Here is a 72,089-nt window from a genome sequence, read left to right on the forward strand (position 1 = left end):
TGTTCCGGCAGCAAAACGAGAATGTCCTAGCGCGACTGGTTGCGACAGCAATGATAGCTATGACACTCGAAGGATCCACAGAACACATAAAAGGACTCGTTGTACTAGAAATATATTTCAGAAGGGTATATGCTTGGGCTTGTTGGTTCATATTTGAAAAGTGAAAACGTAGCGCAAAGAAACAAAGACACAGAAAGACGGACGACACACGGCGCTATTTGCACACTCTGACGCCATGCCCTCGAGAAGGACTTCTGTTTTCACCTTTCTCTTTCTTTTTCTTTTATCCCCTCACTCCTTTCCCCCCATGAAGGGTATCAAACCTATTATTCTTCCGGTTAACCTCCCTGCCTTTCCTCTTCTACCTCCTCCTCCCTCCTCCCCTCCTTAAACCCCCCTAATTCATCCAATCCGCATTGATTCAACTTCCTTCTGCGTAGTAACCTGAAGTTTATACACTTGTATAATGGGTCGCCGAAGGTATTTCACCTTTAAAATAATAGTTATCGTACTGGGCACAAGTTCTAGAGCGCAGCTCTTAAGCGTCCGTTTCTGCGTTTCGCGGCGTCGCCGTTGTCTGTTGTAACCAGCACTGGTTTCCTTCTTCAAACTGGACCATATTTTTGGTTTGTCATTTATTCGTGGTATGCATGGCAATAGAGAGTAGTTTTCTGTGGCGCTGAAGTTTTTCATTAGGCAGGAGGTGTCCCAAGTGCTTTTCACCCATCGTCGGCCAACATGCTGCCTGTGTGCTTCGACACACGCTTTGGTGATTGTGAAGACATATCGTCCCTTGGTGTGGTGCCTTCTTACGTGTTGTGCGTGTACACCATACAGCTTTGCACGCAACGCAACGGAAGGCACCAACATTTTTCCTTCTAGCATCGGAGTATTAGCAGGACATACTTTAAGCAGCAGCAGTGCTTTTCTGCTTGCTTCGATGTTTGTTAAGAGCCACCAGTCCACAACATGCTCAACGTATGCAACATGGTCGCTGGGTCTGTAGTCAATTACAACATTCAGGGAAGCGGTAGTGGGTTGATCGCAAGGCTTTCGCGAAGCACATTTTAGAATTTCCACAGTGTCTTCGGTATTTTTTGAGGAAAGAAAATGCGCAGTATCTGTCTCCCACAGCTGCGAAACCAATAGAGCGGGAGTTTGGAAAGCAGAAGATAAAATTTGTAAAGTAGTTTTTGAGGAAAGGAAATGCGCAGTATCTGTCTCACACATTTCGGTGGACACCTGAACCAGATGGAAGGCGCATAACTGCCCTCTTAGAACAGTAGATACCTCAATCGTGCTTTGAGCTACGTGGCCCAAGTGACAGATGTGCGCTGCATGCTTTGGCATTGACAAATTGTGCCAGAAACACTGCCACCTGCCAGGGTGGCTGGGTGGATGGGAACTTCAATGTAGATATAAAGACAAGCGGGAATTTCTAGCCACTTATGCGGGAGAACATCCCGTTCCTCTCGCTCGTAACGGCTCCCACAGCTGTGTCAACCTCGCGAAACACTTGCGCAGATCTCGTCTTTGAGAACCAGGCATTGGTGCAGCAAGTCGAGCATATATACATCCATTTATCCGTCCACAAAGCTTCCTTCATGACAATCATGAACTGTTAGTGGAGTGTTTCTTGAAGATGGAATGTGCGAAAAACAGCAAGTTGTCTGTAATTGTACATACATGTCGTGCTCGAATTATTTGCCTCAATCTATCGAAAATTGAGAAAGCTGATGAGCTGCGCTCAAATTTCGCATTAGGAAGTAACGTAATCGTCTTCAATTTGTTTTGAAAAACTATCTTTGTATGATGACCTGGAAACATTACCTACGAAGCTAGACAGGTTTCATATGCAGCATGTAGCTACGAACCTAGTGCTTAAAGTCTGGCTTCATCGAGAAGGTCATCTTGTGAATCGAGCACAAGTGGGAAATCAAATAAGTACGGAGAGAGAGAAAACGGTTCACGTCTTCTTTTGCAAATTTCTTTATACAAAAGAGAAAAATAAATTAATTAAATTAAATAATTAATAAAGGGATACATTTGTAACGCAACCAGCTCCGCACTAGTGCAGCAATTTGGGAGCCCACAGTCCTCGTGCCAGGAATGCCTCACCGAGCAAGATTATGTGGCATCTCAGGGAAGGTATATTGCGGGTCAATTCAACGAATTTTCATAGTGTATTTTCTAATTCTAGCATATGTCCCTCCAAGGGCAAAATATTTCACTCATGTGAAGCCAATTTTATTTCGTACCCTGGCATAGTTTCCATGTTATCAAAATTAAAACTAAATCTTGATGTGGTCCTGACAACCTTGCGAATATTTTTTGAAACGATATGCTGTATGTTTTGCTAAGTTCTTTGTAATTATCTTTCGTGCTTCACTACTTGCTGGAAAAATACCGGATGACTGGAAGATAGCCAGGGTTGTGACCGCGTTCAAGTAGGGCGACCGTTCATTGTTAGAAAACTAACGCCCAATATCACTTACATTCTCATGTTGTAAACTAATTGAACTTATTGTTGCCAATCAGATCAACGAATTTCTGGATAAAGACTCCATAATGTCTAATGTTCAACACGGATTTAGCAAAGGCTTTTCATGCGAAAGGCTTTCCATATTCTGATCGCATGGATAACAAACTATCTAACAAACCGCCGCCAGTTCACAGCAATTAATGGGCAACAATCTGGCTGTCTTCCGGTTAACTCTTGAGTCTCTCAAGAAAGTGTCCTGGTAGCATTGCTTTTTTTACTTTGCATAAATGATAGTACTACTGCAATTAATTCTACTGTGCAAATCAGGTAGCTTGCGGACGATTGTGTGCCTTTCGTGAAATCACTTCAACAAACGATCAAATCGGTTTAAATCCTTCTCTTGCTGGTATATTTGATTGATGCAAAGTTTGGGGAATGCGGCTTAAAACTGAAACGACGATCTTTCTTCGCCGCTGTCGTCAAAAAGCTCCATTATCCTTCACTTACATGTTATATTCGTCGCTTTTGCCAGAAGAAACCAAATATAAGTATTTGGGTGTCACAACTGCTAAAAATATATCAAGAAATTTACACGTTGGCAACATTTCTTCTTTGTCATTACGTGAATTATATTTTTGCGACAAACTCAAAAACTGTCCCTCTAACGTAAAATTGCTTGCTTATTATTCACTAATTAGACCTAAACTTGAATATACATGCGTTGTTTGGGACCCGTTTACGAAAGAAAATATAAAATGTCTTGAAAGGGTAGAAAGGAAGGCTGTGGGTGTTAACCACTCAAATTTCTATCGCTATGAGTCTCTCTCACAAATAATGACTTATAATGGCATTGAGCTTCTTGAGCAGCAATGCAAAAATCTTCAATTGCGGTTCCTTTTCATTCTTTTTCAGAGAAATTTTGCAATAAACCCTTCATCCTATCTGTCTCGTTCAACCTCCAGGCTTACTCGACACCATCATCCGAATTCACTAACCCCTTATTTTGAACGGATGGATGTGTTCAAGTTTTCATTTTTCCGCGAGCTGTAACAGACTGGAACGATTCATTGTTTTCTGTCTCCGTTGACGGATGCATTGTTTATTGTATTATTCTTTTTACCATACTGCTTGGATGCTTGGACCTGAACAAGGTCTGCAGTATGGAATAAATAAAGAAATAAATAAAATATTGCCAGCCAGCTACTGCACGCGTCGGAACACTTCCAGTTTGATGACATAAGTTTCAGTCGGCATTCGTGCTGTGGCGACATCTCTCGCAGTTATGTGACGTCCCGTGACCTTTCTGCGTCACCGATCTTGTGATTTATGATAACGCCTCGTTTTCTCTGGAATGTAGCTCCTAATGGTTATGGCAATATTTGTTCATGACCACACCTTTGCGTCAGCCGGTCAGTGATACTTTCCGTCGTTGGACGAATGAAGTACCTACGTCCAATGCAGTAAAGCGAACTTGTGGTCTGTTATAAGCCTTATAGAATATAGTAGATTTGTAAAATGTCAGAGACGTACTAAGCGGGCCAAAGTTGCAGTTCTGACATCTTGTAGGAAGATAAAGTTTTATTACCTCGACACCCAGAAAGCATTCAATGCGGTTTTAACTATGCGGACAAAATCACACCAAATCAATATGCAATAATACGATTTATCCGAAATGTATTTTTAACACAGCTTTTATTCCCTGGGAGCCCTCGTCCCGGTTTAAAAGGTGCAACCTGGTGCTGCTGGTGTTTCTCTTCCTGTGACTCCGATCACCCCTTTGGATCGCTCCCCATCACCAGCTAATGCCAGAAGGATGCAGGAGCTGCCTGCGAAGCCACCTCCGACAGCTTCAAACTCGGAAGACTCAACTCCAAAACGCACAGAACCTGAGGCTAAGGGCGATGAAAGTGGCGCGGTAAAAGCTATAAGAAAACCTGAGCGTTGAAGTGAACCACTCTAGTGGCATAAAATTATGTCCTTTTCCTGCCACCTCCGGGCAAGGCGGATGGCTGCTTCAAATGAGGAGGATGACGGTTTGGAAACAGTTGCAAGGCGTGCATCGCGTAGGAAAAGTGGCTGAGTGCCACGATCTCAAAGGTCGCCAGCTACTCTGACCAGGGCTGGGAAGAACAGGGAGTCGAAATGGAGCCCCACAAGCAAGGCATCAGCAGCGCGCAAGACAAGGGGTGTCGATGAGAAACAGGTGTCAGCACAAAGCCGCACTATGAGGAAGCCATTGGATGCCTCTGCTAGAAGCACATGGGCAGCCAGCGAGAGCGAAGGTAAACCCAGCACGAAGGGTGCAGCACGAAGTCCAAGGCTTAACTCGGAGGTTCCCAGCTCTAGAGGCTGAAGCAACGTGAAGGCCAGTTTGGCTTCTGAACGCAGGGCAGGCAAGAGGCGGGCCTCACACAGCACTCGCTGGCAATCATAGCCGCCAAGTCCGGGAAGGGCAGGGGTAGCTAGGAAGCAGTCTGCAGTGCCCAGCACCAAACGAAGCCACAAACCGGCCCTGAAAGGAGCCTGTACAAGACGTGAGGAAGCAGTCCAGAGCAGGCAGAACCAACCACCCGGCGCCATTGACGCACAGTCTTCGAGAGCCGACTGCTTACACACCGAGCTCTGAAAGGGAACCACGTCTCCGCATTGTTGCCAAGGACAAGACTACGAGTCCTACGAAGGCTACGAGAGCCAGGCGGCGTTCTTCTTCCGCAAGCGAAGCTATGGTGTACTGTCAGTAAGAGCTCCGCGTAGCCGCACATACTATTCGTGCTCTCGTCTATTTACTATTCGCAGTGCACATTGGAAGGCATAACCAAGTGGGCGGGGCCTGAGGCTCACCAGAGGCAGATTTAGTTGAGCCCGTACGTCCGGAAGCGCGCAGAGGGCGGTTTCGAGCACAGCAGGCTTTACTTTCACGCCACTAACTCTATTTGCGAGCGCCCTGGGCCATTTGTTCGTATTTCGTGGCAAAAAGGTCTCGGCCCTTTGCGACCATGGGAAACCTCCTCAACGCCGCCAGCTGTACCGTGCAACGGCGCCGTTCAAAGAATCACAATCCATTTGGCCCCAATGCCTCAAACGGCCTCGAATGCGCCCGATGCACCGACTTTGTCCTCAACCCTTGCGACTACCCGCGCTGCGGTTACAATATTTATTTTTAGACGGCGGTCCACGGCGGAAGAAAGAAACGACCCGCCGGTGCCTAACCTAATCGAGCGCCTCAGACGAAGCTTATGCGTCGGCAACAATTTGTTGGCTTGGAGGGCAGCTTACCGTGCGCGACAGCAGCGCTCGCTACTTCGTGCCTCCCTGTGCGCCGCGCTCACAGCCACAGTATGCGGACGTACTGCGTCGTCACTCCCCTCTTGATCGACAGTTGAGCGTCGTACTGGCAACGCAGATGGAGGCTGCTGTGAATGTCAACTACTTGTGCTGTTGTGCTTGCGGATGTGTTGGGGACGGCGAGCTGCTTGAGGCAGCATGGCTCAGTCTAGTGAACCATGTCAGTAACATCCACGAAGGGCGCAACCAACTCTATACAAGCTTTCTACACGGGGCTTGACCTTTCAGCAGCTCTGCATGGCTCAGTGTTGGTAAGTACAGTTCACTCCTCTACACAGCTTTCTCGGGACTTCATTGGGCTCTTGGAACATAACTAGTCTACCAGATGAGGTCTTGTGTGCCTAACCGAAAGCAGTCAAAGAAAATATAGCAACCACTACCGCATACTATTCCATTATAGTTAGCACTACGTGATGCAGAATTTGTTTTTTTTTTCTGTTCTCTAAAAGCGCAAAACGTTGTGTGTGCTTTTACCCAGGTTCTTTTTCACACAAAGAAAGTGGAGGCCACATCAACAACACCAATGCTTCTGAAGGACATTCATGGCTGTCACCATGAGTAAAGACATACGCTCTGGAGTCGTTTCACAGCTTGTTGAATAGGCTCGCTCCCAAATCAACCGCCTTCACGTACAAAGTCATCAGGGCTCTGGGTCTGCATAAGGATACATGCACAATATTATCTGTCATGTCTAAGTAGTGCAACGCATAAAGCGTGTGGAAATTTTTTTGCAACGTGGTGCAACATTAAGCGTGTTTTATGCAATTATGTTTTGGCGGGATGGAGTCCTATCTATATATTTTGAAAATTCAAATGATGCACATAGATAGATACAGAGAGGGGGAAAGGCAGGGATGTTAACCAAGGTTTCCGGTTGGCTACTCTGCACTGGGGAATGGTGCAAATGGCGAAAAACCTTAAGGAGCTTATTAAACGCATTATTAAAGACGAAAATTCGATAGCATATAGGTTCCCTGCTATGCTCTCTACAATAGGTGTCTAATGTTCTTGCGATTTTCCCGCCAAAAACATTCAAACCTATATCGTATGTATGAGTCATCACCAAGAATTTGTTGAGTACTTTGCATCGAATTATCATATGGGATTATACCACTCCGAGCCCCTAATCCAGCTTTATTGCCTACTAAACCGATTTAAAGGGCAACTGAAGTGTTTTTTATACCTCCTCTGTTTCTACTGAAACTTTACGGTCCGTTCTACGCAGTTTTCTGGTCTTTTGTGACGAATTTCGAAGCGTGGAGAACAAAGTTCCAAATTTCCGGATGTGTGGCCTCAATAGAAGAGATTTTGCGCGCAACCTTGCGCGTGTGACGTCACTGGATGCACGGCCGCCGATATTCGCTCTGCGTTTACTGGACAGAATTACGAGCTGCTTTTTCGTCATTTCAGTCAACTATCCAAGCTCTCACCTACAGTCGTCAGTTTGGTCATTCAACGCGGACACAACAGGTTTTGTGACAGTACCCTTGACGTCCATCGGACGGCAGTCTTGACGTCATCCTTTAGTGGAAACCCAGTTTCGGTTGCGGTTTCCTGGTTTCTGCTCTCTTTAAATACTCCTACTTGGTATTTTGAAAAACGGTCTTCTCCAATGGTGTGATGACACTCTATGGTATGGGCTGTGGTTATCAGCTCAACAAAAAAACGGAGTTGCCCTTTAATCTATTTTTTAGGGTTGGCGGCTTGCAAAATTTTAAAAGTCCTGGGAGTTTTATGTTTGGCTGTGCCATATGCTTAGTCTACGGTGTTAATTACATTCATAGACCGCATTCATAGAACGCATTCATAGAATCGCATTCATAGAACGCAGGGAGCCCTCATACCACTGCTTGCGCGGTGGTGCAGACGTGAAGCGATGCGGCACTGCCCGGCAGGCAGGAGCTTCAAACAGAGCCTCCGGCGCTGCTTGAGAGACCCAGGTTTTTCTTCCCAGCTGCCGCACGGCTCATGCACAGCCCACATCAACATTTGCCAATTGCATCGAATTTATTTGAATTTACTTCACAGCCACTTACAACGGGTGGCAGGTAACTCACAAACGAGTAGATAGGGTGCGGCGTGCCATAGCGGAAAGGTTTTTATGACGTCACAAGGTCACGTGGCCTCTCTCGACCAATCAAAAAATTTCCTAAATGCTGCCGCATTAAGAGGGTCGAAGGAGAAAAGATTTTCAAAGCTTACCGACGGTATTCTGTTGTTCCTCCAGTAGCTTCACTAGGCACCTCTTAGTTGCGCAAAGTTACTGAGTCTATGGGTACATCTCAGAGTCAGTCAAGCACCTTTCTGAAAGACAGGATGATGACATTGATGAAGCGTTGTGTGTGGATGGACAAGGGGTTAACGATGGTAAGATGTACCGAATAAAAAAAATTACATCACTTAAAAAGTATTACGCACGATCTAAACCGGATGACCACCCCACCTGTGGTGGTGTGCGCTGAAAACTGGTATCTGCACCTATCGGGGAATATTTATGGATTGCAGAGATTTAATGTCGCAAAGCGACTCAGACTATGGGGCCACCGTAGTGAAGGGCTCCGGAAATTTCGATCACCTGGGACTTTTTAACATTGCAATGATATCGCACAATACGCGGGTCCTTGGAATTTCGCCTCAACCGAAATTCAAACGCGGCGGCTGGAATCGAACCCGCATGTTTCGGGTCGGCAGCTGAGCGCCGTAACCTCCGAGGAACTGCGGCGGCCTCAACTGCAAACCCCAGCGCATAAGATAATCGGCCCAATACTGGAAATACATTAGCAAAGGCCGGTTCTGGAAAGGAACAGAGTGAAACCATCCATTTGCAATATTGGGACGATTACCTTGCATTTGGGCGTGTACTTTTCACTTGGGAATGCACTTGGGAGTAATGCAAAGTTCTATAGCACAGGGAACTTCAGAAGGGCGTCTAGTACCCAAAATGGAAGCTCCACACTGAAACCTGCGGTTCTAGCACGCCCAGAAGTAGGTTCATGTGCGTCCAATACGCACGGCCTATTCTCAGTCTTTAGTGTTTGCTGTCCACTCTGAGTCAGGCTATCAGCGCTTGCACTTATGCAGGAGAGTACCGAGTTTCCGGTATCTGTCCGTTCAGGTTCTCAAATGAAGCATGTCCAATATATACCGTGTCTCAAAGAGCCGCTGATGCTGCATCGCGAAGAGGTACGCCGTCACCTATACTATGTTACGATGACGAGAAGCCCAGCAGAGGGTTGTTCAGTCCCTGTGAATAGGTATAGCCAATTCAATTGATTTAATTTTATTACATAAGCCGAGACAACGCAGGAAGCCAAGAAACAACCACTTCGCGTTTCGTTTATTTCCTTGCATTGGGGCTCATTATCCTTTCCTGTGCATGTTTATTTGAGTGTTGCAACTTTCTTGTTCCTGCATTGCTCCTGTTCCTGCACCAGACTTTTCAATTTTTATTTATGAGCCGCTTGAGCTAAGCCTGAATGAATTTTTATCCTGCTTGGATCAGCACGAAACCTTGGCCAATCTCCCACCATGGGCATGTGCCATGGCTTCAGAGGCAAGATAAACAGCAACGTGTCCGCTTCTAGCTCTTTGTTTTCGAGTTGTTTTGCCTGCTTTCTCGAGTCTTGCGTGGGTGGGACAGTGCCCTCGGTGAGAACGAATGCCGAAGACGCCCCTGCGGAGAGATTCCCGGCCAGGTGGGCAGACTCTCAAGTGAAAAAACTCGGCCGGAACCAGAAGGCGCAAGCTAGGCTTAGCTCGGCGCTGCCGAGCGAGGCCGCGCTACGCGCCTGCATGGATTCTGCGTTGTCGACGACAACTACGCGGGCGCCCGCTGTGTTACCACCTGACGCGGCCTCCACGTCTACGCTACCTTCAGCGCCTACGGGTCTCCAACCTGCTCAGTCTCCCGATGCCACGACACTGGTCTGTGCCATGGACTGCTCCACCGCCTCCGTGCCTGTGGCACTCCCTCAAGAAACAGTGCCCGTCACACCAGTTCAGCACTCCCATCAAGGGTCGACACCAGCGTCTGAGCCCCTGCCGCCTCCACTGATGCCTCCCGTGAGTCGAGCCTCGCTTCCACCTGCTGCTCACTCTTTCCGCGTCACCATCAAGCCCACACTGCGCTTTGATATGACTGCAATCCCTGCCCGGTATGTTCAAGCCACAATTGACCACGCTCTTGGCTCTTCGAACTACTGCGGATTCGTCGTTCATCGCCCATCTAACACCATCACGGTAAACTTGCCATCCTTGGTGGACGCCCAGAAAATGTGCGCAGTTACTCAGATCCCCCTGGACAATAGCAAGCATGTCCCGGTGCAAATATATTTTGCATCTAGTCCTGACATCCTCCGCTGCATGGTTTATCATGTTGACAGCACAAGTCCTCCGGAGGAGGTGCGGGCTAACATACGCTGCAAGTCTCACATAGTACTGCAAGCACGGCCTATGGGACGCCGGGGCTCATACCTGCTCGTTCTGCAAGGCCCTTTTTGACTCTGCCGGAGTACCTTACTTACTACGGCGCGATTATCAAACCGCAGCCCTTCCGACCACGTCGTATTTTTTGCTATCATTGCCACAAAGAAGGCCATATGCAAACCACCTGCCCTAATCCTGCTGCTGTGGTCGACATGAATGAACCATCAGTTCTTTGCGCCTTATGCAAATCGCCGGACCACGATATACGCTCTCCCGCTTGTCCAAAGAAGAAGCGAGCGAAGAAGCTGCAAAAGCCATCTCTTAAACAGGATATTCGTAAAAGTAATCGTTTTGCTGCCCTCGCATGTGATGATAACGACTTCCCTGAGCTTCCTTCAACTGACCCCGCTGCGCAGCACCCGTCTTCTCGGCAGCGTTCATACGCACAAGCGGCTCGCTTTCGTGGATCAAATGATACACCAACACGACCAGTGCATCCCTCACAAGTGGATTCCACAGATGAAGACGCAGCTTTAGAAAATGCTATCGTGGAGGCTTGCCGTCGACTAGACGAACTCACCCAGCGCCGGGAACAGCGTCGTGCTCACTCCTCTAGAAGAACATTAATCACTCGGGAGCAATCTTCATAGGAATCACCCCCAATAACCACTGGGCCACAATCATGTGCCGACCACCCGTTAACCGTGACTACCCCGACAGTGGATAAAATATTGGCGCTCATGAAGCAGTTGACCTCCCTCATCATAGAAGCTCTTCGACCTCGTCATGAATAGTGCATCATCTATGGTGGTGCAGTGGAACTGTCGAGGCTTTGCTAATAAGGCCACTGAGGTGAATATCCGCCTTCGTGACGGAAAGTTGAAGGCATGGGCGTTCCTGTTGCAAGAGCATAATTCACTACCACGCCTTTCGGGATTCTGCGCATACAATTCACCCTCGATCCCTGATCGCCGTTGCATCGCCTCCTCCCTCACCCCCGGTAAATCTGCAATTTATATTCACAGCTCCATTCCCCATACTCCGCTAGACCTTTCACGGTGGTGCAACACACGTCAAGAGGTCGTCGCCCTTCTTGTTAAACCAGAACGCACCCCTCTTATTCTAGTTTCTTTTTATGGCCGTCCTAGCTCCGCATCTCCCAATCTTGGATGGGTACGTTTCCTTCGTTGTACCAACCCGGGTATCCCTATTCTAGTTGGTGGAGACTTCAACGGCACACACACTTCGTGGGGTTACCCAGCAGATTCCTCAAGGGGTGCGCACATCCAAGGCAGCTTTTCAGATAATTCCTTTCAACTTTTAAACCACCCGAATACTTCTACCCGCCCAAGAGGTGGCCCGTATTCACCTGACTTGACTTGGTGGTTAGGGCCCGGTAACCCTCGTTGGGATGTTGAATCAGATTCTTGCGGTAGTGATCACTGCCCTATTTTTATCTCCCTCAGTCCTTCGCGTCTACGGAAAGTACGCCGCAGGGTACGCATAACATCATGGGGCTCTGTACGCGCTGACAATCGTTTATCAACATTCAACCCGTCTTCAGCAGTGTCTACCCTCTCTGATATTCTTGCAACTCATACTATTACCAGTACTGTAAATGAAGGCGACCCAAACCCGGACATACACCTCCTGAATCTGTGGGCTCTTCGTCGCCAGGCCGATCATTATGCTTCTCGCAACCCTGAAGACCCCTTGGCTCTTCCCTCTCTTCACCGAGCTACCGCCCGAGCGCGGCGTTATGCAAAGCAACTAGGCAGGAAACGCTGGGCTGCATGGTGTGCCCGCCTGTCCTTTACGCAGGGCAATCGACATCTTTGGAGAGTGTTTCACGCCATGGAGCGCCCTTCTCAGGTTGCAGATTACACTGAAAGCATTCGCCTCGCGCTGAATGTGGACGAAGATACATTTGCACAACAAGCGGCCAGTCAGTTTTTTCCACACCATGACTGCACCCCTACATCTCCTCCAGTCTTATCGGTTACAGAGCCTTCCGATGAGGTTACTTCTGATCTAAACATGGCAGAATTGCTAGCCTCCATTGAACGCCTCAAAACTACCACTTCTCCCGGGCACGCCGGCATACCAAACTCGTTATTCCGTAACTTGGATGGGTCTGCTTTGCAAACCCTACTGGATACTTTCAACCAAGTGTAGCGTTCTGGTGTCATCCCTGGAGAGTGGAAGCATTCTATTGTGGTCCCAATACCCAAGTCAGGTCAGCCTCCAGTATCTCTTTCGGCCCTTCGTCCAAGTTCTCTCACGCCTACCATCTGCAAGCTTTACGAAAGCATTCTCGCCGCACGCTTGTCGTGGTGGCTAGAATCACACGATTGTTACCCAGATTCCCAAATAGGTTTCCGTCCCAAAATTGGAACGGAGGATGGTCTTGCTACTTTGGCTACTGACGTGCTTCACCACTCTCCGCAGAGTCACCTCGTTCGAACGGTGATCGCGACAGACATAACAAAGGCATATGGTTACATCCTTCACTCTGCCATTCTTGCCTCCCTTCAAACTCTTGGTCTCCCTCACCGGTTTCTCCTATCCATTCACGCCTTTTTAACAAATCGAACCTTCAGTGTACGGGTCCACGGAAAGCCCTTTGGTAACTTCACTTCCAATAGAGGAGTGCCCCAGGGCTCCGTTCTCGCCCCCACATTATTCAATGTGGCTTTTATTCCTCTTGTTAGAGCCCTAGAGACCATCCCTTCTATCCGTGTGCTTGCGTACGCCGATGACATAACCTTGTGGTGATGTCACCCAGATGCGTCTATCCATCAGTCGGCCCTCCAACATGCGCTAGATGTCTTGACATGTCGCCTCCCACCTCTGGGTCTAACCCTCTCGCCTACTAAGTCATGTTTCATTCGCATTGGAAACAAAGCCGGCTTACGGAAAGCTGTCCCTTTAAACTTTACAGTAGATAGTTCCCCGATTCCTCAGGTAGAAACTTCGTATTCTTGGCCTCCTCCTTCATACCTCTGGGACTGGAACCCCTTGGCTGACAGCCACACGTAAATCAGCTCACGCTACTATAGGTCTGATTCGTCGCATAGCTATGCGATCTGGTGGCGCACGTGCTCATACGGCCCGCCAGCTTGTGCGCTCTATCCTTCAGCCACGGATAGTATATCAGGCACAATTTCAGCGTCTCACCCGCAGACAGTGGGACTCCCTTGAAGCTATCAATAGTGAGGCTATGCGCGCCATAACATTTTTGCCTCGTTTGACACCCATACCCGTGGTTCAGGAGTTCGCCCAAATTAATACTCTCAGTGAACTCATCGACCAGTGGGTGGCAAACAGAGCTCGCAAACAGTCTCTACAACTTCATCGTTTATAGACGCTCCCTCCGTGGTCGTATTGTCAGCTCACAGACAATCGCCCCACTGTTTCCCCGTCGGTATCAGCCGCGCATCTGCCTGAAGGGTGCATATTGTACACCGATGCATCACATACTGCAGAGCGGGAAGTTACTGCTGTATATAGTCCCTCCCATCCGCATCTCAACTCTCGTGCGACGTACATCGCAGATACATGTACCCCCCTGGCATTGGAACTTCAAGCCATTTACAATGCCATTGCTTCCCTTCCGCTCGTTCCCACATTCAATGCAGTTCATATTTGTACAGACTCCCTCGCCGCCCTTAAACAGCTTAAGGCTGTTCGACGCACATTCCAGATTACACAATCAATTCACCTACTCTGCGCAAAATACCCATGTCCTGTACGCATACACTGGATTCGCGGTCATGCTCACGATCCACATAACATTCAAGCAGATGCTATGACTCACATTGACACATCAGACGACCCGCCACCTTCCTCTCTTCCCCCAGATCCGTTCCTGTCCCATGTCTCCGATTCACAAGCTCTGCGCCAGCGAACACGCGCTCTAATTCCTCCGTGTTCGCACCCTCTCCCCCGTAGTCTAACTCGGCAGGAGGAGGTATCAGTGCGCCGGATTCGGGCAGGGGCGGCCCTGACCCCATCTGTCCGTTATCGGTGGGGTGATAAATATCTGCCAGCAACTGACAGGTGCCCTCACTGCGGCGCTGCACCGGACATTTGTGATGTGCGGCACCTGTTGTGGACTTGCCCAGCGACGGCCCCTATTAGAAAACGGCTCCTCAGGGAGGTCGGCCTGTGGTGGAACCGCGACGGGGACTATGTGAAGTAAACTATGGACAATCACTTCACCAGCAGCCTATGCAAGTATCTCACCGAAACTGGTCTACACTCCTTCTTTTAACTTTCAGTAACCTACATTCCACTCCCCCTTTTCTCAACTTATGCCTCAAGGCAGACTTCACGAATAAAAAAATAAAAAAAAATAAACAACAACAACCCGAAGCCCGAGCTCTTTTTCCACGCGGCTCGGGACGCTCCCTCTTCATCGTGCGCTCCCATCGTCCAGAGGTGGCGCTGCTAGAGAGCATTCTGGGCCGCTGCTTGACTGCTCTTTTCAGGACGAGGAGACGACCGGCAAGCGCATCCTGATTCACCTCGAGGAGCTCCGCATCTTGCACCGGCTGCTGGCGGAAGCCCGGGGCATGCAGATGCCCATCTCAGAGGTGCTGGTGGCACTGTGGCACGACGCGGCGGGCCTGGTGTTCGGCCACCTGTCGCTGCTGCTCCTCCTGCTGCGGTCCGGGGTGCTCCCAGACCACCGGGTGAGCGACGGCTGCCTGGCCTACCCGTACACCGCCCTCCTAAAAACTACCTATGACAGGATCCGACGTGCGGACCTCAAGTTCCCCGCCCATGACTATGGTGATGCCAAGGATCTCATTTCTAGGCTGCTGCGGAAGGAACCAAAAGAATGGCAAGCATGGAGGAAGTGATGTCACATCCATGGATCAAAAAGAATGTAGAGTGTAGCATCTCCTAGCTGCACCTTTCTAGTGGACTTGTACATGAGTGCTTGCCTAGGAGAATCCTCCATCTGTATACGCATTGGGAGCACGCGTGTGGCGAAGAGGAGGCGAGGCATCGAAAAGGAAGCATACTCCGACACAAAAAAGCATACTTCGAAGAAAAATCTATGCGAGTCAAAGGGACATTTGGCTTCGTTCCAGTTGTGTACAATCGTCGTGGATACATAAGAAAAACAATGCGTTTGGAATTAATACGTTTGTAATTTTAAACATAATTTGTATTCATGTATTCACTAAACTTTTATTATGATTTATGCAACTATGTTTTGGGAGCGTTCCCTGTTATATACTTCAATAATTAAAATAGGCCAAAGTGCCAAACCACTCGGTGACCTTGTTAACCAAATTCTTAAAAACAAAATCCAATAGCATAGACGTTGCCAGCTATGGTTTATACAGTAAGTCTCTAACGTTATTGTGGTTTTGCAGCCAGAACTCTAAACTTATGGCATGCACGAGTCATCACCTCCAATTTTTGACTGCGTTGCATTGGATTCTCATATTTCGTTAAGTAAACCAACTCCTTTAAACTGATTTAGAGGGCAACTGCAGCCATGCGCCACTGCATGTGAGGTGACTGCTTCAAACCAACCAACCTGTGGGGCTGGAGGTACTCAGGTTGCCCTTCCCGAGAAGCCGTAAGGTTCATGCAATGCGTCACGAAAAATTTCGTTGAATTTATTTGAACTAACTTCACTTCCGCACACCACCGGGGGCAGGCTGCTCACAACCCGTCATATAGGTCGCCATGCGCCATGGTGGCCAGGTTGTGATGATGTCGCAAGCTCATGTGACCTCTATGAGCCAATCATTATTGGCCACCTGACACGATGTGCCAGTGAAATGTCGTGGGCAGGTTGGAATGAGAATACAACATCAGGTGACAACTCCGACCAATCAAGGAATTTTGTGACAGAGAAGCAAGAACTATTTTATGAGACGACAAGCTAAATGCTATCGCAATAAATGTTTCTAACGTTAAATGATTTCTAAAGCTACCCGATTTTTTAAGCTTCACTGTACACCTCGTAGTTCCGCGCAGTTGCTGAAGTTCTGGGCACTTGTAAGAGTTAGGCATGGAATTTACTGAGGAACAGAGTGATGTCCCTGATGACGCGCTGTGACCGGATGTTCAAGTGGTTAACGATGATAACATATACTAAATATGGAGAAATTACAGCAAATAAAATGGATTCCGCACGGTCTAGACCGGATGATGATCGCGTGTGGTGGTGTGCGCTGAAATGTGGTATGCGTACCTCTCAGGAAAATGTATTTTTCTAGTCTTGCAGAGTACAAGGAACTTCAGAGGGACGTGCAACACACAACACGGGAGCTCCAAATTTGAAACCCTTGGTGTCTAGCAAGCATAGTGGGAGGTGCGTGTAATACATGCGACATGTCCTCAGTCTTCAGGGAATCACTTGCTTGATGCCAATGTTCCGTTTAAATTCTGTGTCCGCCTGTGAGCGCTTCCACTTCTACCCTTGCATGCCTAGTTTTCTATGTCTGTGCTTTCAAGTTCTAAACCAAACATCTTCAACATCTACCGTGTCTCAGAGAGTAGCTGATAATCTGTTGTGAAAAGGTATCTTGTCACCAACTGAACTATGATGTCACGAATCCAAGGAGAGGGGTTATGTATTACCGCGCTCAAGCTCAGAAAATGCAATTCATTTCTTTTGATTACGTGATCCGAGACAATAGAGGAAGGCATAAAACAACCATTTCGAGTTTCATTTATTTTTCATTCTGACTTAATTTCATTTGCCCCTTAGGGCAGCACAGTTGTCGATGTCATCGACGCACTGGAAACTAGTTTGGTTTATTGGGGTTGAACGTCCCACAGCAACTCAGGTTATGAGGGACGACGTAGTGAAGGGCTCCGGAAATATCGTCCACCTGGAGTTCTTTAACGTGCATTGACATCGCACAGCACACGGGCCTCTAGAATTTCGCCTTCATCGAAATTCAGGCGCCGCGGTCGCGATCGAACCCGCGTCTTTCGGGTCAGCAGCCGAGCGCCGTAACCACTGAGCCACTGCGGCGGGGTGCACTGGAAGCTGTCACAGGCACTGCCGATATCAAGTCCCTCCAGCACATGGGGAGCGTGAAGTTCGGCTGCCTCGGACAGCGCAGCCTCGAAGCCGGGCCTCTATTCTCCTCAATGGCGTCTCGGTCCCCATTGTGAGTGTAGGCGCTGAAATTATCCACGTTTCAGTTTTCCGAGTTCCTCTTTCAATAAAATCAAATCAAATGCAGTTTATTTTCCGTCAGAAAGAAATCAACAGAGCAGGCTCGAGCAAAAAGTGAAACATGTTCACTTGATTGCGCTCAAGCCCCCTTTTACATGGCATGCAGTGACGACACACAGGTGGATATTATATAAAAAATACTCGTGGAGTATGGAAATATGGAACAAAGCAAAGAAAACGTACAAAGTTAAACAATATAGAGTGGTTTTGAAAAGCTCTTTTGTGGAACTTCAACAATTTTTCATATGTACAGCAAGTACGAAGACAAAAAAAATAAACTGTAGTAATTTACAAACAGAATGGAAAGTGCATAGAGGTGCATATTCATAAACGCAAACGGTATTGCAACAGAATTGCATGTTATTATTTCAGTTGCATTAATTAGTATGGGTTCTCTGATGCTTGCTCCGACAGGAAAGACTTAATTTTTGAAATACTAATGTGGTTAATGTCAATTCCGTTATGTTCGAAATTGTTTAAAAGTGTTGGTAATGAATGACGTAGCATTTGTTGACCATAATTTGTCCGCGAATAAGGAACTTTCCAAGGTTCTGAAAAGCGTGTATCTCGTACATGTGTTGGTCGAGTTAACTGTGCCATATATTTTAATTCTTGCTGGCTGTTACGAAGTTGTTGTTGGTATCTTTTTGCCAATGTATTCAGGTATACATTATGTACACTTGTTACATTAAGCCGCATAAAATATTCACCTGTGTGGGCTTGTGAGTCGACCCCTACGATATGTCGGATAGATTTATTTTGGAGTACGTGCAAACGATTCAGATTTGTGACGGTTGTTCTCCCCCAAACAAGAAAGCAGTAACTTATATGTGATAGAATCAAGGCATTGTATATGAGCAGTTTAATTGCTTGTGGTAGGAAAGAGTGGAACCTCGCTAGTATTCCGACAGATTTAGATATTTTTGTTATAGCATAATTAACGTGAGCATCCCATAGGATATTTTTGTGCAGATATACGCCAAGTGTTTTAACTGAATCAACAAATTCTATTGGTTCGGATCCTAATGTGATATTTAAGAGGTGTGGTGCTTTCGATTGCCTGGGAGTGAACATGACTGCCTTTGTTTTTTTTTCGTATTAATGTCTAGGGAGTTCACTTTACTGTATTGGTAGGGATCTTGAAGGATCGTGTTAATACCAGCCTCTAAGGATTGAAAGTTAGGCTCGTGGAATAATAAGGTAGTGCCATCTTCTAGGGTATATAATGTAGAACAGGGCTAACAGATGTGATATCATTTACGTACCACATCTGTTAGCCCTGTTCCACATATCCTGTGCAGATGACTGATGGGTGTCGGATGCGTAGGGTGTCTGATGCGTAGCTCGCGGCGGCCTTGTCATCATACGGCAATGTGCAAGAGGTGCACGAACCCGCATTTAATAGCCGTCCAGGAATTGGCAGGGCATGGGAGCAGCAAGAATTGAAATGAATAAACCAATTCGGAACTTTCTGTCGGTTCAGGAATACACAGACATGTGCGATTATCGAGTCGTGGCGAACCTGTGTGGAAGGTGCGGTCTTGCCGTCCATATTAGAAGAGACTGCCACACCTCCCGCTGCTGGAGGTGAGGCGTGTTCGAGCGTGCCTCAGAGGGGTGCGAAGAGCCGTGCCGTGCCACAGATGTAGCGGAAGCCACGCTGCCGTCGACTGCGTCCGAACACGGTCGTTTGCAGCAGCGGCGCCTACAGAGGCGCAAGACACATCCACCCCAACTGCGGAGGCACCGGTCGATACTACTGGTGGTGACTCAGAGCAAGATTCTGACAGCGACGAATCGACTATCGATGAGAAGAGAGGTGATGAAGCAGTCCACAAATATATCGATACCATCGAATCAATGAATAACATTCCTGCACTTCATTCCGCTACGTCCGAAGAGTCGAGCGGAGAGCGCACAGACCGGAGCACTCCGGAACCGACCGGCGTAGCTTCGTCATCGTGCAAGGCCAGCACAAGCTGCAGCGCTGGAAGCGCTCCCCTAACCGAGCTACGTCGCCAGCGAGCTGGATGCGGCTCCCGGGCAACAGGACGCCACGGCTCGTCTGGTCGACACGACATGCCTGCAAGATGACAAGAGAACGTCCGAATGAATAGATTGCTAACTGATACCCGGAAAACTGTCCTGAAAAATCCACTTCGTTGACCCACTTACGGGTGACAGTGCCATGGACGGCGATCGTTCAACAACGACGAGGGGACACCCTGAAAGAGCGGTGAGCGACATCTCTACTGATACCTGTACACCCCACGAGTTTCCTAGTGCCCTGACGCATTTGCAGGCACAATGCCCCTTATAAAAATCGCCTTAGTTATGTTTCACCTCTTTTTCCTCAGTTTTAGGTTATCCGTGTGCGCTCTTCTTACAATGGACGCCGCCCACTTTCTCTCCATGAAAGCTCAGGGCATTAAGAAGCCTGGAAAAGCATAGAGGGTTGTGGTCTTTGCCAGATCACGAAACATGGATATTCTTTTCTTACAAAAGTGCGATTTTTGTTCCCCGTACGATTTTCAGACTCTTTGTACCCGCTATTTTGTTGATGCCATTTTCACACTCACAGACTGATTTATGTTTGGCGTTGGAGTCGTATTTTATTGCGAAAGCAATACTGCTAGCACTTTTCTGCCGTCGGTGGAGTTCGTTCCTTCGCTCCGGCGCAGCTGCGGCGCACGACCACGTGACAGCGTGACGTCACGACCAGAGGAGAGCAGGGGCTCCAACTCGTCTCTTCGGCCGTAGTAGTTCCTTCGCTCGGCGCGGCGGCTACCTCGAGACGGCCTCCACTGCCCGCCGCGTGAGGGCGCTCGCTAGGAGAGGATAAACGGGGCGCCGCAGGCGCGCTCCGCATAGTCATGTCTGAGGAGTTGTACAAGGCGTCGCTGGAGCAACGTGCTGCGCGCAAACGCCGGCGCTGTGCCGAGGAGACAGATGAAGAAAGGCAAGAGCGGTTGGCTAAACAACGCACCTATGCCGCAGAATGGCGAGCCCGGCGGCGTTCTACAAGTTCATTGAGCGAGAGTAGTTTCAATGTAATTACCAGTGTTCAGACCAAGAGTCACTACTTACGGACCACCAAAGCGTGTTCATTGGAATAAACAAACAGTAGAAACCATGTTGTGTCCAGAGTAAATCCTTTGGTTGCACAAAAGGCGAAGCCATGCCAAACGACTAGCAGAGCCAAGCGCAGCCAGGAAGCTATTGCTTTCGCAATCACTCAGGCTTAAGCAGAGCTAAGCTGCAGCTAATTTTTTTCAAGGCACATTTCCACCGCAGAGTCCACTGCATTTATGGCTTTGATGGGCGCACCTTGGCACTAGACTTCAACCTCCGTGGCATGTGTATGAGAGCGCTTGTTTTGTACGCTCCTGTCCGGTGTTCTTTTAAATTCGAGTATTTTTATTCTCTTGATTCGTTTATGTTTTACAGTTATCCAGCTTTCATATTCGGGGATTTCAACTCTGGTGAAGATCCTTACAGGGATGTATAAGCGTCGCGGAAAATTCAGGCAGCACAGTGGGGCACGAGCTTTAAAGCAGGTTATTCGCAATTTGAAGCTTTGAGACGCGTCGGTCGATCTACACGGAGAAGAGTTCGTTGCTCCATGGCAACGCGGCAGGAAAATGGGCCGGCTTGATCGTTTTCATTTTCCGGAAGTACTTGCCACTTATGTCTCTAGTTGTGACGTCCTAACATTTCCGTCTGATGCTCCATGCATCTCTGACCACTTTCTGGTATCGGTGAGGCTGCACTTTCGGCAGCCAACCCCGTTCAGGGTGCTATGGAAAATGGATACTGGTACATGACACTGAAAGTATAACCACTTTGTATGAGGTTCTTGCACAAGAGTGCACTTTTCCCGCACAACCACGCAACTGGGACGCTTTGTAAGCGAGTTCGCACGCGGAGCTAATTAAAGCTGGCAGGGATAGAATGTCACCTTTAACTACAGAGCACACATTTTGTGGCATAGTAGGCCTTTTACGTTCGCCTTGCGCGACTACTTGAATCAGCGGCAAGCGCGCTATGAACTTCTGCTCCGCCTTAGCTCCCGAACAGCAGCACGGACGTATGTCAGTGGTCGAGCAGTTGCGGGCCCCGCTGTGCTTCGCAGCATTCGCTATGCTTCATTGGAAGGTCAAGCAACGATCCCGTTTGTAAAACTACGGTGTGGACTGCAGTGTGATAGCGCTGAGGACATAAAGGCTGTTTTCAGTGGGCATTTCGTCAAGACAGCATCACTGTTCCTCCGCCCTGTCGCCCAGGTGTCTGGACCAGCTTCGCTCGGTCCTTCTGAAGAGCTTCCCTCTCAGCACATGTTGATAATTCTGCATCTTGCCAAGAACCGACCGACAACAGACAACACCCAACACGCGCATGTGCCCTCTGCCACCCGTCAAAACACCAGACTTCAATGCCACAAAAAACTCTGCTAGCTATATTTCTGTCCTCTTTTTGTTCCCTCTTCAACAAGAGACACATGTGGGATACAAGAACTCTGAAGTAATTAACTCAAAGTGTCAAACGCATCTAACACATGGAATGAATGACTGCAAAATAAATTTGGTCTCTTGAGATCACTTGGTTCAGAAAACGCTGAGCTAAGGCTGCAAATCAGATCATCAATTTTGCCCTGATCTAAGAGCGCACTTGACAACTGTTCGCAAAGCAACAAAATGTAAGTCATGAGAGGTAGAAGACTGCCTTGCTTAGAACAAGTGGCTTAGTACGTCTACGCCAGCGTTTAACTCGCTTCTAACGGATATCAAACAATACTCTCTACCGTGGAAGCTAATGTCTCTGCCTCTTTCGCTGTCGCTGGGCTTTCCTCTCTCTCCGTACTCGTCCTTAGAATTTCTACGGGAAGAACAAGACAAGAACAAGTTATTTTCTCTCACGGACAACCTGTCCTTTTTCTTATGCTTCTCACGGAGTCGCGACGTTCAATTGCGAGCGCGCGACGATTCCGGTTGGACCATTCTTTCTTTTTGTTTGCTCGTGGTGGCAAACAAGACCCTCCTCTGCGCCGCACTGGCAGGGCTGCTCTACATCTACGCACTCTACCTCTGTGTCACGACCGTCCGAACCTCCGCATTTTCGAGCCATTCTAAAATGTCGGCTTTAAACTGGTAGGGAAAATCGTAAAACCGCTGCCACCACTGTTGTGACTGGAGCGTCTCAGCCTGCTGCCTCTGTTGAGCAGAGCTGAGCGAAGAACGGTCGATGCAACGGTGAGTGAACGGACGTTTATATACAGTATTTACAAGGCATTTACGTCATATATACAAGGGCCCAGAGCACAACGGTCTAGGACGAGGCCCTGAGGAGAGCGTCTCTATGGCACGATGGCGCGTCTGCTACCCGTCTGCTGCTGCGTATCAGTGCGGCTCTATTTTATAGCCGCCGGTGACCGTTGCGGTAGCCCGGCGTGCGACTGCTCCAGTCAGGTCACGCCGCAGAACCGTGCGGATTGGCTCGAGCCGACGCTAGTGAGGAGGAGGAGGGTATAGACAACCTGAGCACAGGCATAGACAACCTGAATGCTGCTGTGCGTGAATTCTGCTCAGGCGTAGGCTGTACACCTCAAGAGAGCCGCGACAGCCTGTGCAGTCCATTAAACTTGGAAGAGCTTCGCCTGGTACTGCAGGGGATGAACGCCTCCTCTGCCGCCAGTCCTGACGGGCTACCACTTGTTTTATACAAAACCGTTTTCGCTGAGACACACGTTCACCTCTTGTCAATGCTTAATGGTCTTCTTGCCGACGGGATTTTGCCGGCAACATTTGGCGAGAGTAAAATCGTACTCCTCCTGAAAACTGCTGGCGCACCGCCTGACCCGAAGGCATGGAGGCCCATTTCGCTCTTGAATTCTGACTACAAAATACCAGCCGCCATATTAGCGCATCGCATAGCATCATACCTTCCTGATCTAATAAGCAATGTACAGACATATTTTGTGCCTTGACGCACTATTTTTTCCTCACTAGCCTTAACTCATGATCTAGTAACCTTCGCTACGAGTACACAGGTCTCGGGTGCTTTCGTTTCCCTGGACCAAGAAAAAAACCTTCGATAGCATGGAGGGAGAGTATCTTTTCACAGTATTAGAATTCTTCGGCTTCCCTAAGCGCCTGATAGATGTCTTGAGGCTGCTGTACTCAGACCTAAAAGCTAGTCTTGCAGTCAAACACCAGCTAACTGACCCCATCCCGGTGAAACGTGCTATACGTCAGGGTTGTCCACTGTCTGCAATTATCATCGTCCTCCACATAGAACCGTTGTTGCAACATATTCAAAGTTGCAAGTCGATACGCGGCTTCCCTCTCCCAAGCTTGGGTGAGGTTAGAGTGGCAGCGTATGCTTTGATGGCTCCCTTTTCATTAGGAACATTGATTGTTATGGATCATTCCCGCAGCTTTTTCACACCTTCAGCTGCCTGTCAGGTGCCGGCCTCAATCCGGCCAAAGCCAAGCGCTGCGCTCTGGATCCTTTGAAGATGATTTCGCTGATGGTGTCCAATGGGTGGCCGCAGTAAAAGTCCTCGGTGTCACATTCCGAGCCTCAGGTAATGTAGCCCGTGCCACCTGGAATGAAATAAAACTCAAGGCTGCGCAGCAGGTCGACGTCCCCAGAATTTTCCACCTACCTTTTTATGAACGAGCATACCATATACAGCGTGTACACGCTAACTTTATCAAGGGTTAAAAAAATAAAATATCTAAGGAAGGCCAGGGAAACCACTTACAACCAGCTTAAGCATGATAGGCAATTTTTTTCCAGTTAATTGATTAGCAATTGAGATAATTTTTGTAAGTGCGTAAATATTCACTTTAGACAGCAAATGTCAATTGCAAAGTTGGAGAGCACCTTCAGAAACCCTCATTTCATTTATCTGCGATAAAGAAAGCCTCACGTGTATCTTTTTTTCCGAGCCCCAACGAAAGCCAACGAAATACAAAAAAAAAATCACGTGACTGGCGCATTTGCGCGCCACGATTGTGCTGCTCTCAACCCTGGCTTGAGTGAAGGAAATCAGCTGCTGGCAAGGCGCGACGACATGATTGCTCCGTAGCGTGGCTTTTTGGGCTTGTTGGTACATACTTCAAAGACACTGTAGCGCAGCAAAAGACGAGGACACAAGAAACGAGAGACGAACAGCACGAGCGCTAACTTCCAACAAACTTTATTCTCCTGAAGCATCACACTTTTATACACCAGAAAACAGTAATCACACGTGCGAACAGTATCAATTTCTTAGAAAAACGAGCTCTTTATCTGAGAGGAGAATGGAAGGTGTGCTTACACACGAGCCTCCTGACCTATTTATCTTTTCGGCTTCAATGATTTCGCGCGTTAACCTTTCTCTACTTTTTCCTATTACCAGACTTTTATCAAAGTAAGGCTTACAGGTTTTTGACTTGCATGCGAGAATGTGGTCAACCAGCGATCCGCCTTGCCCGTTTCTGACGTTGCGAGCGTGTTCCATTAGGCGCTCGTTCAGACATCTCCCTGTCTGGCCGATATAGTGTTTCCCGCATGACAAGGGAATTTGATATACAACACCTTCATCGCACGTGACGTAGGGCTTCTGGTGCCTAGTTGCGCAACCGCGCGCTTTGTTGGTGTTGATTTTTCCCAGTTTGCACAACGTTGCAAGTTTTTTCGGCGCCGAGAACACGACGGTCGCATTCGCTCGTTGACCAATTCTTTTTAAATTGTGGGAAATCTTGTGTAGATAAGGTACTACAACAAGGTTTTTTCGTTCACGAGGAACCGGGTTTAGGTTACAATGATTTTCTGGTTTCATTCTCTTAACAAGTTTTTCGGCAACAGAAACTTGAACATGAGAGGGGTACCCGGCATTCGTCAGCCTCTTGGACTGCTCTTGAAAACTATCGGTCATCATGTGCGGACAAGATTTCTGGAGAGCATTTAGAAAACATAAATTGACAATACCTCTTTTTACCAGTTTTGAATGAGCGGAGTGATATGGCAGCATCGGCTTGTTACTACGCGGCTTGTAGGCCCAGCATATGTGATGAGCGTGAAAGATGAAGTTAATATCTAAAAATCTAATGGAGTTATCGATGGGCAATTCGCATGTTAAAACAAGCGGTTTAAAATGTTCTCTCATGGTAGTTAAAATGCTCTGAGCCTTTGACTCAAGTGAGCCGTGGTCACACTTAACAAGAATAAAAAAGTCATCAACAAATCTAAAGACCTTGATTACGTCCAAGCTTTCTAGGTGGCTGGAAACAGCCTTGTCAAGTTTTGATAAAAACAGATTACTCAAAATCGGCGCTATGCACGACCCGATGCATATCCCTTCTTTCTGAAGGTAGGGTTTTCCTTCCCAGTTAATCCTTCCCAGTTATTCTTGTTAAGTGTGACCACGGCTCACTTGAGTCAAAGGCTCAGAGCATTTTAACTACCATGAGAGAACATTTTAAACCGCTTGTTTTAACATGCGAATTGCCCATCGATAACTCCATTAGATTTTTAGATATTAACTTCATCTTTCACGCTCATCACATATGCTGGGCCTACAAGCCGCGTAGTAACAAGCCGATGCTGCCATATCACTCCGCTCATTCAAAACTGGTAAAAAGAGGTATTGTCAATTTATGTTTTCTAAATGCTCTCCAGAAATCTTGTCCGCACATGATGACCGATAGTTTTCAAGAGCAGTCCAAGAGGCTGACGAATGCCGGGTACCCCTCTCATGTTCAAGTTTCTGTTGCCGAAAAACTTGTTAAGAGAATGAAACCAGAAAATCATTGTAACCTAAACCCGGTTCCTCGTGAACGAAAAAACCTTGTTGTAGTACCTTATCTACACAAGATTTCCCACAATTTAAAAAGAATTGGTCAACGAGCGAATGCGACCGTCGTGTTCTCGGCGCCGAAAAAACTTGCAACGTTGTGCAAACTGGGAAAAATCAACACCAACAAAGCGCGCGGTTGCGCAACTAGGCACCAGAAGCCCTACGTCACGTGCGATGAAGGTGTTGTATATCAAATTCCCTTGTCATGCGGGAAACACTATATCGGCCAGACAGGGAGATGTCTGAACGAGCGCCTAATGGAACACGCTCGCAACGTCAGAAACGGGCAAGGCGGATCGCTGGTTGACCACATTCTCGCATGCAAGTCAAAAACCTGTAAGCCTTACTTTGATAAAAGTCTGGTAATAGGAAAAAGTAGAGAAAGGTTAACGCGCGAAATCATTGAAGCCGAAAAGATAAATAGGTCAGGAGGCTCGTGTGTAAGCACACCTTCCATTCTCCTCTCAGATAAAGAGCTCGTTTTTCTAAGAAATTGATACTGTTCGCACGTGTGATTACTGTTTTCTGGTGTATAAAAGTGTGATGCTTCAGGAGAATAAAGTTTGTTGGAAGTTAGCGCTCGTGCTGTTCGTCTCTCGTTTCTTGTGTCCTCGTCTTTTGCTGCGCTACAGTGTCTTTGAAGTATGTACCAACAAGCCCAAAAAGCCACGCTACTGAACTATATTTCTAGTACAACGGGCCCGCTTTTTAATGTTCGCCAGAATCCCTGTGCTACAGTTTCACTCATAGCGCTTGCGACATGTCGTGCACGCACAATGTCGTTCTGCATTCGCAACAAGTTGCTGCCTGAAGACGTGAGGCGGTTGTTTGGAGGATTCATCCCATCGGCTGGTCACGGCATGAGGGCGTGCAAGCTTGCCAAATCTGAGTGGTACAGGCAAGCCCGGCTTCACAGGCAGTGCCTCGAGGCTCAGCTTCTCTCGAATGGCGAAAGTCAGGCAGCCTGGCGAACTCTTCGGGAATACCAGCGTATCTCTGCTCAAGCTACCGAATGCTTGTGGGCTCAACATCTGCCACAACTACGGGCCGACCTTGCGAGCAGGACGAAGACAGCCCGGAGCACCGTCCACACCCTGGAGGCCCTGGATCTACCGGATGACGTGTCAAGGGTTCTATCGTTAGGACCAAAGTTCGCTGTGGAGCCCAAGCCGTCAGCTGCACAACTACTTGCGATGGTACGCCAAGTATCGCAGCGTGCAACGCAACTGGAACACGACCGCTGCATTTCAGAAGGAGTCGACGTTTTGCAGTGCTCAAAGCCAGGATCTTCCAAGCTACCCCTCAAGCGCGTCGAGTCCTTCATCAAGGAACAGGACCTGATCGTGCTGCCTGCTGACAAAGAAGGTGGCTTTGCAATTCTATCCTGTGAACTTTACAAGTCAAAGGCTGACGAAGCCGTGTCTTCTGTATTTAACTGCCGCAACGAAGTAATGATGTCAAAAGTAAAAGCTAAAGCGAAGAAGCTATGCAACAAGTTAAACCTTACCAAGCTGGCTAAAGAAATAGGCGATGCACGAAAAGATTTTTTAGACGTGTTTTTCAGTGCAAAAACCCATAAACCGGAAAAACCATTCAGGGTGATCATTTCTGAAACTGGCACATGGCAAAAAACGGTTTCAATGTACTTACAAAGCAAACTTAACCTTTTACCGCTTGACGACCCCTTTATGGTTAAGAAATCTGACGAAATTTTAGACTTTGTTCGGTCGCGCTCTGATGACAGCATGGTTGCATTTTCTGTAGATGTTAAGGATCTATATTACTCGCTGCCGAATGACAAGGTGCTGTGCTGTGTAGAGGAGTGCATAGATGAGTTTGGGTGTGTTGCTTTCCAGAATGCGGCGGGTGTGTCGGCGAGCAGTTTTTTAGAAATTTTAGCTATTTACTTGCAGTCAACGTTTATTAACTGGGAAGGAAAACCCTACCTTCAGAAAGAAGGGATATGCATCGGGTCGTGCATAGCGCCGATTTTGAGTAATCTGTTTTTATCAAAACTTGACAAGGCTGTTTCCAGCCACCTAGAAAGCTTGGACGTAATCAAGGTCTTTAGATTTGTTGATGACTTTTTTATTCTTGTTAAGTGTGACCACGGCTCACTTGAGTCAAAGGCTCAGAGCATTTTAACTACCATGAGAGAACATTTTAAACCGCTTGTTTTAACATGCGAATTGCCCATCGATAACTCCATTAGATTTTTAGATATTAACTTCATCTTTCACGCTCATCACATATGCTGGGCCTACAAGCCGCGTAGTAACAAGCCGATGCTGCCATATCACTCCGCTCATTCAAAACTGGTAAAAAGAGGTATTGTCAATTTATGTTTTCTAAATGCTCTCCAGAAATCTTGTCCGCACATGATGACCGATAGTTTTCAAGAGCAGTCCAAGAGGCTGACGAATGCCGGGTACCCCTCTCATGTTCAAGTTTCTGTTGCCGAAAAACTTGTTAAGAGAATGAAACCAGAAAATCATTGTAACCTAAACCCGGTTCCTCGTGAACGAAAAAACCTTGTTGTAGTACCTTATCTACACAAGATTTCCCACAATTTAAAAAGAATTGGTCAACGAGCGAATGCGACCGTCGTGTTCTCGGCGCCGAAAAAACTTGCAACGTTGTGCAAACTGGGAAAAATCAACACCAACAAAGCGCGCGGTTGCGCAACTAGGCACCAGAAGCCCTACGTCACGTGCGATGAAGGTGTTGTATATCAAATTCCCTTGTCATGCGGGAAACACTATATCGGCCAGACAGGGAGATGTCTGAACGAGCGCCTAATGGAACACGCTCGCAACGTCAGAAACGGGCAAGGCGGATCGCTGGTTGACCACATTCTCGCATGCAAGTCAAAAACCTGTAAGCCTTACTTTGATAAAAGTCTGGTAATAGGAAAAAGTAGAGAAAGGTTAACGCGCGAAATCATTGAAGCCGAAAAGATAAATAGGTCAGGAGGCTCGTGTGTAAGCACACCTTCCATTCTCCTCTCAGATAAAGAGCTCGTTTTTCTAAGAAATTGATACTGTTCGCACGTGTGATTACTGTTTTCTGGTGTATAAAAGTGTGATGCTTCAGGAGAATAAAGTTTGTTGGAAGTTAGCGCTCGTGCTGTTCGTCTCTCGTTTCTTGTGTCCTCGTCTTTTGCTGCGCTACAGTGTCTTTGAAGTATGTACCAACAAGCCCAAAAAGCCACGCTACTGAACTATATTTCTAGTACAACGGGCCCGCTTTTTAATGTTCGCCAGAATCCCTGTGCTACAGTTTCACTCATAGCGCTTGCGACATGTCGTGCACGCACAATGTCGTTCTGCATTCGCAACAAGTTGCTGCCTGAAGACGTGAGGCGGTTGTTTGGAGGATTCATCCCATCGGCTGGTCACGGCATGAGGGCGTGCAAGCTTGCCAAATCTGAGTGGTACAGGCAAGCCCGGCTTCACAGGCAGTGCCTCGAGGCTCAGCTTCTCTCGAATGGCGAAAGTCAGGCAGCCTGGCGAACTCTTCGGGAATACCAGCGTATCTCTGCTCAAGCTACCGAATGCTTGTGGGCTCAACATCTGCCACAACTACGGGCCGACCTTGCGAGCAGGACGAAGACAGCCCGGAGCACCGTCCACACCCTGGAGGCCCTGGATCTACCGGATGACGTGTCAAGGGTTCTATCGTTAGGACCAAAGTTCGCTGTGGAGCCCAAGCCGTCAGCTGCACAACTACTTGCGATGGTACGCCAAGTATCGCAGCGTGCAACGCAACTGGAACACGACCGCTGCATTTCAGAAGGAGTCGACGTTTTGCAGTGCTCAAAGCCAGGATCTTCCAAGCTACCCCTCAAGCGCGTCGAGTCCTTCATCAAGGAACAGGACCTGATCGTGCTGCCTGCTGACAAAGAAGGTGGCTTTGCAATTCTATCCTGTGAACTTTACAAGTCAAAGGCTGACGAAGCCGTGTCTTCTGTATTTAACTGCCGCAACGAAGTAATGATGTCAAAAGTAAAAGCTAAAGCGAAGAAGCTATGCAACAAGTTAAACCTTACCAAGCTGGCTAAAGAAATAGGCGATGCACGAAAAGATTTTTTAGACGTGTTTTTCAGTGCAAAAACCCATAAACCGGAAAAACCATTCAGGGTGATCATTTCTGAAACTGGCACATGGCAAAAAACGGTTTCAATGTACTTACAAAGCAAACTTAACCTTTTACCGCTTGACGACCCCTTTATGGTTAAGAAATCTGACGAAATTTTAGACTTTGTTCGGTCGCGCTCTGATGACAGCATGGTTGCATTTTCTGTAGATGTTAAGGATCTATATTACTCGCTGCCGAATGACAAGGTGCTGTGCTGTGTAGAGGAGTGCATAGATGAGTTTGGGTGTGTTGCTTTCCAGAATGCGGCGGGTGTGTCGGCGAGCAGTTTTTTAGAAATTTTAGCTATTTACTTGCAGTCAACGTTTATTAACTGGGAAGGAAAACCCTACCTTCAGAAAGAAGGGATATGCATCGGGTCGTGCATAGCGCCGATTTTGAGTAATCTGTTTTTATCAAAACTTGACAAGGCTGTTTCCAGCCACCTAGAAAGCTTGGACGTAATCAAGGTCTTTAGATTTGTTGATGACTTTTTTATTCTTGTTAAGTGTGACCACGGCTCACTTGAGTCAAAGGCTCAGAGCATTTTAACTACCATGAGAGAACATTTTAAACCGCTTGTTTTAACATGCGAATTGCCCATCGATAACTCCATTAGATTTTTAGATATTAACTTCATCTTTCACGCTCATCACATATGCTGGGCCTACAAGCCGCGTAGTAACAAGCCGATGCTGCCATATCACTCCGCTCATTCAAAACTGGTAAAAAGAGGTATTGTCAATTTATGTTTTCTAAATGCTCTCCAGAAATCTTGTCCGCACATGATGACCGATAGTTTTCAAGAGCAGTCCAAGAGGCTGACGAATGCCGGGTACCCCTCTCATGTTCAAGTTTCTGTTGCCGAAAAACTTGTTAAGAGAATGAAACCAGAAAATCATTGTAACCTAAACCCGGTTCCTCGTGAACGAAAAAACCTTGTTGTAGTACCTTATCTACACAAGATTTCCCACAATTTAAAAAGAATTGGTCAACGAGCGAATGCGACCGTCGTGTTCTCGGCGCCGAGAAAACTTGCAACGTTGTGCAAACTGGGAAAAATCAACACCAACAAAGCGCGCGGTTGCGCAACTAGGCACCAGAAGCCCTACGTCACGTGCGATGAAGGTGTTGTATATCAAATTCCCTTGTCATGCGGGAAACACTATATCGGCCAGACAGGGAGATGTCTGAACGAGCGCCTAATGGAACACGCTCGCAACGTCAGAAACGGGCAAGGCGGATCGCTGGTTGACCACATTCTCGCATGCAAGTCAAAAACCTGTAAGCCTTACTTTGATAAAAGTCTGGTAATAGGAAAAAGTAGAGAAAGGTTAACGCGCGAAATCATTGAAGCCGAAAAGATAAATAGGTCAGGAGGCTCGTGTGTAAGCACACCTTCCATTCTCCTCTCAGATAAAGAGCTCGTTTTTCTAAGAAATTGATACTGTTCGCACGTGTGATTACTGTTTTCTGGTGTATAAAAGTGTGATGCTTCAGGAGAATAAAGTTTGTTGGAAGTTAGCGCTCGTGCTGTTCGTCTCTCGTTTCTTGTGTCCTCGTCTTTTGCTGCGCTACAGTGTCTTTGATGATTGCTCCTGCAGGCCGGTATGTCAACGGTGGTTGTGACGCCCGTGCGAGCCAGTCTGCAAGCGTGACTGTGCAAGTTGCGGCGGACGTGCCGAGAATTGTGAGCCATGAAGTGGGCAAAGGTGACAAACACAAATGGGACGAGTTTTATTCGCCACTGAGAGGCAGGAGAAGATAAGTGAAATACTTGCTTCGGTCGGCGGGGATGCCGGCGTCGGCGTTGCTTCGCCTGAAGATTCTGATCTGTGGAAGCAATGCCATTGCTAGAATAATAGTGCCACATGCAGTCTTTCACTGAAAGTTGCGTTTGTTCCTCAATATGCACTTTCCAACACGTGCTCATAGAGGTTGCCTTCTGCTACGACGCAGTACTGGCATCTTATGAGAAGGCCTGCCGTTGCTGCCTTAAGCACCGTCGGAGAAATGCTGCGGCAGACTTCAGTTATCCTCTCCTGTAAGGCCTCTGGAATTGTCGTTTCCGTTGCGCATACGCGGTTCTTAATACAGCCCCACAAGAAAAAGTCAATATGATTAAGGTCGGGTGACATTGCCGGCCACAGAACTCGTCTGTTCCTCTCTATCCACTGTTCTGGGAAGGTCTTATCAAGACATGCTCGTGCTTGACCACAGCTATGGGCTGGAGCACCGTCGTGCTGAAAGCACATCTCGCCAAGCCGTTAAAGTGGCGTGTTGTTGCAGAAGTTTTCAACTGGTCCTTTCAGGATCTCACTCACATACCTTTTGCCGGTCAGAGTATCGTTAAAAAATAGTGGGCCAATGGTTGTGCTCCCGTACATTCTGCACCACACATTAAAATACCATTGATATTGGTGGCGGGATTTTCCTAGCCAGTAGGGATTTTCTTCACTCCAATAGTGAGCGTTGTGGATATTCGCTTGTTAATTCCGCGAAAAATTTGCCTCGTCAGACCACACTACCTTCTGGGAAAGTCACAATCCTGCTCCTCCTGAATGAAAACCCATTTCACGAAGTTGAGTCTGTTTTGAAGATCTCGAGACTGAAGGCACTGATGCAACTGCAGATGATACGGATGCAGTCAGGCTGTTTTCAAAATATTCCAGGCAGTTGATTTCGGCACTCCGGTCTCTGCACTCGCGTTACGCACGCTAGCGTGTGGATTAGCTGCCATAAAGGACAAAACGTTAGAGCGTACCTCATCACTTATTCCTGACTCTCGCTGCCTTCTTCTTCTGAAGCTGCCGGTTTGCTTCAGCATCCCGTAGTGATGCACTATTGTCAACGGGCTAGGTCGTGTTCCAGGATGCCAGCTTCGAAATATCCTTGTAGCCTGGCGTCTCTGTCCGCCTGCAGCTCCTAGGGCAAGGATCATGTCTGCGTTTTCCTCATTGGAAAAAGGCATATCAAATTCACTCACGATTGAACAGTCGATACACGATTGTCTGTTTACGGCTCTGACCAACTGCCGCGTCCGTCAGTAGCTTGCGTTCGGCAGTAGCGCAAGCGATTACGATCACTGGCTCAAATCGCACTGGCAATGCATGCGTCGCTGCCTTGTCACCTTTTAAACGGCACTACACGTGGCTAAATGTGTTTTTCGTCTGTACGCGGAACGTTTTAAAACACACTGCAATCGCGGCGCGCAAGAGGGATGTGACGTGGTGTTTTTTGAGCGGTCACCGATTCTCCATGTTGGACTACGAAGAACGCTTGGAAGCGGCGGGATCACCTTCAAGCTCAGCCAAGGGACTGGGGCATAGGCCGCGCGTAGTATAGTGCGCTGTTTTGAGCTAGTGCAGGACCACATGGCTCACTGACCGTTTACGAGTACATGACTCACTGACCACTTTACTGATTATGCGTCGTAATTGGTTACAGTTAATTAACTATCAGTGATTTAAAATTAAACTTTACGGTATATCATCAAGCCATATACCGTTAGATAGATCATGTTGAAAAATGGCTGTGGCTTAGCTTGGTTAAGCCCTGTAATTGCGAAAGCAATATCCGTAGCTACGCCATGGTTCAGCTGGTAGTGTAGCTGGTGGTGGTGCTTGTGGTTAGACGTGTAGTGATGCATCGGTTATACAATCGAATCCAATCCAATCCAATCCAATATGCTAATTTGGTAGCTACCGGCCTCGCTACGCGACGGGCTGAAAGTGCAACTGGCATTGCTTTCGCAATAATATCACTGCACTGAGATAATTGCAAGAATTAATTCATTAGCGTTAACTAGTTATTCTGATAAAAAATGAATTTTACGCAACAGGATCAAGTCATATATTATTGGATAGGTTATGTCGAGTATGAATGCCCCGAACTAACATTAAGGCATAAATATTTATCGTGCCTTTCGATTTATATGCCTTTCGATTTCGATTTACCTTGACTGAATACGCAGTTAAGCAGAAGAGAGGAAATAGTCTGACTTTCTCCACACAGGCTTCAATAACCTGCATTTCGTCGCGTCATCTTACATTCCATTGGCATATTTTTAAACCTTGGTTGAAGATAGCTGGGACACCCGTAGAATAAAATGTTCTAAACTATAAAAAATCAGCCTAGACGAGATACGAATTGACAAAATGAGGCCGATTTTCAAAGTCTCGTGGCCCCATATTATGATGCAGTTACACATAGTAAGGATAGAGGTTGTCTTCCACAAATCGCCACTCTGATAATTTTGACTCTTTGGAATCTATTTTCTCTATTTTGTGGTGGTCTAAAGAATATAGCAACAAAATATTCTTTCTCCTCAGCCAAGACAGCTAGGTGTCCTTCTGCGCGCTGTGAAAACATGACGGTCTCCCGCAGAGTCTGTTAGGTTCGCACAATTTTAGTCGAACTTGGCCGCCTGCCTTACTTCAGCAGATCACATTACCAGCCGCCTCTGACCATTGCCTCCAGCGTCCAGCATCATCCTAGCGAAGCGATGCACCGCAACCACCGTTGAGATATCGGCCTGCCGGCGCATTGAGGTCGTCCCGTCTTGCCAGCAGCTGATTTCGTTCACTCAAGCCATGGTTGAGAGCAGCACAATCGTGGCGCGCGAATGCGTTAGTCACGTGATTTTTTTTGTATTTCGCGGGCTTTCTTTGGAGCTCGGAGAAAAGATACATATGAGGCTTTCTTCATCGCAAATCAATGGAATGGGGGTTTCTGAAGGTGCTCTCCAACTTTACTATTCACATTTGGTGTATAGAGTCAATATTTAAGCGTTTAGAAAAATTATCTGAACTGCTAATTGCGGCACCTTGCCAGCAGCTGATTTCATTCACTCAAGCCACGGTTGAGAGCTGCATGGATACCATATGTATCGTAGCATCTCCCTTGAATGTCGGTAAAATTGCACGCCTTCCTCGCCGCGTCCTCCGGAGCTTAGTCACTGCGTGTGGCTCTGTATTTCGGGACGGAGAGGCAGAGAGCGCTTGCCATGCATACATGTGGTCGTGTATGTGTTCATTCTATAGACAGACAGATAACTCACGGCATCCTTTGTGGGAACGTTGCACCGTTTTTTCGAACTATCAAACTGGAGGGGCCCGGCTGCCGAGAAGCCTCCATCATTTTGCTCGTATGTGGGGAGATCTAGATGTGAACAGAGGGAACTGGAACTTGTGAATATATAGGATTCCACACCCTAGATGAAGACCCGCGCAGGAAAGCGCGCAAAAGAAGGCGGAAACACGGAGGTACTGCCTCCCTTCCCTTAGATGTTTGCAACTTCACTGGGCTTCCAGAATGGAATGCGCTGCCCCCAGCCGACCGCGTTGCGCCGTGGGACGTGGCGCCCTCCTCCTCGTGCCCGCAATGCGGTAACGCGCATATTTCAAGTACGTATGCAATGCCATAGTCGCCACAGAGATGCCGTTGTCGATCTAATAGTGTGCATTGGTGCATACAGGTATGTGCTTTGTAAATGGAGGGGACTGGCTCATTTGCGGGGACGCCCGCAGAAAGCTATGTTTCCCCGGTTGTATCGTCTGAGAACATTGGTACTTAAACACTTGAACGAGGAACTTGTCGTAAACGGGGAAGAAGTCTTCCTTCTGCGCTGGCCGACGAGGTTCTTTGACCGTCGGGAGCAGAAGAGTGACCGCGCCCATCCTTCCGTACTAGGAAGGTTGCCGAGTGTTCGTAATTATTCCCAGCACTGTAGATAGGCACGTGCTGCAGCTGCATAAAGCCAGCTTGTGCAAACTTAAACCACGGAATTGAGCAAGTAGGGCGTGTTTTCGGGCTAGTTGGTTGAATACTTCCAACATGGCAGTCGGGCGAAACACACGCACACGCACGCACACGCACACACGCACACACGCGCGCACGCACACACGCACACGCACACGCACACACACACACACACGCGCACGCACGCACACACGCACACACGCACACACACACACGCACGCACGCACGCGCACGCACGCACGCACGCACACACACTCACAAGACAGGGTATGGGACGATAGCAATTACAACTGATTTTATTCAACGGACACAGCACATATATCAAGGAAATAGAACGCACTTCGAGCATGCGCACCGAAAGGGGACAACATGTGACAATCAGTAGCACGCAAGGCCAGAACTTGCATCGTCTTATCGAGGAAGGCTACCGCACTATTTAACTATTGCGCTCGTCCCGTACCCTGTCTTGTGTGTGGGTTTCGCGCAACTACAATGTATGAAGAACTGGCCAAATTGTGCTGTTATTATATGTATAACCTAGGCCATAGTGCGCATTTGTTTCGAATATTGTGTATGTTTTATTCTAGCACCCATTGAAATCAGACCAATCTTGAGAACCGGGTGAACGTGTCCTTTGTACTGCAAATGTTTTGGAAATAAACAATTCTCTTATATCGGCGGGTGCTGTTGTGCCGCCCGTCTCTTTCCATCATTCTTCACAACTCCTGTCTGCACGTGGCACCATAGAGTTTCTTAATATTACCTAGAGGGAAAGCTGGCGACCCCTCCATGGGCGCTCAAAGCATCATGGGGCGGTGAGCTACTTGTAGCGGAACTGCAACTTTTGGCCAAAAAATAATAAAAAAATAAAGCTGTTTGATAGCTACAAACGTCCTAGCATTCAATATCTTGTCTAATGATTGCAACAAACAAGCAGAAAAGCATTTAAGTGCAAAGTTTGCCCAAAATAAGAGACTACTCGCTCTCCTATTGGCCAAGTATTGAACATTATAAAAACTAATATTTCGTGCTCAACAGGCGCGCTCTTAAAAGGAAATATGTTTTTTTCAAAAAATTTAGTTGATTAAATACTTCAAAAGGTTTTTAATGGCATTTTGGAAAACTGAAACCTTTTATTGGCGTTGGGTGTCGTTGCGGTTTCATTACTATGGTTTTTACACACTGCATTCGCGCGAAAGTCGTCTGCGCACACACGAACAGCGTTTTCGGAATGAAACATCTTAGTAGTGCCACTCCGTGTTCCCGAAAAATTACGACTGTGCCGCAACAAGTAGCTCACCGCCCCATGATGCTTTGAGCGTCCATGGTGGCTGAAGTGCAGCGCCGCCAGCTTTCCCTCTAGGTAATAGTAAGAAACTCTATGCGTGGCACCGATTGCGACACAGCTCGGCAGTGACGTCATCACTTTCTAAATTTTGCGTCACCCTGTCACTTCTCACGCCAGCGGCCCGGGTTCGATTCTCATCTAGACCCGAACTTCTCTCTCATGTCGTCATATGACCGATGACGTACGTCACAGCGGCCAACTTCCGGCGACAGATTTTGCGGACACTTTCGGCGTCAACATCGCCATCTAATACCTTGACACTAGTAAACTGAAAGAAGGCCCAACTCAAACGACACATGTCTTGGGAGGCACTGAATTGTGGCCCAATAATTGCGAGATCGCGTAAGCAAACTTGGCGGTAATAGGTATGTTCGTCAAACGGTTTTCTTTTGCAGTTCAAACAGTCATTTATGAAGATGTTTGTCGACGTGGGACATTTAATATTCTCAATGAAATAACACGCTAGAAATTACTATGGATCTCGCAATAAAAATGCAAACAAAAATTTATTATACAACAACCAGGTATCCAGAAAGCCGTAGGGAAATGAGCGCCTCTTTAGTACTAAATTGCATTTCACAGAGTGTACCCCCCCCCCCCCCCTGTTAGATCTTTCCAAAGTGCCCACCAAGATCGCTGATGTTCCACTATTCGGCTATGGTTGTCGAAGAGGCAAGGATTTAGTCCGTGTTTTTTTGCATGTTCCTTCTCTGTGTGTGTGTGTGCTTCTTCGTTGCAATATGAATGAAGAATGTTACCAACTTGCCTAAAAATGTGTTTTACTCAAGGCAAGGATATTTGGTGCAGCAGATCCAGTCACCGATTAACGAAAACCTACGTGACTGCGAGGGCAACAAGTGAACAAGTGGGCGCGACGTTCTTTGCTGCAGTCGCACAGACGGGAACCAGAGTTTAGGGAACGACTCTCCTCTTCTTTTTCAGACAGTTGGCTGCCCTGCTCGCAGAACCTCTGCGTCAAGGCTGCGCGCGGGCCCTTCATTGATAGTGTGTGCGTCATTAAGTCGCCCTCTTTTCACGATAAGTGCACGAGCTGCGACTGGTGCCTTGTCCGAATTGTTGGTGAGCGCATGCTGCCCAACCGGAAATGGACACAGAGGGCGAATCGTAGTTGCTAGAGCACCGTACCGTGCTCTAAGGACACAGTGACAACTTTCACTGCGACCGAAGATTTTTTTAGCTAGAAATCGTCACAAGACGAAATACAGGCAGCGCCACCACCAGGCATTCTTCTTTTCGTGTATCTCTGAGGCTAGGCTAGGCCGCCATCCACTATCAAATGGGGTTCACATAGTCGCTTTTAGTCGTAACGTCTGGTGTGGAGTGGAAGGAAAAATTTTCGGCCCTTAAATTTAATCTTTCGAGTAATCATTACGTATTTTGCTGTGAACAAGAATCGGTGTAGGCAGAAAGTGCCACAGATTGGATTTTGTCTTAAAACAAAAATTAGATCTCTTTATCCTCGTGTTCCTTAAGGACGCGAGCATTTCTCCTGGAAGCTTCAGTCCACCTTGGGGTCATGTTTATGGCGTCCTGAGCCTTAGCCGTTGAAGGGGCCGTGGCTGGCGTACGCTACGAACGGATTTTCCTTTCTGCACGTTAGAGAAAGTGACTTCAAAGAAAGGCACAGTTCTTGACTAACGTGGAAAATTGGGCGTGTTGGTACATGTCTTGAACAAATAAATAGCAGCGCAAGGAGACGAGGACTAGACGAGACAACAGCGCCGTCCTTGTTGTCTCGTCTAGTCCTCGTCTCCTTGCGCTGCTATTTATTTGTTCAAAAGCAAAGTTCTTATTTCCACTGTGATGCTGTCAGTACAGTAAGCCGAATCGAGAGGTGTTTTCAGTTGTGATCGCGTAGGCAGTGAGATTCGCTTTTATGAACCCATGGAACTTCTCGCAGCCCCAAAACACAGGGAGGGCTCGGAAGACGGAAAAGAGAATAGCGTCGAGTGGTACTTCCACTGCCAGCGCCCCTGCTACCCTCTGCGACCTCTCAAGTCCGTGTAGCGAGTGTGAAATTGGCTGAGCGCATCATTATCTGCAGCGGTGTAAATTATAATCAGCGGCTTAACTGTACAGTTAGCAGATGTATATCCGCAAGAGCACTTCACTCTGAGGACAGCTCCTTCTCTCACATTCATATATTTCTGTTTAACGTATGCTGGACCTTAGAAAACGAGCTTTTTGTTTCATGCAGCCTCCGTCCGAATGCGGCTGCCACAGCCGAAACCGAAAACATCAGCTCACGCTTTGTTGCAGAACGACACGTATGCCTTCAGCAGAGACGTTGGATTAAATGTCTCCTACCCGAAATGTAAGCAACAACTACAACAACCACAAAACGTACCCACGGCGACGAATGCAGGAAGCAGAGTGCGCACGAGATAAAATAGAACGTCACTTTTTGCAATGCATACAGAAACTACCCATTCTAATAAACTGTTCGCAGCAAGAACCAGCCTTGTGTTTAACTACACCAACTTTCAGACATTGAAGTGTTCTTTCTTTTTCGAGCTTAGAACACAGCTATGTCATTATTGAGCGCTCATAAACGTTCGAAAGCTGACAGATAGAGAAGGTTCACTTTTTCCTTGCTTAAAGAGGAATGGAAGAACATGTTAAAAGCGAAGATAGAAGAGAGTGCATGAGTCGCTGGCGTCGTAATTTTCAACTCTTAGCCGCGGGCGTCAGGATGAAATTCCTTGGAGGGCGTAGTGTACTTCGTGACGTTTCAAAAGATATGTCGCCTCGGTTATGTTTCAGTACGTATAATGACTAGCACATAGGCGAGGGTTCTAAATAAGAAAAGTAATACAATACAAATCAAGAACGGATAAGGCAAGGTGACGCAATCTCCCCAGAGCTATGCAGCGTGCGTTTACAGGAGGTACCCAAGGACTGGATTGTAAGATCTGGGAACAAAAGTCAAGGCGAAAATTTTAGCAATCTTCATTTGGCTGGAGACATTTCCAACTTAACTGACTGGGAGGGGGGGGGGTGAATTGCATCGCATGATAAAGAATTCAAACACTCAAAGGTGAGCGTTGAGCCAAAAATTTACATGAAGAAAACTAATGTTCAACAACCAGAGCATTCATAAAAGAAAGGCTAATGATATGCATCGAAGTATTAGAAGCGGTGAGAAAACACATCTATCTACGGCAGGTATTGGCTGCATGTGCGCATTATTATAAGGAAATAGCCACGAACATGAGAAGAGGATCAAGTGCATTTGGCAAATACTCCCAGGTCAACAATGGCGTATTCCCAAAAGCAGTGAAAAGGAAATATATAACATTTCTATTTTCCTCATGCTGATCTATTTGGCAGAAACTTGGAGATTAAGATATAGGTATAAAGAATGAAGAATAAAGGTGCAGCTTTGTGCTCACACTGCATTTCGAGCATGTATTAGTTTCATACTAATCTTATGTTATTTGTACCGGTACTTAAATACCAAAATGAATGCTTTCTATGTATGCTATGAAGAAAACTTGAAACAGTAAAACAAGATGTCAGAAATGCTACTTTTACCCTTTTAGTAGATTTCTGACGCATTAAAAATATACCACTTTCAGTTCGGCTTAATATAGGGTAACAAGTTTGTGTTCTCCGACGACGGAAGGAATCACTGAACCCCCAAAACAACGGCATGGTCGATGACCCTTTTAAAGCGAAATCATTAGGAGGCAGATCCCTAAGAAAGCACAGCATTGTCATAAATGAGGAGGTAGATGATGTCGCAGTGTCACGTGACATCGCTTAACCGGGAGAGATGTCGGGACATCACAAGCGCTGACCGAAACTGTCGTGAGCACACTGCAAGTGTTCCGACACGTGCAGTACTTGGCTTGCCTTATATAGTGCGTGTCTCTCTTAAGAGTTTGGGCATTTTCTAAATATAGGCTTTTTCAGCTACTAGAGCGCTTTTTTGAGGCATAGCATTATCAGGAGTGTAGTACATCAAAATACTGACGAGTCGTGCTTACTAGCAGGCTGGTTAACTAATAACAAAAAGTCCACTTTTTAAAGGGACACTGAGGAGAGCTCTATTAATATTTTTTTTTTATAGCAAAATCCGATAGTTCGGCATTTCATGGCTTTGTTGCCACTTGGCCGGCAGCGAAAGATGCATTTATTTCTAAGAAATTTGGATTCGAAGTTGAAATAGTTTTTCGCGCCGCTCTGATTCAAACTTGGGATTCTGCTATGACGACATAGAACTAAGTGACGTGAAACATGACCTTCACATGACGTAACGCAGACTCCGTGATTTCTGGCGGCCAGCAGTGCGGCCCAGCAGCAGCCGAAAAGAAAGCTACCGCCGGCCGCACGTTGAAGGCATCTATCGGCTATTGCGGCCGTCGCTTCGTTTACATTTGCACCGGCGTTTTGCCAGCGTTACAATGGATCCCGTTCTCGAAGTCGTCAACGAAGTTCTCGCAAATAGACGCCTTTAGCATACCGTGTACCTTGTTACCGTTAGCGGAATACCGGGAGCCCCCATACCGCTGAGAGCAAGCGCTGATTGGTCCCGGCGCTGCAGGAGCGCGCGTAGCTATCGGGTACGTGGCGCCATCTGGCGACGTCAAGGAGATTTGCGCATGCATTTGCTGCGCCTGAGTGATTCGTAGCTTCTCGTGTCCTAGTGTTGCTAGAACTATTGGTTCTAGCAACACTGTTTTGTTCTATGACGCCATGAAGCTTGTACTTGCGAGTTTGGCCTGTGGCGGCGTTACCTGCATTTTGGTTCTTGCTCTTTTCTATGTTACAGGAGCTTTGTTGTCAGTATGAATGGCGTTTTTGTAATCAGGAGCTGGTATTCTGTCGATGCAAGTCAACTTCAATTTCTCCTCAGTGTCCCTTTAACTATTACTTTTAGGTTACTTAATTACTGACGAGCATGTTGGCCACCGTAAGTATCATCCATATCTGTTTTTAGAATTCGGAAAACGCGGTTACCCTCTGCGCTGTGGCCATTAAATTTCGGCTATTTCGATTAGTTACGTGCACTGGAGAGGTTGCTTTCCCTGCAAGCTTCTCGAAAGTGCATGTATTTTGGCATTGTAGCCATATTTTGTTGGGCCAAAGCGCTTCATGTAACCGCGTTTTCCAAATTCTAAAAGCTGATGTGGATCTTACTCATGGTTGGCTGCACGATTCCGAATAATTAGGGAGCCTAAAAGTAATAGCTAAAAAATTAAGTATTCAATTTGAGTTGACCAGCCTGCATGTTAGCCCGTCTTATCTGTATTCTGATGTACGGAGCCGCTGACAATACCATGCCAGAAAATGCGCTCTTCTAACTCAAAAAGCCTATTTTTAACAATTGTGTAAAATCTTTGCTGAAACACCCAGCATACCCTCCGAGAGACAACGCATCATTTTGCCCATCGAGGGGTTTCTGGCGCGAAGACTGAGGGCCTCGAAATTGTCGCACAACTGCAGGACTGGTTGCGTTCGAACCTGCGAGGAATCTACAACCAGACTGCTAGTCGCAACCTGCGCCAGGCATCGGTCAAGGGTCGAAATGTCAACTAACGCATACATGGGGGTCTTTAGGAGTCAGCCGGCCCTGCGAGTGGGGGTTTTATTTGCTTGCAGGTTCGGACCCGAAGGTTCAGAACACGCACTTTCGGCCATGTGCTATCACGTTCTTATCGTGCAATGCAATTAAGCGGTGGTTTGTCTCCCCTGTACAAGTTGCCATAAACAAAAGGAGGACAGAATAGGAAGTGTTTACTGACTGTGTCCCTAAACGCGGTTTACAAAACGGAGTTTTCCTCCGGCAGCTTGTAGTGTGCAGGAAATATGTTCGCAAAAACAACCCATTTCTTAGAACTTATGTATAATTTGTACGGATTAATATCCTATTTACGAATGTACAATTTTAATGCATTCGCAATATGTTAAAATTGCACTCATGTTTTGTCACGTATTTGAAACGTCCTCGAAACATGCTTTAGGTGCGGTACATATTTTTAGCAAATCTTAACGATATATTTCGAATACTAAGCAAGAAATTTCAGGAACCTCTTTCGTGCGTAGGTTTAGAGCAGTCATGATGGAATTAATTTTTAAAATGCAATATAAATATCCCGTCGTAAATTAAAAACGCATTAATTTTCACTCAGGAATACCGTTCTTCTCCTGTTCTTTTCACTCTCTGAGTCCTCGGAAACACTGACGATTGCGTGCTGCTCAAAAACACCACCGCCTACTTCCTCGGCAGCGTATTGCTCTTCACTGGTTACGAATGTTGGCACGCGTAGGGAGATTGTCGACGCCTGACAACCGGCCATGCTTGGTAGGCCTTCTACCAGCTCGGTCACCGTCACAATCACAGAGAGCAATGGGCTCTTCCGCTTGAGCAGGCATCGGAAACTGAGCACTGCCGACCTGTGCACTGCTTAATCGCTGAGCGTCAATGTGTGAAGCAGCTGCCGAGCTTGGTGCTGCCTTCTCTTCCTTACGTGCCCTCACCACAAGGCCTATGCTCAAATCTGCTCCATGTGCTGGACAATGTGGCCAACTTTTGCTTCCAGGAACCGTGGCCTCATAGCTGTTCATAAGTGGTATTCCATCCTGGTCCTCTTCATCTGACGTCTCCACAGTCTCAGCAAGGCTTGACGCTGCAGCTGCAGGCGTCCCTGGAATAGTGACTCCTTGGATTCTCGCTGAGCAGGCCCGGCAACAGCGGAATTGGCTGCAGTGGGCGAGTGCAAGCGCCTGGCAGCCTCTTCAATCAGGAACCCTGGCAGCACCGCCTTGAGCTCGGGGGAAGATGTGTGACCAGGTACAGGTCCCGGCGCTTTGTTCCCACCTATATCCTGGTCCGCAAGTTTGGGCTGCACACTGGGAGCAGGCTGCAAACTAGGACCGTTCTGCAAACTGGGACCAGGTGTCATTGGTGTCGGCTGTGGAAAGAGAACCGTTGCCGGAGTGCTGTCCTGAAGATCAGTGCCTAAGCAGTCGCTGTTCGTGGGTGTCATGAACTGGCTGGATCGGTCATGAGACACTTCTGTCTCCCTTAAATCGCTTGCCTCATCTTCGCCACTTGCCTCTTCCTCAGGCGAAGGCAGCATGGAGGAGCCTCCTGCGCTCTCGCCAGTGTTGTGAATGTCAGGGCTAGCTTCCGAACACATCGAAACTGACATGCCAAGTCTGAGCCTCCGAACTGATGGATATGGTGCTGGCTGGATGACCCCACTGATTTCTGTTGGCTCCGGGCAGGTGCCGGCATGTTCTTCCACGGAACCCCTTTGATGAACATCTGGCGTGGAAACAATAGGTGGGAGGTCCACGGGTCGCCGCTTCAGGATGGAGGCCACTTCGCTTGTTAATGCATGCGCCGCAGGGTTTGTCCGGCGTGGATAGCCCTCCCACAGGATTACGGGACGCGAGCACAGGATCGATACTCCACCCTCCTCTAGCCGAATTTGTGAGCTGTAGTGGCTGACTGCCGGTTTAGACACTGAGGCACGCGATTCACCCTCAGCCACCCTGTCGGGAGGAGATGACACAGCGGGTGGCATTGAGGCCTCCGCAGCATCCGAGGTGGCCCTCAAGCAGCCAGGCGGGGCGTGGTGGCCTTGCGAGGCACACGATTGAGCACTATCACTGGTTCCTCTGACGGGTTTCGCCTGCGTGCCGCCGCATTCAGCTGCGCTGCTGGCAGTGGCATCAACCGCACGAAGCTCGGCACAAGCTTTAACGTGGCGGATACGTCCTGCCGCGCCTCGGGAAGGTATGACCGCAGCATTCTGCCCTCCCGAATTAACTTCTGGAAGCAGCCGGCCAGCTGCAGGGCAGCGTGGTGATGTCCGCACTGGAGGAAGTGCAGCACACTGTGGCGCATCCAGGTGGGCTCAGCCTGATCGGAGATGAGACCGACCATCCACTCTTCGTCCGCGGCAGACGAGAGCACGTGCAGAAGCAGCACCAGCTGCTCACGGTTTTCCCGCATTTTCAATTTTCTGGCCGGCGCTGTAATGCATCCCAGTAGCTGCTCGAGGCTGGCCAAGTGACTGTGCCTCCAGATCAGCTCAAGGACGCCGATGACTTGACGGTTGGACAGGAGCACGTTCATACGCACGGTCTTGTGCTCGTGCGCGGGGGCCATTTGCAGGTTATCAAGGCAGCGCAGGACCAGCTGGGACTTGCAGTGGAGCAGCATTCGCACGTTGAGGTCCCACACAGCGTCCAGAAGCGGCAGCAGTTCAATACTGACCTGCTGCTCCACCTGAGGCACGCTCTCCACCCCTTCCTGATGGTTGCCATTATCGATACGCCAGATTCCCCGGTAAAGGCGCCGCACGTCAGTGCTCAGGACAGAAGCAGACGGGAAGGGCTTCAGCTTTTCCTTGACCGGTGGATAGCTATTGAAGAGGAGGGCGGAGATGCCTAGCAGGAGGCAGTAGGTGGCGACCTCAGGCCCCCAATGATCGAGACCACGTATGAAATATATGTTGGTGGCGCTGTGTATCCTTGGTGGCGGGTAACACACTCGCAGGGGACGGCCAGGATCGATTGTATCTATGAGGGTCGCCTTTACCAGCACATTGCCCATCAGCAATTTTCTTCTCTGCTTACTCGCCTGCTGGTACCAGATGTGGAGGGTGGTGTACGGGTAGGCCAGGCAGCCTTCGCTCGCCCGGTGGTCTAGTAGCACCCCGGACTGCAGAAGAACGAGCAGCACCGACAGGTCTCCGAAAAGGAGGCCCGCTACCCCGTGCCACACAGCTACCAGCCCTGACTTGGTCCTCAGCATGCCCCGGGCTTGCCCCAGCATCCGGTGCGTGATGCGTAGCTCCGCAAGGTGAGCCGGGATGCGCTGAACGGTCGTCACGTCGTCCTGACCAGAACAGTTAAGCAGCAGCTCGCGTATTCCTGTAGCAGCGCTATCTCTGGACGGTGGGAGCCTGCGAGGAAGACGAAGTGACTCGAGCCGCGTGGCAGAAAGGCTCGGGCTCCGGATCGGCTCGGGATCAGAGTAATAAATTGCGGCTGGTTTAGCATTGCACAAAATATGCAAAGGCGGTTTTTTGCAGGTGGACACAACAGCCGCGTGCAGGTGCCGACAAAAGTTTTCGGAACGCCGGAGTCACGAAAAACGTCCTTTTCCCAACTGGCTAGAAGCGCAGCCAGACACTCAGGGGTGCATTGCGCAAATCGCGTTGAGGACTGCAAAACACAGTTCACGTCACTGCTGCATGCTTACTGTGCGCAGCAATTGGGCTTTGTGGCAATTTTCGTGTTTCCAAACTTTTCCGGGCACCTGTACCTTAGAGCGCGATTGAGCAGAGCTTCGAGTTCTTCAAAGGCCCTGCAAGTTTAGGTGGCTTCGGCAATATCTGCTGATAATGCGAGTTGTCGCATATTTTTCATTGCTTGTCGGAAGCGAGCCCCGAAAATCATCGTTGCAGTGAACAAGTGCGGAATAGGACTTCTCCGTTTCAAGTAGCGGTCCAGGCTGCATTCCTCACTTCAATGCGACTGGACAAAAGTCATTCTCATTTCCCAAGCGCTTCTACCGGCATCGTTCGCACTCGGCAGGAATCCGGGTGCGGACGCATCATTTGCACATCCATGAACATCGTCCGGTAGAGCCAGCCGGGAAAATAAAGTTCATGAAGAACTGAGACGATACAGACAAGTTTACGAAAGAAATGTTACCGCCGCCGATTTGTGACACAATCTGTTGAACGCGGACATTCGGGCAGCCACGCGAGGTACAAGACACAGGGCGCATAGGCGAGCAGCGGGTAAACGGCACTATTGAAACGCTGCACGACGTCGTACTAAAAGACATACTACTCAGTGTTGGGTTTATTAGCTTTCCACTTTCAGCGAGGCCGTTGTATCCACTGCGATGGGTTTCCTTTTCCGGCCCCTTGTATATTACGGGGGCTAATGCCTCCGGTGAATACAAGAACTTCGCATGCGATCTTTCCAAGCGATGTTTTCCGCGAAACGATGAGGCAGTGTTCTATATTGCAGCGAGCATTGCTGCAAACAGTTCATCTGCATGCCTGCCCTTTGCTCTGTAACGCAGGAATCCTCGTACAGATAGGAGGGCTGAGATGGTTTTGTCAAGAGAACTACTCGAACTCTCCGAAGGAGACACTTCTTGCCAGCGACGAACTACGAACGTGCGGGGCCGCGATATTACAAAACACGGGGAAAATGAAAAATCGGGGAACCCAGATCAAGCGTTAGTCACTTATACAGCAGTCGACCTACAAATGCCAGCCGATTCCAACCACTAAACTGGGCTCATGGCGGATCGCCCGGCTCGACCAATTTCATTGACTTCTGCGGGACATACTGCGAGCCACCGCACTATTACAGCAAGCCACAGATATCGATACTGATGACGTGTAAACACAGAAAATCAACGCTGCAGCTTCGAACTCCACTTGTCCCTGTTGAGCGGGCGAGCATGAGCAGTGGCTCAAGGTTTCACTCGGTCGGTTGTGGGGTTACTGCGGTGGGTACAGGCCATTAACCAGCGTGGGTTCGAGCTTTGCGAGAGCCGATGCCCCCACCAGCCGTCACCAACTATATACTGTGGGGCAACGCTGCAGCGCACGCAACCTACACTGGGAGGAGCGCGGCAGAGAGACTCGCAGGAAGAAAACAGGCTTCAAAGTCCGCAAGGGAGACGTTTATTCACGCCGCCCTCCAGTGACACACACAGTGCATCACCCTGTCTTGAATGCTCCAAGCACAACTGCGTGTTCCCATTACAGGGTCACTGAATGCTAAACGTGTTGCGATGGCCACGCAGTTAGGTCGGCCGTTTAAAATGCAGTGCTCACTTGTGCTTTCGTACTTGCCTTGTATTTCGCCCTATACACCACAGCAGTCTATACTTTACGCTGGGACCCTATTCTCGACCATTCCCCTTTTTGCTCAAACTGTGACGTATGGCTGACGTGTACATCAAAGCGGAGCCCGGTTACGTAACTACGGAGTCTCAGTGCTTGAAATGACAAGGAAGGAAAAAAACTGACAGAAATAAATACCGTCGTCTGCTACTTTTGGCGCCAAGTACGAAAAAGTACGCCACTTCGGGAGGTTGCGCTTAGCCTCTGCGTTAGAATCTTCGGTGCTTACGCGTCGAGCGGCAGTGCAAGGGGGTGAATAAGTTAGGGTCTCTTGCTCTTAGGGTCTTTGGTCAGACGCAATTAGACTTCCCCATAGCGGAGCTCATGGAGCGCTGAAGTCGCTTCGTTACAGCCGTTGTATTTTAAATTAAGTATCATGTTAGCACCGGAGGCTACGATTCGCTCGGAATAACGATTCCTTCGATGTGTCTTACTTTATGGTTGACAGCTTCTGTGTAACGAGGTCGAACTATGATTAAGACCTGTGGATGATCGGCTGTCGAGCCCATGTGTGGAATGTTGCCGGTGCTGCCATCGTGTACCAGAGCGCATGCGCAGAGAACTCGGAGGCTCCTGCACGCATGCGAGATACTCAGAGGCCGCGCACTGGGGCGGGGCGAGCCGTACCGCTGTTCGGTGGTCTGCTCGCTGCAAACTTGCAGCGCCGCTAACGGTTGTCCGAGTGCAGAAAAGGCAGTACAGTGTAGTACTGAGTTTAAGAGGGCACATGGAGCACAATGGCACGAGGATTTCATTTTGTCTACAGGTCGATAGGAGGTCCCTTTGGGACTCCGTCGACCTCTCTTCGGCGCAGGGAGACGCTTTCATTGCCGGAAAATTCCGACCTAACGTTCCCCCCTCTACCCCGGTTCAAACTCACGAGTGTGGTGACGACATCGAGTCAACTGGAGGGTTTGCTTTTATTAGACTTTTAGCTTTTGTTGTCGTCTTCCTTGTGCGATAAAAGTGCACTCGCGCTCCTAATGCAAAAACTATCTTGATATTTGTGCGTATCCATTCAATTTCTTTTGTATGGAATGAAACAAAGCAGGGCTCTGGTGGGTTTTACCGCACAAGGCAGGTTATGGTTCCTGGCCGATAGATTTTCCATCGAGCAATGGTGATGTGACCAAAGACCCCTTTTCAAGCATTTCACCCCAGGAGAGCTGAGCACGATGCCGGCGTAAATTCTGAACCCAGTAGAAAACCGTTGGAACGGTGTAATATACGACAGTCTCAGAAGGGAACTGCAGTTCACAATTGGTAGCGAGGTGCTGAAGTTGGTAAGGAAATACGTGTACTTAGGACAGTCAGTGGCCGCAGATCCGCATCATGAGATTGGAATAACTAAAATAATGAGACTGGGGCCGAGCGCATTTTGGAGCTTCTCTAAAAGGATGAATGGAAGCTAAGAGTATTCATTCAAGAGTGATGTATATAACAGCTGTATCTTATCGGTACTCACCTCTGGCGAAAAAAAATTCAGGGGCACTTTGGATCTCTAAAGTGCTGCAAGACGAAAGCGTTTCCTGGCGCACTGTTTGTTGTTATTTACTTTTTTATTTTTCATATGTTGTTTTTCTTTATTTTTGCTCCTTTTCTTGTTTTTATTGTGTTTTATTTTTATTTTTGCTCCTTTTCTTATTTTATTGTTTTTTATTTTTATTATCCTAGCATGTCTTTATTTTGTTTTTTTTCCTTTTCTTGACTTTATTCCTTTTACTTTATTTATGAAACCCATGCATTCTCTAGATGCGCCTTTATTCATGCTCGAACCTTGAGCCTTCGTGGCGGAGTGGTAGCGTCTCCGCTTCAAATGCCAAAGGCCTGGTTCGATTCCCACCCTCGGCGTAGTTTCCTTTTAAGCAGTGACGCCGAATGGCGAACAAATCTGCCGACACGGCTGCCGACGCGTCTGCTAACGACAGTATGAGGCATTAAAGGCTCTCGCCTTAAAATGTAGAGGCTAACGAAAAGGGTTTAGCTTGCAAAGGTATGGAAAGGAAAATGATAGGTGTAACGCTAAGAGACAGGAAGGGGACGGAGTGGGACTGGGAACAAGCGCATGTTATGGATATCCGAGTAGAAATGCAGAGGAAGAATTGGGCTTGGCCAGAGGATATAATGCGAATCCAAGATGTCCAGTTCCCAGGTGTTCGTGTGCGAACATGCGCTTTAGTCAGGTGAACCTCTGAAAATGTCGTCTTAAAAGTCTGTCAACGCTTTCAAGACACAAGAAACAGCAAGAAGTTTTACAGATTCCTTTTAAAAAGGAATGCCTTAGGACAGCCTCTCCTGGTACCTGCAGCGCCTGCATAAAAGGCGTGCAAAATATAAAACTGTGATTATCGTCCGTACAGTGTTTAGATAACGGCAGATAAGTTTGTTTACCGCTTTCACAGGCACCAAGCAGTACCGTTCTTTCATTGCGTATTGCTTTTTCAGTAAAGCAGCCTGCGTCCACTAGTCGTGTAGCGAGTGAGTGCACGCCAAATTATCCTCTCCGGTCCTTTTTCCCCTCGAGCTAAATGTAAAACGCCGTGGTGGGCGAATAATCTGGCTGGCTGTTGTTTGCCATCGGCGATCGGTGGCTGCAGCGGCCGCCGTTTGTCGCTGGTGTAAGGTACGCGGCTGCGTAATTTTAATTACTTGTTTAAATACACGTCCGGCAATTGTATCGTTCAAAACAAATATCCGATTTATTTTTGGTTTTATTTAAGCCCGCTGGGTTCATGTAACGCATTTACGTTGCCTCTTTACTGTGCCGTCTGATGCTCAAGCTGGCGGCTGTTTTATTTATTTATTTTTTGTCGCGTTCTCTTTTTCGGCAAAGAGCAAAAGCATCGCCAAGACTTTTGCAGCTGCCGGCAGCGCAGCTTCCAGCGCCCTCACTTCTGCTGCCGCCCACTGTCGCAACCCAACTGAGTACCGCATCAAGCGTTTCCTCCCATCAGGTGTCGTCGAAAGGGACGTTTTGGAAAGTAACTCTACAGTGGCCAGATGGCACTAGGAAGTTCGCGGGAATAGGGTGGGCGTATGATAAAGTTAGTTGGAGACAGATATGGGAGAGTCCTTTCCGCTGCAGTGAGAGTACTTGGGTTGATAATGACGATGAGGACACTCAATGTCTGGGACAAACCCGGGGGTGGCAAAAGACCCTCATCCTGAGTCTTCCTATGCCACTGCACTCTGACAACGCAAGACGACGCGTGCGATGGAAATGTTGAAATATACCTGCGCTTAAAAGACACGGACTGAAAGAAAAGAGACACACACACAAAGCGCTGGACTTACAACTGAATTTTTATTCGGGAAACACTGCTCTTTATGCACACCAGCAGCTGATAAAAAAATGGAAGATGGTAACACCCGGATGATAAAAATTGACAACTGTCTCGTCACATGTCCAATCCTACCTTCCCTTTTGTAAGGTATATTTCAATATGGTAAACCAACTCGCCCAAGAAACCACTCTGCTAAAGCATAATGTGTACGACCTACCAACTTCCAGCGTACAGGAGGCGGCATTATAGCTAGTTGTTATCGCGCATTTCACGCTGCTGTTCTATTTACCAAACCTCGACGTATGTGAACCAAGCTGATTACCTCTGCTAACTACAAAAAAAAAGTCGTTTGTTGAGCTCTCAGTGTTTCTAGCCTTCAAACCGCCGCCGCGGTGGCTCAGTGCTTATGGCGCTTGGCGGCTGGCACCAAAATACGCGGGCTCGATCCCAGCCGTGGTGGTCGAATTTCGATGCAGGCGAAATTCTAGACGTCCGTGTACTGTGGGACGTCAGTGCACGTTAAAGAACCCCAGGTGCAGGGTGTCGAACCGGAATTTTTTCGGGTTCGGTTCGGGTTCGGGTTCACGCCTTTCGGGTTTAGTTCCGGGTTCGGCTCCACAAGGACATTTCGTTCCGGTTCGAACCGGTTCGGACGGTATCGAACCGGTTCAAACGGGTTCAAACGGGTTCAGGACAAAAAAAAATAGAATGTAGTTGGGTTGCAATCAACCTTGCTATGCTGTTTACTTTTTTCTGGCTCATTGATATACAAAATAAAAAAAGCAAAAATTTTGTTTTGAGAACGAAAAACTGGGTTAGTTGGTAAGGGTTCATGCTTAAGCAGCACAAGAACAGGACAAAAGGAAGACGGGAGACGATACGAGCACTGACTAACAACTTGTTATTTTATTCTGGGAAAAGTGTATAAAGGCGGAGGACACAGTGAACAACCCAAAAAAGAGAAGAACAAAGATTAAAACCTAAAAATCATATTGCGCATGCACATCATAGTGAAATAATGGCATCTTTTTCAATGAAATTCGGCTATCTTCCATAGTAAACGGCACTCCCCTATCTCCTGGACCGGACAGAGTTGCCAAGAAAGCCTAACTCCTTCTCTGCTAAACTGATAGATGGTGAAAAAACACTTCCTTCCTAGTCATAAAGGCCTCCACCAGCTCCCAACAATTCGTTCAGGGTGATTAAACACGGCACTTGTCCTATCTAAGGGGAGGAAGCAATGAGCATTTGTTGGAACATCGCCGATGGGTGAAAAAAAAAATTTTTTTTTTTTTTTGGGGGGGGGGGGCACTTTGTTGACCTATAGTGCGGTGAGGCGAAAGCCTTAAGCGTGGTGTTGCTGCTTGTGTCACTGATATGTGGTTAAGATGTTAAGCTTCGCCTCTAAGTGTGGGTTGCAGCCAGCTGCGGCTAGTTGGTTTTGGTTCATATTTCAATAGGTTTTAGGCGCAAAAAACCAGACGAGACACATTGGAAGGTAACATGATGAAGGCGCTTCGTCCTGTTACCTTCCTATGTGTCTCGTCTGTTTTTTGCGCCTAAAACCTATTCAAATTGTCCAACAACTTGTTTCAGGCATTTATTTGGAAAAATACAAACAGCGACTTTCTGCAGCTGTGCTTAATAGGGTACTAAGTGCTCGGCTGTATTTTCTGGATATTTTCGCGTGAAAACTTCGTGCTGATTCATTCGGTTTTCTCACTTCTCGATTTTTCTCGGGACACCTGTACGGCCTCTCCACAAGGCAGATGACAAATGTTGCGATCGGTCATTACTTCCTCTACTCATACATCTGCAGCACTACCTGGACTTTCTTGATACCAGTGTATTAAAGCGAATTCCGCGGTTGTACAGTCGAGCCCACTTTAACGGCCGCAGATATAACGAACGCTCGTTTATTACGAACGGGTGCAGTGCTACCGTCAAAATATGCATAGCGGCCAATTTGTCGCAGATACAACGAACAAGTCTGGCCGCACCACTCGGCTATAGCGAACGAGGAGTCGCGGTAAACTACCCTCGAAGTTGAAGAGGTCGTGCTTCCACTAAGCACGCAGATGAAAGAGCACCTCTCAACCTTCACGACACCACCCCGGAAAGAACGCGTCGACCCAGCAGTGCAATTAAAAGGCGGCACTGCCGTGCGCAGCGCTAACCGGAAACTCCGGCGTCTGGTAGCACTGTAAACGGTAAAGTAAACACGGTAACGATATGCTAACCGTATTGAAACCGTAAGTAACCGCCGGCCAAGCCCGCGTCGATAGCCTACGAGGGCAATCATTGCCTACGTGTTCGCCGGCTGGCCAAAACATTCCAAATGGAAGAAGCGCGGTGCGCGCGAGACAGGGGCATCGTCGAAGGCTAATCTACTGACCACGGCCGTGGATGAACTAACCGCAGAGATTTGAGAATTTTGAAATCCTTGCTGGCTATGCTAGTCACGTGGTATAAATAGCCTACCCAGACGGCTTTGCGCGGCTACCACGTGCAGGCATCGTCATACAGCGGACTGTGCAAATGATGCACTCTGCGCCACAAGCGCAGCGCTACTTTCGTCGCTGCATCAGCCCAGGAACGACAGAAGCAGCTAGAAAACGCACGTGACCAGACGCATGTAGATTTCTGGCAACGCTTCGTTAATCCATAGCTGGCCAGATGTTTCCTCGGATAACTACGTTCCTGCGGACCCCAAAATCGCAGAACCACCTGCTCTGACGGAGACGTTGAACACCAAGTGCGAACTCTCCCTACTGCCAGAAAGCTCATTTATGTGGCCGACCTGCACCAGTTGCCATGCACACTTCATCCATGATTAGTTATACCCCTCAATTCGATAGTTAGCAGCAAGGGCCTCGACGAGGATTAAATGACCGCCCTAAACAGCCTGGAAAGAGCCGCAGCAGGCTCTGATTTGCACAAGTAGGCGCGCGTAACGCAGTTTTATAAGAAATAAACGCCACTTTCAGCGGCCTTAGTATTTTTGGCTGTTGTACTAAGATTGGTTTATTGGTTTATTGGGGTTTAACGTCCCAAAGCGACTCAGGCTATGAGGGGCGTCGTAGTGAAGAGCTCCAGAAATTTCGACTACCTGGAGTTCTTTAACGTGCACTGACATCGCACAGTGCACGGGCCTCTAGAATTTCGCCTCCATCGAAATTCGGCCGCCGCGGCCGCGATCATGTTCCGCAAAAATCCACTTGCAACGAACATGAGATATAGCGAATGGAACCCGCGTGACCGTCAGGTTCGTTATAAGTGGACTCGGCTGCAGTTTCAATCAGCCACAAAAACCTTTTTCACGCTTCAGGCATGAACCTTACGCGTTAGGACGTATACCTTCGCGCCAAGGGGACGTTTGTGCCGTGGTCAGTGATTTTCTGCCTGTGCGAGCAAAGAGAAACCATTAAGCAATAAAATGATATTTTTGTCGTGATGCTTCGCTCTTTTGGGACATACGTAAGCAGTTTCTTGAAAAACCCATTGACATCATGCATCTCATTATAACATTTATGTCTGCTATGAAAGAATCCGGAATTCCGTGCGAACTCTTCGTGTTCATAGGACCGTTTAGCGTGTGGAAAACCCGCATGATGGATGAACACACGGAACCGCCGCGTTCAATGAGGTTACTGTTCAGACAACAGTGTACTTTAACACAGGAGGAATATGCGGCGCAAGTTCAACCTCCTGACTGGTTCCCCTTTCTTGACGTGTACAGCGTCTGGAATTTTCATTTGCGGGCGGAGAAAGGGAACTATGGTGGCGTGAGGCCTTATGCCGAGATCGCTGAATTCGACGCGGTCAAGTAAAGCACGAGGAGGGTCAAAGAGGTTCCAATATTCCATGCAGTAACCACAAGAAGAAGCCTCGAAAATGGCCGAGTAGCCTAAGGCATCTCTAAACGGAGCTTTTCTGTCGCGCCGCCACTGCAACGAATCCCACTCGGAGTTAGGGGTTAGAGTATGCATACTCTTTTAGTTGTTCTTTTTACTGCGTTAGCAGTATAGCCTCCTTTCCCAAAAATAACCTCGCTCTGTATGTGTGGGCGTATGTGTGTGTGTGGATGGGAGGGTGGTGCGTGCGTGCGTGCAGCGTCCACCCTTAATGCACACTCCGGTGGGTGCGCATCCGGGCACACAATGGTAAAAATAAACCTCCAACTTTCATCCATCTCCCGAGCCCCCATCACCCACCTGTACCCGATATAGCCGAGGCGGATCGTTGTGAAGGCTCAACGTATTCTGTCGCCCAAGCGTTCTACGAAAAAACGCCAAAAATCATAAGCCTGTAGTGCCAGACACCAAGAACCGGAAGTATGACAGCGAGCAGTAGATATAAGCCGCCCGACAGAGAATTCATGATCGAGCAGTCAGAGAACAGCTGATGAAACCACCCGCTGGCGACTGACATCAATTTTTTTTTTATAAGCAGAACAATTTCAGCGAATCGGCAAAACGAAATAATTTCTCGCAGTTATAGTTCATCGCAGTAGCATCCTTCTGGGCGTAATCACTATCGCATGCAAGCGGGCGCATGCATTTCAGCTAATCGGTATTTACTTTTTTTCTGATATTTCCACCGCTGCCAAGCCTTTCGTTGCTTATTTCCGTCGTGTGGAAACAAGAATATGCGGATTCTAAAAAAAAAGTTGCACGAACATCCTTCTTTTGGCAATTCTAGTAGTAATATCTCGGGTTTAACGCGTCGAGTAGACATTGTGGCTTTATAGGATAGACGGTGTAGTGGAGGGATCCCGATTAACGGAAACCAGGTGGGGTTTTCAACATGCGACAGAGCACGCGCATTTTGTAATTTCGCGGCCATCCAAGTGCGGCCCTCGAGGCCAGGATTGAACGCGCAACTATGGAATAAGCAGCCGAGCTCCCCACCCATTGAGCCATTAAAGTAAATGTTGCACTACCCACTGCGGTGGCTCAGTGTTTAGGGCGCTCGGCTACTTATTCAGTGTACCCGGATTTGAACCCGGCCCCGGAGGCCGCGTTTCGATGGAGGCGAAACGCAAAAGGCACCCGTGTGCTGCGTGATGTCAGTCCACGTTAAGGCTCCCCAGCTGGTAGAAATTATTCCGGAGCCCTCCACTACGGCATCTGTTTCTCTCTTTCTTCATTCACTCCCACCTTCCTCCCTCTCCTTACGGCGCCGTTGAGGTGTCCATCGAGAAGTGAGACAGTTACTGCGCAATTTCCTTCCCTCGAAAACCACCATCACAGCGTTTTTGGGTGCTCGCGCTAATATTTCATATATTTGTGGTAAATGACGCAAAGAAAGGGAAGGTATTCTCAATCGGTGCTTAAAGGACTATAGACACTCGGTTTTATTGCGTGTTTTCTTCTTTCAAATGGCGTCCCAGATATTAGAATACATGGATCACCGTGTGGTATTCACCTGCTGCCGCTAAATAATTTAGAAATGAATTTATTCTCCAAAGCTGTTTCAGTTTCATCAACAGAATGATGGCTGTGACGTGTGGTTTAACATTAGGTCATATGAGGCGAGGAAAAACTAGTACAAACGCTGATATGTTGTATTGACTCACTATAGCACTTCAATCAGCCTGATTCAAGATCTAGAATTACAATGAACAGCGTATCAGGAGTTATATTGCCGATTTTGTTGCGCCTCACGTGACCTAAATTCCACTACATGTCATAGCCATCATTCTGTCGATGAAACCAGAACAGGGTCAAGAAGAAATTCAAATATAAATTATTTATTATGTGTAGGCGAATACTACGGGGTGCTTTATGTACACCAATGTCTAACGCATCGTTTGAAAGAAGAAAGCACGCAAGCAAAAATTTGGTGTCTATAGTCCTTTACTGAGTTGGAGCAGTCCTAACAATTTGATTGAAACATTACGCAAATATGTAAAAAGGTAGGAGTAATAACTCAAGATTTCACATAAACCTAACGTGCAAGTCTTTAGAATTGGCGGTGGTACATTACAGAATCGTCAATTAGGCTTCTTCCCATGCACCAGACTTCATATAAGTTTGTTGTCGCATATACTGGGTGCCATTTTCGCACTTTCCACCGCAGACACCTACAGGACGATAAATCTGCACGCTAGATCACCTCGTTTTGTTCGAAAAAAAAGTATGCCAAATGCAAAAAAAAATTATGGCTGAGGCTTAGCTAAGGTTAAGCCTAGTCAGATGCGAAGCATATTGGTGGCTAGGCTTGGTAATACATGACTTTCCTTGGTTGCATACTTGGTCATTTTAATACAACCACTAGAAGCCTTCGTCGGGGGGGAAGACAACGGCATGGCTACAGCGGAACGCCGACTAACCCCGAGACGCGCGTTGGGTGAGCGCCTGGATTGCCACGGAAGCCGCGTCTGCCTGCCCGGTGGAGCGAGCGTTTCACCTACACCGAGTGTGAACGCGCGTTCGAAATGCGCGGGAATGCCGCTCGAGGACATTCCGGCGTCTGTGCGATGACATCGACACGACGACATCACGGTGTCACGTGGCGTGACGGCTAGGGGTCCCACGGAGACGGCGCGAGGTGGAGGCCGCCTCTCTCATCCGATGTCACGTGGTGTGACGTCACGGCGTCACGTGGTGTGACGTCACGGCGTCACGTGGTGTGACGTCACGGTGTAACGTGGTGTGACGTCACGGTGTAACGTGGTGTGACGTCACGGTGTCACGTGGTGTGACGTCTAGGGGTCCCCCGCCGACGGCGTGAGTGGTAGCTCTAGCAATATGCTTCGCATAAAAAAGTGGGGCTGAACCGAGTCCCGAACCGGTTCGGAACGGTTCCTTTGAATCGTTCCGGTTCAGGTTCAGTTCCAAGATGGCGAAAAAAATATGGGTTCGGTTCAGTTGCGGTTCCGGGCGAAAATTCGGGTTCGGTTCCGGTTTGGGGTTCGGGTTCGGTTCCGGTTCGACACCCTGCCCAGGTGGTCGAAATTTCCGGAGCCCTTCACTACGGCGTCCCTCATATCCTGAGTCGCTTTGGTAAGTTAAACCCCCATCTATAGCCCACGTTCTTTGTGACTGCCATGCCTACAGCGCCGAAAGGCAGTCTCTCAGCCGTGCGCTGGAGCGCCTAGATCCACGCCCACTGACGGAAATGAAGATTCTTGGCCACTGGCCGCAGCGATCATCGGCGGTGAAGGCCTCCAAGGCACTGCTCCGCTTCTTGAGAACTTCTGGCCTGCATGATAGGCTGTGACTTCAACGAACACTGACTTTTTAGGGTGACTTCAGTTTTCTGCTACTCTCCTTTCTCTTTCTTTTTCTTTTATCCCCTCACTCCTTTCCCCCCGTGTAGGGTAGCAAACCTATTATTCTTCCGGTTATTCTCCCTGCCTTTCCACTTCTACCTCGTCCTCCCTCCTCCCCTCCTTAAACCCCCATAATGTATCCAATCCGCATTCATTCAACTTCCTTCTGCGTCATCACCTTAAGTTTATAAACTTGTATAATGAGCCGCCGAAGGTATTTCACCCTTAAAATATAAGCTCTCGCACTCGGCACATGTTCTAGAGCGCAGCTCTTAGGCGTCCGTTTCTGCGCTTCGCGGCGTCGCCGTTGTCCGTTGTAACCAGCAGTGGTTTTCTTCTTTAAACAGGACCATATTTTTGGTTTTCCATTTATTGGTGGTATGCATTGCAATAGAGATTAGTTTTCTCTGGTTCTGCAGTTTTTCTTGAGGCAGGCGGTGTCCCAAGCGCTTTTCGCCTACCGTCGGCCAACTTGCTGCGTGTGTGCTTCGACACACGCTTTGGTGATTGTGAAGACATATCGTCCCTTGGTGTTGTGCCTTCTTACGTGTTCTGCACGTACACAATACACATTTTGTACGCAACGCAGAGGAAGGCACCAAAATTTTTACTTCTAGCATCGGAGTGTTAGCAGGACATGCTTTCAGCAATGCTTTTATGTTTGCTTCGATGTTTGTTAAGAGCCAGCAGTCCACAACATGCTCAACGTATACAACATGGTCGCTGTGTCTGTAGTCAATTACAACGTCTCTTCTACAAGGTGTAACACATCTTGTGTGGCACTGTTTGTGTTATAACATCGCAGCATGCTTTGCCTCATGGCATTTGATTGCCTCTGTCTGCTTGCTTTCGACTGCGTCTTTCACATGCTGCATGCAATTATAGAACAATAAACTTTTTTAGAGCGCAGCTCTTTGGCGCCGGTTTCTGCGTTTCACGGCGTCGCCGTCGTCGTTGTCCTCCGCTCTCCCTTGTAACCAGCAGTGGACACCTTACAAGCTGCGAAAGCAATAAAGCGTGAGCTTGGAAAGAAGAAAGTAAAAGCGCAGCCTCCTCCTCCTCTTGGCAGCTGTGCATAGCAACCGTAACGTCACACAGTAGCGGTAGAACGAGCGCGCGCGCGTTGGCGGTGGCCGCTACACCGCCGCTCCTTCGCCAGACATCTCGTTGCAGTCAAGTGAGTGAGACGCATGGCTGCGAAACGGGCTAGTGATTGCACGCCAAGCGGTTCGGGGAAGCGGTAGTGTGTTGATCACAAGGCTTTCGCCAATCTCACTTGAGAATTTCCAAAGTGTATACGGTATTTTTTGAGGAAAGGAAATGCGCAGTATCTGTCTCCCACAGCTGCGAAACCAATAGAGCGGGAGCTTGGAAAGCAGAGGTTAAAATATGTAAAGTGCTTTTTGAGGAAAGGAAATGAGCAGAATCTGTCTCACACATCTCGATGGACACTTGAACCAGAGGGAAGGCGCATAACTGCCCTCTTGGAACAGTGGACACCTCAATCGTGCTTTGAGCTACGTGGCTGTAGGGACAGATGTGCGCTGCATGCTTTGGCATTGACAACATTGTTCCAGAACCACTGCCACCTGCCAGGGTGGCTGGGTGGGAGGGGACTTTAATGTAGATTTAAAGACAAGAGGGAATTTATCACCACATATGCGGGAGAACGTCCCCTTCCTCTCGCTCCTAATGGCTCCCATAGCTGTGACAACCTCGCGAAATACTTGCTCAGACCTCATCTTTGAGAACCAGGCATTGGAGCAGCAAGTCGTGCATATATTCATCATATTCTCCGTCCACAAAGCTTCCTTCATGACAATCAATAACTGTTAGTGGAGTGTTTCTTGAAGAAGGAGTGTGTGAAAAATAACAAGTTGTCTGTAGTTGGGCACACATCTCTTGCTCGAATTATTTGCCTAAATCTATCGAAAAGCTGAAACAGCTGATGAGCCGCGCAAAAATTTCGCATTAGGAAGTAACGTAATCATCGGCAAATTTTTTTTGAAAAATATCTTTATATGATGACCTGGAAACGTTACCTACGAAGCTAGACAGGTTTGATTATGCAGCATGCAGCTACGAACCTAGTGCTTAAAGTCTGGCTTCATCGAGGGGGTCATCTTGTGAATCGAGCACAAGTGGGAAATGAAATAAGTATGGAGAGAGAGAAAGCGGTTCACGTCTTCTTTTGCACATTTTTTTATGCAAAAGGGAAAAAAATTAATTAAATGATAAATAAAGAGATAAATTTCGAACGCGTCCAGCTCCGCACTAGTGCGGCAATTAGGGAGCCCACAGTCCTATTTCCAGGAACGCCTCACCGAGCAAAATTATGTGGTATCTCTCGGAAGGTATATTGCGGGTCATTTCAACGAATATTTTCATAGTGCGTTTTCTAATTCTAGCATTTCTTCATCCAAGGACAAAATGTTTCACCCATCTGAAGCCAATTTTATTTCGTACCCTAGTATAGTTTTGATGTTATTAAACTTAAAAACTAATTCTTCATCTGGTCCTGACAACCTTGCAAACATTTATTTGAAACGATATGCTGAATGTATTCCTAAGTTCTTTGTAATCATCTTTCGTGCTTCACTACTTGCAGGAAAAATACCGGATGACTGGAAGATAACCAGAGTTGTGCCCGTGTTCAAGAAGGGCGACCGTTCGTTGTTAGAAAACTAGCGTCCAATATCACTTACATCCTCATGTTGAAAACTAATTGAACATATTGTTGCCAATCAGATCAACGAATTTATGGATTAACACTCCATAATGTCTAATGTTCAACACGGATTTCGGAAAGGGTTTTCAATGGTAACGCAACTATTCAGAGTAATACATTCACTCGACTCATGTCTTGATAAAAAAGGTCAAATTGACGTTGTGTTTCTTGATTTCAGCAAAGCTTTTGATCCGGTTCCACATGAGAAGCTAATATTAAAACTTAGACTCCTTGTGCTTCCAGAAATTCTGATCGCATGGAAAACAAACTATCTTACAAACTGCCGCCAGTTCATAGCAATTAATGAGCAACAATCTGGCTGTCTTCCGGTCAACTAAGCAGTCCCTCAAGGAAGTGTCCTTTGCTTTTTTACATTATATAAGTGATATTACTGCTGCAATTAATTCCACTGAGCAAATCAGGTTGTTTGCGGACGATTGTGTACTTTTTCGTGAAATCACTTCAACACAGGATAAAATCGATTTAAACGCTGCTATTGCTGGCATGTTCTTGCTGGCAAAAACCGTTTCAGCTTCCCTTTAAACTGAAAAGACTGTCTTTCTTCGCCGCTGTCCTCAAAAAGCTCCATTATCCTTCACTCGCATGTTAGGTTCGTCGCCTTTGCAGGAAGAAACCAAATATAAGGTCTCACAATTGGTAACAATTTATCATGGAATTTACACATTGATGATATTTGTTATTTGGCCTTGCATAAATTATATTTTTGCAACATAGACTTAAAAGCTGTTCCTCTAACGTAAAATTGCTCGCTTATTATTCACTGATTAGACCTAAACATGAATAAGCATGCGTTGCTTGGGACCCGTTTACGAAACAAAATATAAAATGTCTTGAAAGGTAACAAAGGAAGGCTGTGCGAGTTAACCACTCAAAATTCTCTAGCTATGATTCTCACTCACAAATAATGACTTATAATGGCATTGAGCTCTTAAGCAGCGAAGGAAAAATCTTCGATTGCGTTTCTATGCTTTTTAATGGAAATTTAGCAATAAACCTTTCATGCTATCTGTCTCGTTAAACCTCCAGGCTTACTCGACACCATCATCGGAATTCACTAACCAGTTTTGCACGAACGGATGTATGCAAGTTTTCATTTTTTGCCTGAGCTGTAACAGACTCGAAGGATTCATTGTTTCCTTTCTCCGTTGACTGATCCATTGTTTATTGTATTATTCTTTTTACCACCCTGCTTGGAAATGAACAAGGTCTGCGGTATGAATTAAATAAATGAATAAATAAATAAATAAATAAAATATGGCCTGCCAGCTAGTGCACGCGTCGCAACACTTCCAGTTTGATTACATAAGTTTCAGTTGGCACTCGTTTGTGTGGCGACATCTCTCCCGGTTATGTGACGTCACGTAACCTTTCTGCCTCATCGATGTCGGGATTTATGAGTATGCCTCGTTTTCTTTGGGATGTCGCTCCTTTTATTATGGCAATAATGGTTCATGACCACACCTTTGCGTCAGCCGGTCAGTGATACTTTCCCTCGTTGAACAAATGAAATATATATTGCCACACTGGATGGATGGATGGATGGATGGATGGATGGATGGATGGATGGATGGATGGATGGATGGATGGATGGATGGATGGATGGATGGATGGATGGATGGATGGATGGATGGATGGATGGATGGATGGATGGATGGATGGATGGATGGATGGATGGATGGATGGATGGATGGATGGATGGATGGATGGATGGATGGATGGATGGATGGATGGATGGATGGATGGATGGATGGATGGATGGATGGATGGATGGATGGATGGATGGATGGATGGATGGATGGATGGATGGATGGGTGGATGGGTGGATGGGTGGGTGGTTGGGTGGATGGGTGGATGGATGGATGGATGGATGGATGGATGGATGGATGGATGGATGGATGGATGGATGGATGGATGGATGGATGGATGGATGGATGGATGGATGGATGGATGGATGGATGGATGGATGGATGGATGGATGGATGGATGGATGGATAGGAGCGCCCCTTTGAAACGGGGTGGTGGCAATTGCCACCATGCTCAGCTTTTCTTTCTTTATTATTTTTTTTTGTTTACTGTGTTGGCAATTCTCATTAAGATTCTCCATCACCTTTGCCTACGGTTTCCTACTATTCTAACTTTATGCCACATCTCTGCTTTTCAGCCACCAATCCTCCAATCGCTTTTTGCTGACTTCCACTGCAGATTTATTTACATGACCATTGTTATCTTTAAACCCTAGGGCCTCAGAAAGAGTGACTGTGCCTGCATCGACATCCGGATGGATACCATCACATTTGATTGTGAGGTGTTCAATTGTTTCCACAGATCTACCACACACTGCACATGTGTCATCTTCTTCGTTAAATTTCTTTTTGTAGCTGCGCGTTCTAAGACACCCTCATCTAGCTTCAAAAAGTAGGGCACTGCCTCTTGAGTTATCATAGAAAAATTCTTTCTTGATCTGCCTTTTCCAGAATCGATATAGTTCTACACTATGTTTCTTTTCCATTGAATTCATCCAATTTTTAACTTCCGCGTTTTTGACCTGTCGTTTAATGCTCTTTCTTTCTCCGTCCTCATGACCGGCATACTTACTGGTTAGTTTTCTAGTTCTTTTCCGCCACTGTGAGTCAACGTTCTTTCTGTATAAATATTTAAATACCTTAGCTGCCCATCTGTTATCGTCCAATTTCCTCAGGCGTTCTTCACATAGTATTTTACTCTTAGCTTCCCGCGCCTCGAACGATGCCCAGCCCATATCCCCTTGTACTGCCTCGTTTGTGGTTTTGCCGTGGGCACCTAGTGCTAATCTTCCAACAGCTCTCTGATTTACGTCTAATCTCTGCTGGCACTCTGCCGGCGCCACCTGGTGGCCGAACCTTGGCTCTAGGCGCGTGGCCGCGCGTCGTCTTCGTTCTGCATGAGCTCGGCGGTTCGGCGGGCTTCGTCCTAGGAAACGCTGTGCTTCCCGCTTTTCTGCTGCGTTTGTCGGTGACATTTGGTGGAGGTGATGGGTACCATCCCATGTACGCTGACCTCGACGACAGCCGTGACGCTTCTCCCCGACCCGCGGACGCCACACCCGTCCACAAAACGAGCCGTCGCCTGCGAGGCCTGCAACCCGAGTTCGAGCCACTAACAAGGCCTGTCAGAGCGATGACGTCCACCACTGGCAGCCAGACAGGTCAGTCCTCCGGCAGTGCCCCGCCGTGCGTCCTTCTCGCACCTCGGTCGCCACCATCCTTCCACGGCGACCGGTTTGAGGATGTAGAAGACTGGTTGGCCAATTTTGACCGTGTGGCCGCATTTAATCAGTGGGACGACGAGCGGAAGCTGCTGAATGTATATTTCGCACTGCTCGACTCGGCGAAAACGTGGTTTGAGAACCACGAGGCGTCCTTTTCCAACTGGGCAGCTTTTCGCCGTGAGTTGCTCGCCACATTCAGCTCGAGCCAACGGAAGGAGAACGCTGAAATTGCCCTTCGCTCCAGGTCACAGCAGTCCAACGAGAGCGTGGCCATGTTTATAGAGGACATGACACGCCTCTTCAATCGGGCCGACCCTACCATGCCAGAAGCTACAAAGGTGCGGCACCTTATGCGTGGGGTGAAGGAGCAGCTGTTTGCTGGCCTCATGCGCGACCCTCCGCTAACCGTCGCCGCCTTCGCCAAGGAAGCTACCTCCATGGAGCGTTCGTTGCTGGAACGGAGCGCCCAATACGGCCGTCAGGCAAATGTAGCGGCCACTCAATACTTCGCGCCCTTGCCAGGCCCCGGGGATGAGGCGCTGCGAGAGATTGTACGGAGCATTGTCCGCGAAGAACTGCGACACCTCCGCATGGATGCTCCGTCGGCAAGCATACCTTCTACAGGGGACGTCATCCGTGACGAAATCCAGCGCGTGGTGCAGCCACCACCAGCACCACTACCGGAGCCACACGTCATGTCCTACAGCGATGCCCTGCGCCGACCTGCTCCCATGCCGCAAGAGTTTCGCCCAGTTGCCGGACCTCGAACATCCCACCGTTACGTGCGCCCCGTCGAGCAGCAGCAGAACCTGCGCCCTCCTATCAGCAAAGCGAACGTGTGGCGCACGCCCAACGACCGCCCGCTCTGCATGAGCTCGGCGGTTCGGCGGGCTTCGTCCTAGGAAACGCTGTGCTTCCCGCTTTTCTGCTGCGTTTGTCGGTGACAATATGTCTAATACTGTAAAGCTAACTTGTGGACTCTTATAAGCCTTATAGAATATAGTAGATCTGTAAAATGTCGGAGATGAACTAAGCGGCCAAAATTTGCAGTTCTAACATCTTGTAGGAAGGTAAATTTTTATTACTTGAATATTCATAAAGCATTCATTTTTGTTTTAACTGTGATGACAGAATCACACCATATCAATATGCAATAATACAATTTATCCGAAATGTATTTCTAACACAGCTTTTATTGTTTGGGAGTCCTCGTCCCGGCTGAAAAGGTGCCACCTGGTGCTGCTGGTGTTTCTCTTCCTGTGACTCCGATCACCCCTTTTTGGATCGCTCCCCATCGACGGCTGATGCCAGAAGGGTGCAGGAGGTAACTGGGAAGCCATCTCCGAGAAGCTAAGCCCGATGAAAGTGACGCGAAAAAAGCTGTAAGAAAACCTGAGCGTTCAAGTGAACCACTATATAGTGGCATAAAATTGTGCCCCTTTCCTGCAACCTGAGGGAAAGGCCGAAGGCTGCTTCAAATGAGGAGGAACACGGCTTCGAAACAGCCATCGGAGGCCTCTTCTAGAAGCACATGGGCAGCCAGCGAGAGCGCAGGTAAACCCAGCACCAAGCGTGCAACGCGAAGTCCAAGGCTTAACTCGGAGGTGCCCAGCTCTAGAGGATGAAGCAACGTGAAAGCCACTTTGGCTCCTGAACGCAGTGCAGGCAAGAGTCTGGCCACACACAGTCCTCGCTGGCAATCAAAGACGCCCAGTGCGGGAAGGGCAGGGGTAGCTAGGAAATACGAGGTCTGTTAGAAAAGTATCCGACCTTTGGCCGAAGAAAAAAACTGGCATACCTGGAGCCCTGGAGACCTAATCACCTTCAAAGTAGTCTCATTGGGACTCCCCACACTTCTCCCAGCGGTGCTGCCATTGTTGGAAGTATTCCGAAAAGGCCCCTTTCGGAATTCAGTTTAGCTCAGCTGTCGTGGCAGCCATAATGTCCTCTGTTATCTGAAATCGCGCTCCTTTCAATGGCTTCTTGATTTTGGGAAACAGCCCGAAGTCGCAGGGGGCCATATCAGGAGAGTAAGGAGTCTGTTGAACTACAGGAGTCTCTTGTACCGCACAGCATCACGTAGGCGACGGAAGACATCCCTATAGTACTCCTTGGTGATTGTTTGACCCTGTGGGGTGCGTACTCGTAGTGTGCCTCACAGAGGGAGTCAAAAAAAGCAGTCAGCATCACTATCACATTTCTGCGCACTTGACGGGCCTTCATTAGCCTTAGTGACGTGGAATGCTTCCACTGTGACGACTGGGATTTGGTTTCCGGGTCGTATCCATGCACCCAAGACTCGTCACCAGGGATTATGGTGTTGATGAAGTCGGGGTCACTGTTTGTGGAATCCAGCATGTCCTGTCAGACTTCAACATGAAGCTGCTTTTGCTCCACCGTGAGCAGTTTTGGCATGAATTTTGCCGCAACTCTCTCCATGGCCAAATCTTCGGTGATAATGGAATGTGCAGAAATATTGGTGATGTTCACCTCTTCCGCAATTTATCGGATAGTAACACGACGGCCCCGCATCAACACAGCGTTCACTTCGGCAATGACCTGGTCATTTCGGCATGTTGATGGGCGATCGGAGCGTGGCTCGCTCTCCACCGATGTGCGGCCGTCTTTAAACCATTTGTACCACTGCTTAATCTGTGCTGCTCATAGCATCGTCACTTAAAGCTGTCTGAATATTCAGAATGGTTTCCACTTGGCTGCATGTCGCCCAGTTTCTGGCAAAATTTGATGCAGTAGCGCTGCTCCTGTCGCTGGGCCATTTTCCTTGCAATAATAACCGACGAGAGCACTGCGCACTGCCTCACTCAAACGCTGCGTCACAGCGAGTGACGCTATCGGCAGGCGGGAAAAAATTCGTGCATGCGCAGGAAGGTTCAAGGTCAGCTGATGCAAGAGCGCTTGTTTCATATCCATCAGGTGTTCGCAAAAAAACATAAAGTCGGATACTTTTTCTAACAGACCTCGTAGTCTGCAGCGTCCACCACCAAACGAGAACCATAAACCGGCCCTGGAAGGAGACTGCACAAGCCGTGAGGGAGCATTCCAGAGCAGGCAGAACCAACCACCCGGCGCCATTGACGCACAGTCTTCGAGAGCCGACTGCTTACAAACCGAGCTCTGAAAGGGAACCACGTCTCCGCAGTGTTTCTAAGGGCAAGACTCCGAGCCCTTCGAAGGCTACGAGAGCCAGGCGGCGTTCTTCTTCCGCAAGCGTAGCTAAGGTATACTGGCAGTAAGAGCTGCGCGGAGCCGTACATACTATTCGTGCTCTCGTCCAATTAAATCCATTCTTAGTGCACATTAGAAGGTATGCAAGCAGGCTGGGCCTAAGGCTCACCAAGCTTGGCTTAGTTGACCCCGTACCTCCGGAAACGCGCCGGAGGGCGGTTTCGTGCTGAGTAGGCTTTACTTTCAAGCCACTAGCTCTAATTGCGAGCGCCGTTAACTATTCCTTCGTATTTCGTGACAAAAAGGTCTCGGCCCTTTGCGACCATGGGAAACCTCCTCGACGCCTCCCGCTGTACCGTGCAATGGCTAACTTCAAGGAATCACAATCGTTTTTGCCCCAATGCATCGAACGGCCTCGAATGCGCCCGATGCGCCGAGCTTGTCCGCAACCCTCGCGACTCTCCGTGCTGCGGTTACAATATTTATTTTGAAACGGCGGTCCACGGCGGAAGAAAGAGACGACCCGCCGGTGCCTAACCTAATCGAGCGCCTCGGACTAAGCTTATGCGCGGACAACTTGTTCGCTTGTACCGCACTTTCCCCTGCGCGAGAGCAGTGCTCGCTACTTAGTGCCTCCCTGTGCGCCGCGCTCACAGCCAGAGTACGCGGACGTACTGCGTCGTCGGCCCCCTTTTGGTTGACAGCTCAGCGCTGTACTATAGCAGCGCAGATGGAGGCTGCTGTCGTTATGAGCCACTTGTGCTGCTGTGCTCGCGCTTGTGGAGCTGCTTGAGGCAGCATGACACAGTCTTGTGAACCACGTCAACAACATCATCGAAGGGCACAACCAACTCTATCCAAGCTTTCTACATGGGCCTTGACCTTTCAGCAGTTCTGCATGGCTCAGTGCTGGTAAGTACAGTTCACTCCTCTACACAGCTTTCTCAGGACTTCAGTGGGCTCCTAGAGCATAACTAGTATACCAGAAGAGATCTTGTGTGTCTAACCGAAAGCAGTCAAAGAAAATAATGACACCACTACCACATGCTATTCCAATATAGTTAGCAGTACGTGATGGAGAATTTTTGTTCGGTTCCCTAACAGCGCAAAACGTTGTGTGTGCTTCACCCGGGTTCTTCTTCACACAAAGAAAGTGGAGGCCATTGCAACAACACCACTGCTTCTAAAGGACATTCAGCAGCTGTCACCAAGAGTAAAGGCATACGATCTGGAGTCGTTTAACAGCGTTTTGAATGGGCTTGCCCCCAAATCAACAGCATTCACATACAATGGCATGAGGACTCTGTGGGTCTGCATAAGGATACATGCACAATATTATCTGTCATCTCTAAGCAGTGCGACACGTAAAGCGTATAGAAATTTTTTGAAACGTGCTGCAACATTAAGCATGCTTTATGCAACAAAGTTTACGGGGATGTACTCTATACATTTTGAAAATTTAAATGGTTCAAACGGCAAAAACCTTGGGGACCTTATCAACCCCATTCTTAAAAATGAAATTGCGGTAGATTTAGGTTTTCTGCTCTGCTCTATACAATAAGTGCCCCTAATGTTCTTGGGATTTTTCCACAAAAACTCCGAACTTATATGGCATGCATGAGTCAACACCTAGAAAGTTTGAGTAGTTTGCACAGGGTTTTCATATCGGATTAACAACTCCGAGCCCCTAATCCACCTTAATCCCGTACTAAACAGATTTGAAGGGCAACTGAAGCGTTTTTTTTTCTACCTCCTTTGATTTTACTGAAACGTTAACGGTCCGTTCACCTCACTTTTCCGGTCCTTTGTGCCGAATTTCGAAGGGGGGGGAGGGGGAAACAAAGTTCCAAATTTCCTGCTCCGTGTCCTCAATGGGAGAGATTTTGCGGGCAACCTTGCGTGTGTGACATCAATGGATGCAGTGGCCGTCGCATTCGCTCTGCGTTTGCTGAACAGAATTTCGAGCTGCTTTTTCGTCATTTCAGTCAATTAATTACGCAAGCTCTCACCTAGAGTCGCCAGTCAACGTTTGGTGGAAACCCAGTTTCGGTTGCGGTTTCCTGGTTTCCGCTCTCTTTAAATACTCCGACTTGGTATTTTGGAAAACGGTTTTCTCCAGCGAAGTGAGGGCACTCTATGGTATGGGCTGTGATTATCAACTCAAAAAAATGCGTAGTTGGCCTTTAATCTATTGTTTGGGGGTTGGCCGACTTGCAAAATTTTAGAGGTCCTGGAATCTTCAAGTTTGGCTGTGCCCTATATGGTGTCTATGGTGTTAATGACGTCACGACCCTCTCAATCGCATTCATGGAACGCAGAGAGACCTCATACCAGTGCTTGCGCATTGGTGCAGCGGTTCAGCGATGCGCCACTGCCCGGCAGGCGAGTGCTTCAAACGCAGCCACCGGCGGGGCTTGAGAGACCCAGGTTTCTCTTCCCAGCTCCCGAACGGCTTATGCACAGGCCACATGAACATTAGCCAATTGCATCGAATTTATTTGAATTAATTTCACAGCCGCGTACCGCAGGCGGCAGTAACTAACAAACGAGTAGATAGGGTGCTGCGTGCCATAGTGACCAGGTTTTGATGACGTCACAAGGTCGCATGACCTCTCTCGACCAATTTGAAAATTTCCTAAATGCAGCCTAAATGCTGCCGCATTAAGAGCGTCGACGGCGAAAAATTTTTAAACCTTACCCGTGGTATTCTGTTGCATTCCCAGCAACTTCACTAGGCATCTCTTAGTTGCGCAAAGTTACTGAATCTCTGGGTACACGTCACAGTCAGTCAAGCACATTTCTGAGATACAAAATCATGACATTGATGAAGCACTGTGTGTGGATGGACAAGGGGTTAACGATGGTAAGATGTTCTAAATTAAAACAAATTACATCACGTAAAAAAGGATTACACATGATCTAAACCGGATGATCACCTGAGGTGGTGTGCGATGAAAACTGGTATCTGCACCTCTCGGGGAAATGTTTATGGATTCAGAGATTTAATGTCCCAAAGCCACTCAGGCTATAGGGCTGCCGTAGTGAAGGGCTCCGGAAATTTCGATCACCTGGCAATTTTTAACATGCACTAACATCGTACGATACGCGGTTCTCTGGAATTTCGCCGCCACCAAAATTAAATCGCCGTGGCTTTGGTCGAACCCGCGTGCCTCTGGTCAGCAGCTGAGTACCATTACCACTGAGTAACTGCGGCGGCCTCTAAGGGAAACCCCAGCGCCTAAGGTAATCGGTCCAATACTGGAAATATACTGGCAAAGGCCAATCCTGGATAGGACTCGTGTGAAACCATCCATTTGCAAAAATTCAGGGGGGCACTTTGTTCACCTAAAGTGCGGTAAGGCGAAAGCCTTAAGCATGGTGTAGCTGCTTGTGTCACTGATGTGTGGTTAAGATGTTAAGCTTCGCCTCTAAGAGTGGAACGCGACAGCGTCTTGCAACGCTGCCAGGGAGTTCATAGAACGCCATCGCCCATTCGGTTCTACGCCTCGCTTGTCGGTAAATTGGTTTTTGAGGAAAGGAAATGTGTCTCTCATATCTAGGTGGACATCTAAACCTCGCCGGAAGGGAAGGGAGGAGGATGGCAGTGAGCGAAGACACCGTATTCACTAGACGCGCCTTTGTTCATTCTAAACCATCGAGCTGGCATGGCGGAGTGGATAGCATGCTCGTCTCGCACTCCGAAGACCGGGGTTCGATTCCCGGGCTCGACCAATTTCCTACTCGGTTTTATTAATTTATATGGCCTGACTAGAAAAGTTAATTAGGCTAATTGGGTAATTAAGCAATTAGCTAAGCTCAGTTCCACTTGGAGCATCACTATATGATCCCTTCAATTGGTTGCATGGTTACTAGCCAAAGTACAATTGC

This window comes from Amblyomma mixtum, chromosome 3 (genome assembly GCF_055824585.1).
Source record: "Amblyomma mixtum isolate Tamu chromosome 3, ASM5582458v1, whole genome shotgun sequence".
Classification (NCBI taxonomy): domain Eukaryota; kingdom Metazoa; phylum Arthropoda; class Arachnida; order Ixodida; family Ixodidae; genus Amblyomma; species Amblyomma mixtum.